The sequence below is a fragment of the Schistocerca serialis genome, chromosome 5, assembly GCF_023864345.2.
Source record: "Schistocerca serialis cubense isolate TAMUIC-IGC-003099 chromosome 5, iqSchSeri2.2, whole genome shotgun sequence".
NCBI classification, from domain to species: domain Eukaryota; kingdom Metazoa; phylum Arthropoda; class Insecta; order Orthoptera; family Acrididae; genus Schistocerca; species Schistocerca serialis.
In genome coordinates, this window is record NC_064642.1 from 808,878,754 (window position 1) to 808,950,842 (window position 72,089).

A 72,089-nucleotide genomic window follows, 5' to 3' on the forward strand; every position below is an offset into this window, starting at 1 on the left:
CTACTCTTTTCCTTACCCCTACTCTTTTCCTTACCCCTACTCTTTTCCTTACCCCTACTCTTTTCCTTACCCCTACTCTTTTCCTTACCCCTACTCTTTTCCTTACCCCTACTCTTTTCCTTACCCCTACTCTTTTCCTTACCCCTACTCTTTTCCTTACCCCTACTCTTTTCCTTACCCCTACTCTTTTCCTTACCCCTACTCTTTTCCTTACCCCTACTCTTTTCCTTACCCCTACTCTTTTCCTTACCCCTACTCTTTTCCTTACCCCTACTCTTTTCCTTACCCCTACTCTTTTCCTTACCCCTACTCTTTTCCTTACCCCTACTCTTTTCCTTACCCCTACTCTTTTCCTTACCCCTACTCTTTTCCTTACCCCTACTCTTTTCCTTACCCCTACTCTTTTCCTTACCCCTACTCTTTTCCTTACCCCTACTCTTTTCCTTACCCCTACTCTTTTCCTTACCCCTACTCTTTTCCTTACCCCTACTCTTTTCCTTACCCCTACTCTTTTCCTTACCCCTACTCTTTTCCTTACCCCTACTCTTTTCCTTACCCCTACTCTTTTCCTTACCCCTACTCTTTTCCTTACCCCTACTCTTTTCCTTACCCCTACTCTTTTCCTTACCCCTACTCTTTTCCTTACCCCTACTCTTTTCCTTACCCCTACTCTTTTCCTTACCCCTACTCTTTTCCTTACCCCTACTCTTTTCCTTACCCCTACTCTTTTCCTTACCCCTACTCTTTTCCTTACCCCTACTCTTTTCCTTACCCCTACTCTTTTCCTTACCCCTACTCTTTTCCTTACCCCTACTCTTTTCCTTACCCCTACTCTTTTCCTTACCCCTACTCTTTTCCTTACCCCTACTCTTTTCCTTACCCCTACTCTTTTCCTTACCCCTACTCTTTTCCTTACCCCTACTCTTTTCCTTACCCCTACTCTTTTCCTTACCCCTACTCTTTTCCTTACCCCTACTCTTTTCCTTACCCCTACTCTTTTCCTTACCCCTACTCTTTTCCTTACCCCTACTCTTTTCCTTACCCCTACTCTTTTCCTTACCCCTACTCTTTTCCTTACCCCTACTCTTTTCCTTACCCCTACTCTTTTCCTTACCCCTACTCTTTTCCTTACCCCTACTCTTTTCCTTACCCCTACTCTTTTCCTTACCCCTACTCTTTTCCTTACCCCTACTCTTTTCCTTACCCCTACTCTTTTCCTTACCCCTACTCTTTTCCTTACCCCTACTCTTTTCCTTACCCCTACTCTTTTCCTTACCCCTACTCTTTTCCTTACCCCTACTCTTTTCCTTACCCCTACTCTTTTCCTTACCCCTACTCTTTTCCTTACCCCTACTCTTTTCCTTACCCCTACTCTTTTCCTTACCCCTACTCTTTTCCTTACCCCTACTCTTTTCCTTACCCCTACTCTTTTCCTTACCCCTACTCTTTTCCTTACCCCTACTCTTTTCCTTACCCCTACTCTTTTCCTTACCCCTACTCTTTACCCTTGTCTCCGCTGCGGCATTTTAGACCTCTCTTCTTTTCTTTCCTTTTCTTTGTTTTTCGCTTTCTCTTTTTTCCTCCACGTGTGTGTCTGAAGGTCGACCCACGAATTTCCATGCATAGCTGGTGAATGGGTAAAGCGTAATTCCCCACCCCGGGTAGACAGGTAGGACACGTACGTACCCCCTGGTAATGGCCAGGCGCAGGGAGGGGTGATTACCCGAGCTGATACCTTCCGAAAGTGCCGATTGGTCTCTGTCAGTTTCTCGGGAGGTGTGACCTGAGGTGTGAACAATCACCTAAGGTGGGAGTGCCCTCAGAGAGGGACCCCCACAAGGGAGGAGCGCGCCATCTGAAACGCCAGTAATCATGGGGGGTACTTCCGCAATGGTTTCTTCATCTACTACTATGTCTGCTGACAAGCGTAAGTTCACTGAGTCTCAGCCACAAACAGTTCTTCCATCTTTGCCATAGTTCCTTGTTGTTTCTCGGTCTGACGAAGGTCACGACTTCTCCATAGTCAACCCTTTCATTATTCAGAAAGGTGTCGACGCAATTGCAGGTCCTGTGAAGTCTTGTTCCAGATTACGAAATGGCACCTTGTTGTTAGAAACAGTCGGTGCCCCCCAGGCACAAAAATTGCTGTGTACTTCACTGCTATACACCTCCCCTGTCCAGGTGGCAGTGCACCGCACTTTAAATTCATCACATGGGGTCATTTATACATGCTCCCTCGACGGACTGTGCGACGAGGAAATTCAAAACTACCTGTCTGACCAGGGTGACACAGCTGTTCAGAGTCGTGAAAAGGGTTGACACGAACATCATTCCAACCTGTACTGTCTTCTTGACATTTGACAGAGTTCAACTCCCATCGAACATAAAAGCGGGCAATGAGATAATTTCCGTTCACCCTTGCATCCCAAACCCTACGCGTTGCTATTGGTGTCAGTGGTTCAATCATACCAGCCAGTCCTGTTCCAATCCGGCCAAATGTGTTATGTGTGGTAAGGATGCCCATGAGGGTGGTTGTCCACCTCCATCCCCTCGTTGCATCCACTGTATGGGTGACCACACTGCTTCCTCTAGAGATTGCCCCATTTTTAAAGACGAAAAGCTCATTCAGGAAATAAGAGTGAAGGAATAGGTGTCGACCTTTGCTGCTCGAAAATTGTTCGCCAGTCGAAAGCCCACTGTGCCTCAGACAGGTAAATACAGCACTGTCCTTGCCTCTCCTCGGCCAACAAATGAGGCGGCCACGCAGACTTGCGACCTCACCTTTAATGCCACAGTCGTCAGATCGGCCAGCGCAAAGATCGCCCTTTCAACCTCCCCACTTTCGCCTGCCCACTCTCTGGCTCACGCTTCATCGGGTTCTGCTAAATCTCGAGCCCTCAAGTCAGACACCCGGACTTCCAGAAAAGAGCCAACTCGTGAAGATTTTTTACGTACCCCAACTTCAAAACCATCGATTCCTCCTTCATCTAGCCATCCTGTTTCCTAGAAGGCTAATAAGAAAGAGTTCCTCTCCTTCTCCGCCACGGCGTGTCTCATCTACAGCACCACCTGGCGGTAGCCGCCCTCGGCCGTCCTCTGTGTCGCCGAGGCGCACTGCTGGCGGCCGATCAACCGGCCGATCGCTGGTGGCAGGAGCTGCTCCTGAACAACCTATGGATCAGGATCTTCTGCCTTCGGCTGAATGCCGTTCCACGCTGTCGGTCGCAAGCTCCGAGCAGTCGTTGAGTTGAGGGCAACCTTGGTCATAATCTTCCGTTTTCTGTTTACTCTATGTCCATTATCCATTGGAATATCTGCGGCATTCGAGCCAATCGGGATGAATTGTTGATCCTCTTGTGATCCTGCTCGTCGGTCATCTTCTGTCTTCAGGAAACAAAGCTGGCAATCCAGCACATGGAGGACTCGTGTTTCTTCTCCATGATAGTCTCCATCATCAACCAATCCCATTAAACACTTCCTTCCAAGCTGTCGCCGTCTTTCCCTTTCTGGAACACCTTCTCTCTTTGTACTGTATACATTCCATCGTCCACACCAATGGCACGAGCTGATCTCCTTCATCTTCTTGGTCAGCTTGGGGCCTTCAATGCCCACCACCCGCTTTGGGGGATCTCCACATCCTTGTCCGCGTGGCTCACTATTGATAGACGTCATCCACCAAGTGGATCTTGTCTGCCCAACACTGGGGACCATACTTTTTCGTCTGCCTCCACGACAAATTTCTCTCATTTGGACCTTTCGGTCGGTACTGTTCCGCTAGCTCGGCGCTTTGAACGGTTCGCCCTTGCTGATACACACTCCAGTGACCACTTTCCATGTGTCCCTCGATTGCAGCCACAACTGCCATACATGCGCCCGCGACACTGAAAGTTTGCCCAAGCCGATTGGACACTTTTTTCGTCTCTAGCGACATTCGATGACCGTCACTTTCCTAGCGTAGACGATGAGGTCACTCATCTTACAGACGTTATTCTTACAGCTGCGGAAAATTCAATACCACGCACCTCCGAATTGCCCCGGCGCCCCCCAGTTCCTTGGTGGAACGAGGCATGCCGTGACGCAATACGTGAGCGGCGACGTGCTCTTCACGTTTTCAGACACCATCCTACTTTGGCCAACTGTATCCGCTATAAGCAGTTCCGTGTGCGATGCTGTCGCGTCATCCGCGACAGCAAAACGGCAAACTGGGACTTCTTTACTAGCTCATTTAACACCTTCAATCCCTCGTCGGAAGTTTGGAGTCGGATTCGACGGGTTATCTGGCCTCACTGTCGCGCATGACACATTAGTGGACCCCGTCACAATTTCTAACTCATTGGGTCAGCACTTTGCTGAGATTTCGAGCTCTTCAAATTACCCGCCAGCGTTTCTCCCGAAGAAACGTGCAGCGGAACTGAAACGTCTTGCATTCTCCTCTCAAAATAGCGAAAGCTGCAATACCGTTTTCTCCATGCGGGAACTCCAACATGCACTCTCTTCTTCTCGTTCCTCCGCCCCAGGACCGGATGGTATCCACGTCCAAATGTTGCTGCATTTATCATACCATAGTCTGCGTTACCTCCTTCGCCTTTATAATCGAATTTGGACCGACAGTACTTTTCCCAGACGATGGCGGGAAGCTATCGTCGTTCCTGTTCCGAAACCTGGAGAGGACATACATCTCCCCTTTAGCTATCGCCCCATTTCCCTCACGAGTAGCGTCTGTAAGGTTTTGGAGCGTATGGTGAATTACCATCTAGCGTGGTGGCTGGAATCCCACAGTCTCTTAACACCTGCCCAATGCGGATTCCGAAAGCATCGTTCTGCAGTTGACCATCTTGTTGCTCTCTCCACTTATATCATGAACAATTTTCTCCGGAAGCGCCATACAGTAGCAATATTTTTTGATCTGGAGAGAGCATACGATACCTGCTGGAGGACAAGCATCCTCCGCACACTGTTCTCTTGGGGCTTTCGAGGTCGGCTACCCCTTTTTCTTTGCGAATTTATGGCAGAGCGCACATTTAGGGTGCGGGTGAACACTACTCTCTCCCGTACTTTCTCCCAATAAAACAGGGTACCCCAGGGCTCCGTGCTGAGTGTTGTACTGTTTGCCATCGCCACAAATCCAATTATGGATTGTCTCCTTCCTGATGTCTCGGGCTCCCTCTTTGTGGACGATTTTGCGATATACTACAGCTCTCAACGGACCAGCCTTCTTGAACGACGTCTTCAATGATGTCTCGATCGCCTCCACTCTTGGAGCATCGAAACCGGCTTCCGTTTTACTCCCAGTAAGACCGTTTGTGTTAATTTTTGGCGACGTAAGGAGTTTCTTCCGCCCTCCTTACATCTAGGTCCTGTCAACCTTCCGTTTTCAAACGTCGCTAAATTCTTGGGTCTTATGTTTGACAGAAAACTGTGCTGGTCCTCCCACGTTTCCTATCTTTCGGCTCGCTGTCTGCGATCCCTCAACACCCTCCGTGTCCTGAATGGTACCTCCTGGGGAGCGGACCGAGTGGTCCTTCTCCGCCTCTATCGCGCCTTAGTGCGCTCGAAATTGGATTATGGAAGCATAGTCTACTCCTCTGCTCGGCCGTCTATTCTTCGGCGTCTCGACTCTATCCACCACCGTGGATTACTTTTAGTGTCTGGAGCTTTTTACACCAGCCCTGTGGAAAGCCTTTATGCTGAGACTGCTGATCCTCTGCTGTCCAATCGGCGAGCAGTCCTTCTGAGTCCATATGCTAGCCATCTGTCTTCCATGCCTGCTAATCCAGCCCATGACATTTTTTTCGAAGCCTCCTTTGATGTAGGGTATGCAGGCCACCCTTCCTCCCTACTACCACCGGGAGTCCGCTTCCGTCAACTGCTCCATTCTCTTTCCTTCTGCTTGCCTAAAACCTTCTTGACAACTTGGGGTACAGCACCGCCTTGGCTCCGTCCCCGGATTTGCCTGCTCCATGACCTTTGTCGATTTCCCAAGGATGGTACCCCTTCACTTGTTTATCATCGGGCATTTGCTGCTCTATGTGCACAAATGACGGACGCCACATTTATTTACACCGACGGCTCGAAAACATCGTTAGGTGTAGGGAGTGCCTATATTGTTGGCGACACTCCAAATCACTTTCGGCTTCCCGACCAGTGTTCGGTGTATACTGCGGAGGTTTAGCTGTTCTCCAGGCTGTCCATTACATCCGCCGCCATCAGCGGATACAGTACGTTATCTGCTCAGATTCTCTCAGCTCTCTCCTCAGTCTCCAAGCTCTTTACCCTGTGCACCCTCTGGTCCACCGGATTCAGGACTGTCTGCGCTTGCTCCACCTGGGGGGCGTCTCGGTGGCGTTCCTCTGGCTCCCGGGACACATTGGTATCTGTGGAAATGAGGCGGTCGATATTACAGCCAAGGCTGCAGTCTCTCTTCTTCGGCCAGCTATTCAATAGATTCCCTACGCCGATCTACGGAGCGTTTTATGTCGTCGTGTTGTCCATTTATGGCACGTGCATTGGTCGACACTTCCCCATAATAAATTGCGGGACGTGAAAGCTCTTCCTTGTGCTTGGGCCTCTTCCTCCTGAACGCGTCGTCGGGAGGAGGTAATTTTAACTAGACTCTGGATAGGGCACTGTCTTTTTAGCCATCAACATCTTTTAAGTGGGGATCCTCCCCCACTCTGTCCCCACTGCTCTCAGCTGTGGACGGTAAGACACCTTTTAATTGAGTGCCCCTGTTTTAATCCGTTACGCTCCCGTCTACAGCTATCGCCTGATATATCATTGATTTTAGCAGATGACACGTGCTCAGCCGACCGCGTTCTCAAGTTTATTAGTGCCAGTGAAATGACGTCAGTCATTTGATGCTTTTTTTGGGGACAACCAACCGCTTTCTGTAGTGGATTTTTAGCCTTCCTTCTGCTTTTAGTTTCTCAAATTTTATGACTCGTTCCCATTGCTGCTGGTTTTCAATTTCGGTTTTTTACTGTTTCCTAAGTCACAGACCGGGCGCAAATGACCATAGCAGTTTTGCGCCCTAAAACCAAAACAAAACAAACAAAACAAAAAAACGTGTACAGTAAATAGTCTAATTTTGTTTTCGGAGTTCCTAAGGCAGATAAAAGGATGAGGCTGAAGAATATTTCTAGGTTATTCACTAATACTGGTTCTTGTACTTTCAGAAGTTGACTTTTGTGGAATAATTTGTATCAATCTTTTGAAGAGTATGGCTCTCATCAGTCAAGGAAATCTGTGACCATATGTGCCATCCTTCGTTGTATACATTGAGAATCAGCTGAACAAATGGCCTGGTCCCTCATACTTCAACAGTTACTTAAGATTGGCCATACACACGAATTGGAGTCATCCACCTGTGATGGAGCTAATACAATTTATATCCCTACAAATTATTGCCTCAGTTTATTGGTTATAATATTGAATCATTGATAATGTAGTAATAGGGTAGGATACTTTCTTATTTTTTGAGATGCTTAGTTTTACATTTCTGTACATCAAATATTGGTACCAGTCTGCTACACTTGGATTTTTTTCCACATCCGGTTGCTTATTTCTGCAACTTCTTTCCTGACAATAATCAATCACTAATAAGTGTCGTCTGTGAAAAGTCTGAGGTTGCTATGTGTACTGTTGGTCAGCTTGCTAACATAAAACAAGGATGATGAGTGTTCCAACACTCTCCTTTTGTGCAAGCCAGGGGCTACTTTTACTTGGTTTGATGAGTCTCCTTCCAAAATTTCATAGTTCATTTACCTAGTGCATCAATTTATCATATGATTGAATGCTCATACAGATTTTTCATTAAAGTCACCTTCTTAAGCTCTGCAACAATTATCACAAAAGTGCCTACTATCCAATGGGCAAGTAATAAATTTGTCTTTTAGTACTACACTCGGATTTGCTTGAACCAAGTGTGCTAACCTATGGAATGTGGAGACAGATAGTTCCTTTTTACACTCATGTCAAAGGGCCTCTTCCAGCTAGTGTCAGTGGTGTTGGGGAATGGAAATGAAGTGGGAAGGTAGAGGCAGATGAAAGAACACACTGCCTATACTGTCCAAATGCTGTCTTGGCTTGCTGTCTATTGTTTGACACCACATCTGTATGGTAACAGTTAATTTTCTTTCATAACCCTAATAAATAGTATGATATGTAACCTCTTCTGTTAAAATCAAGTGGTTTCCAGAGTATAAATGTAGATGTATTGCAGTATTTCTGATAGTGATTTGCACTCAAATTTTGTTCATTTACGTTTATTAAAGTCCCGAACTTTTGTTCTTTCAGGAAAGGCGGTCTTCTGATTCATCAGATTTTCGAAGAAAGAGGAGGAGATCTGATGATGCAGGTAAGCTGTTTACATCCCACTGCAATCTGTTTGTTGTGAGAATTGTGTAAAATTTGGTCTTCCAGATTGTGATTCTCCATTACATACATGCCTCCTACCACCCACTTGATAATTCAACTACTGTCTCAGAAAGAAACAAGCATAAACGTTGTAAAAAGTCCATATTTGGCATTTCATTTAGTGACTGTCTGCCTTCAAGGAATCAGAGGTCACTATAAGTGGAAAAAAAAATAGCAGAATTTTCTAGAGCACAAGAATTCACTTTTATGTTTGGCATTTAATACTTTGTTCATCTAAAGTCACCCTTGGTAGTCTATATATTTGCTGGTGGTTACTTGACACCATTCCTTGTTGATTTGCCCATCCAATAACACTATCTACACACTACATCTGAATCTATACTCTGCGAGCAACTGTGAAGTTCATGGCAGATGGTGCATCCCATTGTACCAGTTATTAGGGTTTTTACTTGTTCCATTCACATACAGAGTGCAAGAAGAATAATTGTTTGCATGTCTCCATGCATGCTTTAATCAATTTAACCTTCTCCTTGCAATCCCTGTGGGAGAAATACATAAAGGGGTTGTAGTACATTCTGAGTGTCATCATTTGAATCCAGTTCCTTATACTTCACAAGTAAGCTTTCTTAGGATAATTTGTCCATCTTCAAGAGTCTGCTACTTCAGTTTTGTCAGCATCTCTGTGACACTCCCACAGATTAAACAAACCGGTGACTATTTGTGCCACTAGTCTCTGTACACATTGAGTATCACCTGTTGGCCCTAATTGATGTGGGTCCCATACACATCAGTAATATTCTTGCATGGGTTAGGAGAGTGATTTGCCAGCAATCTCCTTTGTAGACTGATTGCATTTCCCTAGTATACTACCAATAAACTGAAATCTGCTAGCAGCATTACTCACAACAGAAATTCTGACTATTGATGTGATAGTCATAGGACGTTAAGTTTTTCATTTTGTGAAGTGCTCAGTATTTCATTTCTCAACATTTAAAACAAGATGCCATTTTCTTGCACCAGCTCTAAATCTTGACATGATGAAACTGAAGATTGTCACTTATGCCACACTGTACTTCATTACAATGAGGTGACATTTCATGGGATAGTGATATGCATGTATATAGATGGCGGTAGTACTGCTTATGCATGGTATAAAAGGCCAGTGCATTGGCTGAGCTGAGCTGAGCTGAGCTGTCGTTTTTGCTCAAGTGGTTCATGTGAAATGGTATAAGGCATGATTGTGAGCATGACAGTAAGAGACTTCAAACACTGATTGCAGTTGGAGCTAGACATGCTAGTCATTCCATTTTGGAAATCATTTAGGGATTCAATAGTAAAAGATTAATGAGAGAGCAGCACAGAGTTGTCATTGCTGACACAGGCAACACTGTGTGAAATAACTGCAGAAATCAATGTGGGATGTGTGACAAATGCATCCATTAGGACATTAATTAGCTATGCCAGCAGATTACTGATTAGGACATGTTTGCTAACAGCATGGTGTGGCCTGCAGCACCCCTCCTGGGCTAGTGACCATATAAGTTGCACACTAGATAATTGGAAAACTGTGGTCTGGTCAGATGAGTCCAGAATTCAGTTGGTAATAGCATGTGGTAGGATTATTATGTGATGCAGACTCCACAAATCCATGGATCCAAGTTGTCAACTAGGAACTGTGAAAGCTCATGGTGGCTCCATGATAGTAGAATGGGTTCTCTGGTCTAACTGAACCGATTATTGATTGGAGATGGTTTTGTTTGGCTACTTGGAGACCATCTGCAGTCATTTATGGACTTCATATTCCAATACAATAAAAGAATTTTTATGGATGACAGTGTGCCATGTTAAACATTTTGGTCAATTTTAATGAAGGATTTTTCCACCCATATTGTCAGACATGAACCCCATTGAACATTTATGGGGCATAGAGAGGTCATTTCATGCCTAAAATCTTGCACTGGCAACCCTTAGATTTATGGATGGCTGTAGAAGAAACATGGCTCAATATTTCTGCAGGGGTTTCTAATGACTTGTTGAATGATGCTATGTTGAGTTGCTGCACTATACCAGACAAAGTAAGTCTGACGCAACAGTAGGAGTAATCCCACGACATTTGTCATGTTCCAGCTAAATGCATCACCTGCAAAAATGAGAGATCACTGCTAGTAACGTCTACAAGGTCATTAATATAAAAACATAGAGCCCCAACTAACTTCCCTGTGCCACACCCAAAGTTACCTCAACATCTGTTCATGACACAAGCCATGTCCTCCCTCCAAAAGAAGTTAATCCAGTCAAATCTTTTGCATGATATCCCCTAATGATTGTACTTTGGTAACAATCAGATGCAAGTTAAGGTTCAGGTGAGTGTTATCAGAATGTGTGTGATTGACATGGAGATCATTCTGCTAGGGGTACCTCATTATATTTGAGCTGAGAATATGTTTTAACATTCAACAACAAATCAATGTCATGAATATTGGACATAAGTTTTGTGGACCAATTCTACTACCCTTCTTCTAGACAGGTGTGACATAGACTTCTGGGCACTGTTTTTTCTTCCTGGAGTCTAAGATTGATGATAGTAAAGAGGGGCTAATTCGGCTCCAAATTCAGTATAGTATCATCAATGGATTCCACTGGGCCTGGAGCTTCATTCAGTTTTAATAATGTAAGCTCTTACTCAACACCACTGACACCAGTACTTATTTCCCTCATCTTTTTATTGGTAAGTGGACAATGATTCTTTCCAGATCAAATTTTCCTTTTTGTTGTATTATTGACACTCGAATTAAATTTAACTTTTCCAAAAGTAGCTCACTGCACCAGTGACCCAAATCACTGCCTTGAGTTACATATAACCCAGAGGCTCAGTTCAGAAGAAAAAGCTTTGATTCATGTGGAAGACATCAGAGGACTCAATTATTTGTCAAAGAAAATTTTTTGAAATGGGAATTTTGCAGCCAAGTGTGATATATCCTGGAAGAAGATCCATCATATCTACTGTCATCTCAACACACAGCTTTTCATCGCCAACTTTTGCAGTTCAGTGGGCAGTCGTTTTGCTGGTTTGTGTCCTCAGAATGGGACTGGCTGTTCATGTCACACACCAACTTACCTAATAACCAGTGTTCAGCTTCCTGTGTCAGAATGAAAACTGTAAACTTTCATGAAGGATGAATGCCTGTGAGTTCCTGGTGATCAGAGTGGGCTGTTTGAATGTGTGTCAAAATTACAGTTGCGAAAACACTCTGTACTGCATGAGCTGAGGTGCCCTGACCACCCAAATCTCCCTGTTGTGCACTAGGCCCTCCTCTCTGTATTGTAATTATTGCCTCTGCTTTTCTGTGATAACTGGCAGTTCTTTCCTCTATAATCATATAATGCTCTTCTGTGCTGAATTCTTACAGAGCATGTTTTGCAAGTTCATACCACCAAAAGTTTGTACACCATTAAGATTTGTAGTGTGGCATATTAGACTGGTCAAGGGTAATTTTTAATTCCAGAATGGTGTTGCGTGTTGCTGAACTACAGATTACTTGTACTGACAGTATGTTCAGTTAGATAGCTGCCATCCCCTCTTACTCATCTTGGTCACACTGACATTGTACATGAAGTGACTCACAATTCCTCTTTATATCCTGAAGACCTTGGTAAGGACATGATAGATGAGCACTCTACTCCCAAACATATCTCGTGTACCACTCGTGACTCTAATCCTTCAGTCACTTGTTAAGGAATGTTCCCAGTATTACCACAGACAGGACAACTTAACTGCATTCCTAGTCTTGGCTCTGGCATCTTCTCTCTTTCCCAAAGTGGAAATTTGCCACCTGACATATTAAGTAACCTGGTCCATTGTTATGCCATACTTCCTCCCAGCCCCTTTCCACATCAATCATCTGCCTGTGGAAGAACCAAATGCAAGGCTAGCCATATGCAGCAATACAACTGATAATATTACAGCTCATTTAGAGGAATTTACCATGCTTTAGAGTCATATCTCACCCTATCAGAGGCAGGGCCATCCATAAAATCAAAATGTATTCCAGCTCTACTGTAACTTCTGTATGATATTTTACCGGAACTGGCACATGATGACCATCTCAAATCGCAGTGAAGAGCACAATTGACTACCCATGGGCAGAATGTGCTGCCAAGAAAGAGATGCTCAGCTACTACCTGGCTTCATGACCCACAGCATATGGGTTCCCAGAATTCCGACTTCACCACTGCCATTGTCTCCAATATCAGATTATCTGATTGAAGTTCATGGGAGTTGCCTTATATCATACCTTTGTCCCACAAGCCTCAATCATCACTTGCTCCTGTCCCATGCACACAGACATATCCACCCCTGCCCTGTTTCTTGTATTTCATTCTCTTCACTTAAACTTTCTCTCCAACTTCGTCCTTCCATTTTCTGCCCCCCCACCACACTTTGTCCCATCACACTCATCCACACTAAGCTGTGTACCACATGCGACTTCCCCACTCTGCCAATGGCTGGAGCACATATGGGCTGTTCCATTTCGATTTGGAAAACAGAAAACATTATTTTTTGTGTGAGTTCATTTTAGTGTAACCTAACATGAACATTGAGTTAATCTTCTACAAACTCACAGCTGTCATAAGTAGCCACTTTGTTTCTTTGAATCACAGTTACTATAATAAAATAAAAACACATTATTCTAAGACTTCTCTGAACCTGTTTCAAGTGAAATTCTCAAACACAATTCAAAATGAAAGTAATATTGTATAGTTTTGGTATTTTTGTGCTAGTTAAAGAACTTACACAAATTTAATTTTCAATACAGTTAATCTTTTTCTGAAAACGAGATTTAACTTGGAATAAAAAGTACTTTGTGCCATTCAGCATTGATATAAAAAAAGTATTACTGAACATTTTGTGGTACCTTCAATGGAGAGTTACAGGAAACATAAAAAAAAAAAAATTTGAAATAGATGCAAAACCTTATGGTTGCGCTATGCCATATTACAAAACACCCATGAATCATGATGCCATTGTTGATAGACTGCTAATCGTTTCACAGTGTGAAGATGCTGACAACTGGGATGCTATGACCAAGAATAAAAGACTGTTTTTGTTCCCATGAACCAAGGCTGGGCAGGATGAGCAGGAAAGAAAGGAAAGTCAGGGAGTACAAGACCATGGACAAACTGACCTACACTGAGGCTAAGAGAAAATTTGAACACCTGCTTCCTGTCTTAAGCCACCAGTACAACAGTTCTGGCATGATCAGCTCCGACAACCCAGGTCACCTCTCAGAGCCGGAAGACTACACCTGCTCCTGCGATGGTGGGAGAATTTTCTTCCCTGTTGATCCTGCACCACCTACTTTAGGAGCAACACCCCCCCCCCCAACCATTGGGGACATCTGTCCCCAATTCTAAGCCAGAGAAGTGTAAGTCTTCTTCAGTTCCTTTCGCTAGGATGGGGTCCTGTGGGTCACTCCCTTCCCAGCTTTCTTCTAGTGGGAAAGATGACACCCACCAGTGGCTGAAAAGCCCAAAAGCAGCAGGTCATATGGCTTCAGTCCCAGAGACTGAGCCAGTGAAGTCCTCCCGACCAGAGGAACCCAAGGAGCTGTGAGAGAATTCCAACAAGAAGCCTCCTAATGCCAAGGAAATTGCAGTGTCACCCACACCATCGCTACCTACAAGCTGTGTGACTGAGGATGGGATGGAAAATTTCGGCGTCTGCTGAGGACCTAGATCTCGCCATACCCTCACACTACAGATATAGACTGTGCAGGCCATAAATCGGTGGCAGCAGGTGACTATGAGGCGTAAACTGCCTCATTAAATGTTGCTTCCCAGTCTCATGTCATCCTCCAGTGAAATTGCGGCAGTTTTTTCAACCGGATGGCTGAGCTATGGTGACTGTTAAGCTTTACACCTGCTATCTGCATTGCCCTCCAGGAAAACCTAGTTCCCAGCAATGTGGACGCCTGTACTAAGTGGCTATAAGGGATATTAAAAGAACTGTAGCAACTGTAATACTGTCTGGTGGAGTTTGCGTCTGTCCTAAACTCATTCTGTAGTGACACTGTGCCCCATTACACCCCTCTTGAAGCTACGGCTGTCAGAATGATGACACAGGAAATAACTATCTGTAATATATATCTTCCTCCAGAGGGTGCAGTACCCTTGAATGCATTAGCTGCACTGATTGAACAACTCCCTAAACCTGTCCTACTTTTGGGAGATTTTAATGCCAATAACCACTTGTCAGGTGATACCAAGATTACTGGCCGAGGCAGAGATGTCGAAACTTTACTGTCGCAATTCGACCTCTGCCTCTTAAATACTGTGACCACCACACATTTCAGTGTGCCTCATGTTAGTTACTCAGCCATTGACTTATCAATTTGGAGCCCAGGACTTCCCCCATCTATCCACTGGAGAGCGTATGACGACCTATGTGGTAGTGACCACTTCCCCATCTTCCTGTCACTGCCCCAGTGTCAGGCACATGGACGCCTGCCCGAATTGGCTTTGATCAAGTGGGGAGCTATCGCCTCTACTGTCACTGCTGAATCTCCCCCACATGGTAACATTGATGTGATGGTTGAGCAGATGACTAGCACAATTGTTTCTGCGGCAGAAAACGCAATCACTCGCTCTTTAGGGTGCCCAAAGTGTAAGGAAGTCCATTGGTGGTCGCTGGAAATCGCTGAAGCAATGAAAGAGAGTTGGCGAGCTCTACAGCGGCATAAGCGGCACCCTTCCCTGGAGCACCACACAGCCTTTAAACGTCTCACTATGCCGGGCACTATGCCGGGCACTATGCCGGGCACTATGCCGGGCACTGTGCCGGGCACTATGCCGGGCACTGTGCCGGGCACTGTGCCGGGCACTGTGCCGGGCACTGTGCCGGGCACTGTGCCGGGCACTGTGCCGGGCACTGTGCCGGGCACTGTGCCGGGCACTGTGCCGGGCACTGTGCCGGGCACTGTGCCGGGCACTGTGCCGGGCACTGTGCCGGGCACTGTGCCGGGCACTGTGCCGGGCACTGTGCCGGGCACTGTGCCGGGCACTGTGCCGGGCACTGTGCCGGGCACTGTGCCGGGCACTGTGCCGGGCACTGTGCCGGGCACTGTGCCGGGCACTGTGCCGGGCACTGTGCCGGGCACTGTGCCGGGCACTGTGCCGGGCACTGTGCCGGGCACTGTGCCGGGCACTGTGCCGGGCACTGTGCCGGGCACTGTGCCGGGCACTGTGCCGGGCACTGTGCCGGGCACTGTGCCGGGCACTGTGCCGGGCACTGTGCCGGGCACTGTGCCGGGCACTGTGCCGGGCACTGTGCCGGGCACTGTGCCGGGCACTGTGCCGGGCACTGTGCCGGGCACTGTGCCGGGCACTGTGCCGGGCACTGTGCCGGGCACTGTGCCGGGCACTGTGCCGGGCACTGTGCCGGGCACTGTCTCAGAGAATTACCCCCCAGCCTTTTGCACACTCAAACGGCTGCTGGAAGGGAACGCCCCCTTTCACTACACGCAGCAGTGTATCCTATAACACCCAATTTACGGAGTGGGAGTTGCTCGGTGCCCTTGCACATTGCCCCGACACAGCTCCTGGGTCTAGTCGGATCCACAGCCAGATGATAAAACCTCTCATCTGACTACAAGCGACATCTTCCAGTCATCTTCAACCAGATTTTGTGCGATGGTGTCTTTCTGTCGCAATGGCGGGACAACACTACCATTCTGGTGCTCAAACCCGGTAAAAACCTGCTTGATGTGGATAGCTATTGCTCCATCAGCCTCACCAACGTTCTTTGTAAGCTGCTGGAACATATGGTATGTCGGCAGTTGGGTTGGGTTCTGGAGTCACGTGGCCATTAACGGCCTAGCAGCAGCTGTCTGGCCCTCAGACTCACCTTCTCTATATGCAGACGACTTTTGCATTTCGTACTGCTGCTCCAGTACTATTGCTGCTGAGCAGCGCCTCCAGGGGACCATCCATAAGGCGCAGTCACAGGCTCCAGCCCACAGCTTCCAGTTTTCACCCGCAAAGTCGTGCGTCATGCACTTCTGTCGGAGTTGTATCATTGACCTGGAACCCGCACTTTACCTTATTGACGATCCAATCACTGTAGTGGTGACATATCAGTTTCTAGGATTGGTTTTCAATGCTCGATTGACTTGGCTCCTTCATCTTTGTCAGCTTAAGCAGAAGTGCTGGCAGCACCTCAATTCCCTCTGTTGCCTGAGCAACACTATTTGGGATGCAGATCGCTGTACACTGCTGCAGCTCTACTGAGCCCTTGCCCAATCCCGAATTGACTATTGGCGTGTGGTTCATGGTTCTGAAACGACTTCAGCATTGCAATTACTCGACCCTGTGCGCCACTGTGGGGTTTGATTAGAGGCAGCTTTTAGAATGAGTCCGGTGACCACCATACTGGTGGAGGCTGGTGTCCCTCCACTGCAGATCAGACGTGCGCAACTGCTCACCAGTTACACAGCACACATTCATAGTTGCCCTGACCATCGGAATTACCATCTCCTTTTCCCATCCGTGGCGGTGCATCTCCCACATCAGTGGCCCAGATCGAGTCCAACGTTCGTGGTTTGCGTGCGGTCCCTTCTCTCTGAACTGGAGTCCTTCCCTTTACCACCTCTACTTGCGGTCCATTCACGTATACTTCCCCCCCCCCTCCCCCCCCCCCCCCGCAGGGGTCCACAACTCTTTTGTGGATACGTGCGTGGCGAGCACGGGGCCCCAAGCCATTGCAGCCTTCTTTCTCTCCCGGGCTGCATTTCCTTTCCCTTCCCCTCCTTTCCCCTCCATGCTCCTTTCCCCTCGCCCTCTCCTCTCCCTCTATTGGTGTCCTTGCTTATGTTGGCCCCCGCTATCCTCCTGGTTCTGTTGGTTTTACACTCCGGCTTTGTTGCGTAATCATCTCCTCCTTTTGGCATTCCTTGGTCCCCCTCTGGGGTTTGACCTCCATTACAAAATTTCTCCTCCGTAGTGTTAGCCATTTGGGGAAGAGCACCTTACCTAGTGTCTCCGACGTGCGCCCTCCTAGTACATTCCACCTTTTCTTTCACATCGTTGTGTGATGCTAGGGTGCATAGCCAGCACGGTAGCCAGCCCGTGTGGTGGGGTCGCTATGTACCCTTTTGGTTGAGCCCCCTGAACACAAAGGGATCACACTTCTGATACCTGAGCTGTGACCTCCTCATGCATGCCTTGGAGTGGTTGCTCGTCATTCTGGAGCATCGGAACTCCCGGCAATGGCCGCCGTGCCAGACGGCCCTTGCTGTGGCTGGGTGGCGCCCGTGAGGAGAGCCCCTGATCGGAGTGTGTGGTATCAGGGCAGACGCTATGCAGATGAAACGCATACGGGTCCAAAACTCTGGCCATTCTTCTGCGGCCGTCTCTCTGCGTGGTACTGATTCCTCAAGTGCTGCTTCTCTTGCCCCTTCGGCCTTCCCTTACATGGCTACCCCCTGGGAAGAGGGTCAGGCCCGTCGTCTAGGGGCAAAACCTTTCCCCTGTTATCTAGTTTGCACCAGGACTGATGGAGATACTTTCACCAGTGTCAAACCTTTATTCTTTGTGGAACACATTGAAGACAAGTTTGGCGAAGTGGACTCCCTGAGCAAGATGTGGTCGGGTTCGTTGCTGATAAAAACTGCTTCAGCTGCCCAATCTGCGGCCCTTCGTGCCTGTACCCATCTTGGCACAATTTCTGTGCCCATTATCCCTCACCAGTCTCTAAATATGGTACAAGGTGTGATTTTTCACAGGGACCTCATCCTTCAAACTGATGAGGAACTTCGGGACAATCTCGGACGGCGGGGTGTTCACTTTGTTCAGCGTGTTCAGAAGGGTCCTAAAGATAATCATATTGATACTGGTGCCTTTATCCTGGCCTTTGAAGGGGATACCCTTCCTGAGAAAGTTAAGATTATGGTCTATCGCTGTGATGTGAAGCCGTACATCCCCCCTCCTATCAGGTGTTTTAAGTGCTTGCGTTTTGGCCACATGTCGTCTTGCTGTTCCCAGGACCCTCTCTGTGGTGACTGTGGACGTCCACTCCATGAGGGGAGTCTTTGTGTTCCCCCTCCTGTATGTGTAAATTGTCATGGTAGTCATTCTCCACGTTCACCAGATTGCCCAGTATATAAGAAAGAAAAAAAGATACAGGAGTATAAGTCCCTCGATCGTTTAAGCTACACAGAGGCCCGTAAGAAATATGCACGACTGCACCCTGTGTCCATGACATCTAGTTACGCCTTGGTTACATCTTCACCCCTTCCTCCCCCTTCCTTACCCCCATCCCGGACCCCTCTCCTCCCCCCCTCCCCTGCGGCTCCCATACCTTCTCCTATGGGCACTGCTCCCCCTACCCAGCCGGAGAAGTGTTCCACTCCTTCGGCGTCTGCCGGTCAAGGGCGCCTCTCCCGGGATGCCCCTTCCCGGCACCTTCCAGGTCAAAGGTCTGCTGCCGCATGGCGACCGCAAGAGCCGCGGTCTGTCGGCCCCCAGGTCGCCCGGTCTCTTTCTGTTCCTGATCTTGCTGCAGCTGGCTCCTTTATGCCACACAGCCCTCCTCGATTTCAGCCTGAAAAGAAGAAGAAACATAAGTCCCGGGACAAAGAGCCTCTGGTGTCACCGGAGGTCCCTTCCCCGACTTCACAACCGGATTCTGACCTGTCGTTCATGGATGTCGCCCCCTCCTTGTCGGTGAAGGGTGGGGACCCGGCGGTATGACTGGATTTAGCGTGTTCAGCCCTCATTTAAACCATCGTTCTGTGGTTCTCCAATGGAATTGTAATGGATACTATCGTCACCTTCCGGAATTGCAATCCCTTCTTTCGTCCTACTCTGCAGCTTGCGTTGTTCTCCAGGAATCTCATTTTACTGATGCTCACTCACCGACCCTCCGTGGGTTCCGTGTTTTCTGTCGAAATCGGGTCGGACCCTTGCGGGCTTCTGGTGGCGTTTGTACGTTGGTCCGTACAGACATTGGTAGCACGTGGATTCCTCTCCAAACTGCATTGGAAGCGGTTGCTGTTAGGGTCCACTTAGACTCTGCAGTCACAGTTTGCAATCTTTATCTCCCTTCTGACAGGACTCTTACACCTGCTGCCTTAACCACCCTTCTTCAGCAACTTCCTCCTCCCTTCCTCCACCTTGGGGATTTTAATGCTCATCATCCTTTGTGGGGCAGTGCCTTTCCATCTAGACGAGGTCTTCTTATAGACCAATTTATTGCAGACCACGACCTGTGCCTTCTTAATGATGGCTCCCCTACTCATTTCAGTGCCGGTCATGGTACCTTTTCTGCCATTGATCTTTCTCTTTCTCCTCCCTTCATTACACTGGTCGCCACACGACGACCTTTGTGATAGTGACCATTTCCCGTTGATTATCACGCTCCCTTCCCGCTCCCCGATGGACAGGATACCTCGTTGGTCTTTCCACCGCGCCGATTGGCCTCTATACACTGCACAGGTCGAGTTTTCTCCCTCTTTGTCGGGTTGTATTGATGACGTCCTACGTGACGTGTCTGACGCGATTGTTCGCGCTGCTAACCTTGCTGTCCCGCGCTCATCTGGACCATTTCATCGCCGGCAAGTCCCGTGGTGGAGTACAGCCATTGCCATTGCCATCCGTGATCGCCGTCGAGCTATGCAACACTTTAAGAGGCACCCATCCATCGCCAGCCTTACCACCTTTAAACGCCTCCGTGCTAAAGCCCGTTATTTAATCAAACAGGGTAAGCGGATATGTTGGGAACGATTCGTTTCTTCCCTTGGTTCTACTGTCCCTATGTCACGGGTATGGGCTACACTTCGTTCTCTCCAAGGTTGCCATCGGCAGTCCACCCTCCCAGGCCTTCACCTCCCAGATGGCATTTGTACGGACCCATTAGTTCTTGCAGAACATCTTGCGACCCATTTTGCAGTGGCATCAGCGTCGGCCTCCTATCCAGCTGCTTTCCTTCATCAAAAACAGCGAGCTGAAGCTTCCACATTATGTTTCACCCCTTGTGAGTCAGAAACTTACAACGAACCTTTTACTGAATGGGAATTTCTTTCTGCTCTATCTTCTTCTCATGATACGGCCCCTGGCCTGGATTCCATTCATAACCAACTGCTTCAACATCTCAGTGTTCCACAACGGCAACATCATCTTCGGGTGTTTAACCGTATCTGGCTCCAGGGTGACTTCCCTTCTCAGTGGAGGGATAGCATTGTGGTTCCTGTCCTTAAGCCTGGTAAGAACCCCCTATCTGTTGACAGCTATCGGCCAATTAGCTTGACCAATGTTGTTTGTAAGTTACTTGAACGGATGGTAGCCCATCGGCTCAATTGGGATCTCGAATCTCGGGATCTATTGTCGCCTTACCAGTGTGGCTTTCGAGAGGGATGGTCTTCAATCGATCATTTACTTAGCTTGGAATCAGTTCGGCAGGCTTTTTCCCAGCGCCGCCATTTGGTTGCAGTGTTTTTTGACCTTCGCAAGGCCTATGACACGGCCTGGCGCCATCACATCTTACTTACCCTTCATCAGTGGGGTCTTTGGGGCCCACTCCCGATTTTTATCCGCCAGTTCCTGATCCATCGGTCATTTAGAGTTCGAGTTGGTACTGCTTTTAGTTCTCCACGGACCCAGGAGACGGGCATCCCACAGGGTTCTGTCTTGAGTGTCCTTCTTTTCCTCATTGCTATCGATGGACTTGTGGCCTCTGTCGGTCCCTTTGTCGCCCCTGCCCTGTATGTGGATGATTTCTGCGTTTGGGTTAGTTCCTCCTCGATGGCATCTGCAGAGCGGCAGCTCCAGGTAGCTATATGGCGTGCCTCTGCATGGACCCTCTCACACGGGTTTCAATTCTCTCCTATAAAATCGCGAGTGGTCCAATTCTGTCGCCGTACTACGATCCACCCTGATCTAGAGCTCTATCTCGCTGCCCAACGATTGCCTGTGGTCCCACAGTTTCGTTTCCTGGGTCGTCTTTTCGACAACAAGCTCACTTGGCTGCCCCATATCAGACTCCTGAAGGTAGGATGTTTCCGTAAACTCAATGTCCTTCGCTTCCTTGCCCACTCGTTTTCGGGTGCGTACCGTTCCCTCCTCCTCCGTCTTTATCGTGCTCTAGTTCTGTCTCGCTTGGACTATGGTTGTCAAGTTTATGGTTCAGCTGCTCCTTCCACACTGCACGTGCTGGATCCAGTCCACCATCGTGGTATCCGTTTAGCCACCGGTGCCTTCCCTACTAGCCCTGTTGATAGTCTCCTGGTTGAAGCTGGGATCCCCCCCTTTCTGTTCGGCGGTCACAGCTTCTGGTGTCTTATGCACTCACTATCCGTTCCTCTCCCACTCATCCTTCCTATTCTATCCTCTTCCCAGACCATGGACGTCACTCACCCGACTCCCGCCCTCGGGTGGGTTTACCGGTTGGGCTGCGCCTTACGTCTCTTTGCCATGATTTTCAGCTTCCTTCTTTGTCCTGTCTTCCTCGCTCCCTCCCCTCCACCCCTCCTTGATTAGTTCCTCGGCCTCGACTTCGGATGGATCTCCGCTGCGGTCCGAATGATTCCATCCCCCCCGGTGGTGTTCCGTTCCTTTATCCGCCAAATTTTGTGGGAGTTTCGGGATGCTGTTGTTTTTTACGCTGATGGCTCTAAATCTGCTGATCGTGTTGGGTATGCCTTCACGTCCTCTGTTGGAACGGAAAGTCATCTGCTGCCACCTACATGTGGGGTGTTTACTGCGGAATTGATGGCAATTTCACAGGCCCTTACCTTTATTAAACAGTCCCAACACAACCGCGTTTTGTTATGCACGGACTCGATGAGTGGCCTTCTTGCTATTGACTGGTGTTTTTCGCGCCATCCCTTGGTCTCTGCCATCCATGACCATCTCGCTGATATTCACCGTGCTGCTTGTTCCATTGACTTCCTTTGGGTCCCTGGACATGTGGGTATACTGGGAAATGAGCTCGCTGATCGTTTGGCTGGGGAAGCAGTTACTTACCCTCCGTTTTCTGTAACACCACCTGCAGCGGATTTACGGCTTCACATCAAATCCCACTTCGCACAGTCATGGGCCAATTCTTGGGAGGCTACTCCCCTGTCTAATAAACTTCGTGCAATTAAGGTGGCACCAGGGCCGTGGCGTTCTGCCTTTCGCCTATCCCGAAAGGACTCGACCACACTGTGTCTTCTCCGCATTGGCCATACCAGGCTTACCCATGGTTTTCTTTTGCGTGATGAGCCACCCCCACTATGTGGTTGTGGAGCCTTCCAGTCAGTAGCCCACATTTTGGTTGAATGCCCCCTTCTTTTGGCTCTGCGTGCTAAGTACAGACTCCCCCGCACTTTACCTTTAATGTTGGCTGACGATTCCTGGATGGTCTCTCTGGTTCTCGGTTTCCTCCGGGAGAGTGGTTTTTATTCTCAGTTTTAAGGTTTTTAATCTCTCTCTGGTGTTGGGGCAGGGCGGTGACTGTTTGGGTGCCTCCCACTGTAAGCAGTGTTTGGAGATTCCCGATTCCCCTCCCCTCCCTGACCGACATCCTCTTTTCTTCCCCTTTTACTCTATTTTTACCCTTTTTTTCCGGCTTGGTTAGTCTTTTTATTCCCATACGTACTTTCTACATTCTAGCAGCTGTACCTTTTCGTCACAGTTGGTCTTTCCTATGCTGCTTCAGCATAGTGTTCGTTCTCTTGCTGACTTCCCTCTTTTTGTTTTTTACCAATGACAACATGACTGCCCTTTTACGTTTTACCTTTTTCCGTTTTATTTTTCTGACTATACTGAGATGTCCCATTAGCGGAATGGAGCCTATCTGAAACAAGGGACTGATGGCCTTGCTGTTTGGTCCCTTAAACCCCAACCAACCAACCAACCAACCAACCAACCAACGTATACCTCCATGGTATATGCCTTGACCACAGCTTCATCTGGACATTTTTCATGGCCCTAAGGACTCCATTAACCCTGCCGCTCTCCGCGGCCACTTCCTCTCGATTCTTGACGAGTTAGGGGGCTCTGAAGTGGTTTACACCAACAGCTCAATGGCTGATGGTCACGTACGCTTCACATATGTTCATGGAGGACATGTTGAGCAGCACACCTTGCCAGTTGGCTGCAGTGTTTTCACTGCAGTGCTGGCGACCATATATCGTGCTCTTGAGTACATCCACTCGTGCCCTGGAGAGTAATTTCTCCTGTGTACTGACTCACTGAGCAGCCAGCAAGCTATCGACCAGTGCTACCCTCTCCATTCTCTGGTAGTGTCCATTCAGGAGTCCATCTATTCCCTGGAACAGTCCCACCATCCCGTGGTGTTTGTGTGGACCCCAGGACACGTCGGAATCCCTGGCAACGAAATTGCCGACAAGCTGGCCAAACAGGTGACGCAGAAATCACTTCTGGAGATCAGTATCTCTGAAGCTGACCTGCATTCTGTCTTACACTGCATGGGTTTTCCGGCTTTGTGTGATGGAATAGCATAACAGCACACACAACAAAACTGTGTGTCATTAAGGAGACAATGAATGTGTGGAAGTTATCCATGCAGGCCTCTCACAGGGAGGCAGTTGTCCTCTGCTGGCTCCTCATTGGCCAAATGTGGCTAACGCATGGTTACCTACTCTGTTGTGAGGACCCACCTCAGTGTCACTGTGGCTCCCAAATGACAGTCGTCCCTCTTGCTGGACTGCCCACTTTTAGCCGCTCTGCGGTAGACTTCTAACTTTCCCAGCACGCTGTCTTCAGTGTTGGGTGACAATGCCTCCACATCAGCTTTAGTTTTAAGTTTTGTCCATGAGAGTGGGTTTTATACTTCTATGTAGGTTTTAGCACATGCCCTTCATCCCTCAGTGTCCTCCAACCTAATGGTTTTAGGGTGGAGGTTTCAATGTATTGTGGTGTGTCTGACTTTCCCTTTTTATTCTCGTGGTTGGCAAGCCACTGTAATTTGCTTTCATGTTTTACTCCCTTCTGTTTCTAGCTTCTCTCTCTTTTCTTGTTCTCTTTTGTTCTTTTTAGTATTCGTTGCCTTCCCTTTGTTCTTGTGGCTTTTCTTTTCTTTCCATTTTGTGTTATATGTTTCGTCCATTTTATTCTCACCCTTGTGGCATTGTTTTATTAGGAACAAATAAGTGACCTTGTAGTTTGGTCCCTTATCCCACCTGTAAATCAACTATCATCTGTCTCATACGTATTCACACCATATGGAATAGTTCTGTTTCATTACGGCTGCTCTCCCAAGGCTGTTAGTAGTTATGACAAGATGTTGTCCATTCCATGAACCTTGTTTTGACTCAGATCCTTCAGGTCCTTGATGTATCATATCTCCCATCTCATTTTTGTCCACATCCTCTTCCATTTCTATAACATTGCCCTCAGGTTGACGTCCTATGTACAGATCGTCTATATACTCTCAGCTTTTTCTTTATTATTTAAAAATTTCTGTCTATCTCGGTTCTTGATATTCATACTTCTGCTTCTGTTACCTCCAAAGGCCTCTTCAGTTTCCCCTAGTGACATCTCCTTCTGGATCCTTAAATTTGGACTGTAGCCTTTCTTGCTTAGCAATTTGTTACTGCCTGTCACTCATTGACTTTTATTCACTTTTGCATGCTTCATTTGCTGCATTTTTATATTTTTTCAACAACTGAATTCTGATCTCCTGTGTTGTCAAATGATTTATACTGAGCCTTTTCTTTTCACATAATTGGTCCTCTTCTGCCTTCATAATTCCAGCTCTCAAAGCTACCCATTGCTCTGCTACTGCGGTAATGGGCAATATCATTGGCTTTGGGGCCATTCTTGTGTAGGCAGAGGTTAGCAGAGGGTCACAGTTCTTAAATGATAGCATGCAATAGTTTAATTTGCATTTCAAGAAAGTTATAAATTGTTACAAAAAATTCTGACTGTATTGGCAGGCCTCACAAAAACCACTGGTGGGCTGCTAGCCCACATTTGTCTTATTGTGTTCCTGTTCTCCTGGTATTGTCAGTCATTGCATAATGCTCCCTCCATTACTTGCAGCAACCTTTGGCTCTTTCAGCTTATTCAGGTAATATGTCCTCCTACCTTTTTGACATTGCTTAAATTTTAATCTACAATATATAACCAGTACATCATGATCATTCTGCATTGCACCTTGATATATCTTTGAATTTGGACACAGATTTCTAATTCTCTTCTCCCAAAATCGTATAATCAATCTGAAACCTTGTGGTGGCTGCAGATCTTCTATGTATGTAACCTTCTTTCATGATTCTTAAACCAAGCGTTACTGATGATTAAATTGTTCTGTGCAAAATTGTACCAGGCAGCTTCCTCTTTCATTACTTTTCCCAGTCCACATTCCTCTTCTATATGTCCTCTTTCTTTTCCTACTATTGAATTTCCAACCGCTGTCACAATTAAATTTCTGTGTTCCTTAACTATCCAAATATTGTATTTTGTCTCACCACATTCAATTTCTCGATATGCAGAGCCAGCTGTATTGTAAACTTGTACCACAGCTGTGGGATTTGGCTTCACATATCTTGGCTGCAATAATGTTACAGTGTTGTTCTTAGTAGCTTACTTGCATTGTTATTTTCTTGTTCATTATTACACCTATTCCTGCATTACTACTATTTAGTTCCTTTCCACAGCCCTATATTCACTTAACCAGAAATTTTGTTCCTCCTACCATCAAACTACTCTAATTCCCATGACATCTAACTTCAACCTGTACATTTCCCTTTATACATTTTCTAGGGTCCCTGAAAGATTAAATGATACAATTTACCAGCTCAGACTTGTATGATTCCAGTTTTGTTTCTCCTGATATGGCAACAAACTCCTGAGTGGTCCTTACCTGGAAATCCAAATGGGGGATCATTTTTAGCTCTGGAGTCTCTTCCTAAAGAGGATACCATCATTTAACCAAACAGTAGAGCTGCATGTCCTTGATAGATAATGGCTGTAGTTTCCTCTTGCTTTGAGATGTTTGCTGTATCAGCACAGAAAGACCATTTAAGTTGTCACAAGGCCACATCAGTTACTTATAGTGGCTTATTTACGTGCTACTGAAAAGGATGCTGTGCCCTTTTAAGGAACTACACTTTTGACTAGTCCCACAAGAAATACTCCTTCTTTATGGTGGCATCTATGGCTCAGTATCACTAATGCATGGAAAATCCCAAAGAAAATGCACCTGGTGACTCTTGAAATGGATGTAAGTCCCCCCACATGCACACGCATACATGTTCGTAAGTTCATGCAACCTGACACAATAGTCTTTTGCTCATGCCTGTCTGCAGCTCAACATGTCATCTTTATGGTGAGTATAAATCTATTATTTTCATAATATTGTTAATATTCCAACCTGGGTTTTCTATTGTTTAATTTGCGCCATTTTCATTCCATAATTAAAAACCCTTTGTCCCTCTTTCACGTGTATTATAGTTGTCTTACATTTGTGCCTAAATTTTGACAGTAACTTTAAATTGATCTTTCTTCCTGACAACCAGGACCCACAATACCAGTTATGGAGGAGACTGGTGTTCACAGGGGACGACAAGAAGAAACAGAAGCACTAATGGTGAGTTTCATTAGCAGCATACGAGTACCCCCTCCCCCCTGCGGGTCCGGGGTAAGAATAGGCCCGAGGTATTCCTGCCTGTTGTAAGAGGCGACTAAAAGGAGTTTCAACCATTTTGGCCTTCCATGTGATGGTCCCCCATGGGGTTTGACTTCCATTTTTCAAAATTCTACAGAAGTACGAGCCTTTTGGGGAAGGACGCCTTACGTGGTGTACCCTGGTCCTCTGTGCACTAAGACCTTGGCACTCAGCATTGTAACAGTGTTGTAACCATACCCACTATTCCTCAAATTGGGCCTAAATGCCTGATGGGTTATACAAGTTACGCCCATAGTGCATCCCCATCTGCACCTACGATCATGATGGACTTTCCATGGCACCCAAAATCCAGCACAGTAGCCAGCCCGTTGTGGTGGGGTCATCATGTACCCTCTAGGTTGTAGCCCCCTGACAACACAGGGATCGTACTGCTGATAACTGAGCTGCACCCTCCCCACGTCGGCCAAGGAGTAGATGCCCGTCTCCTTGGGGCATCAGGACATCCGGCAACGGTCATCCTGCCAGGTGGCCCTTGCTGAGGCTGGGTGGCACCCGTGGGGAGAGCCCCTGGTCGGAGTGGGTGGTATCGGGGTGGACGTTTCACAGATGAAACGTCAACATGTATCAGGTCGCTCTGCGGCTGAGTCTTTTAAAAAGAAAGGTACTCTCTCCGGTTCTGGTTCTCCTGCCCTTTCCCCCTTGGCCACTCCCTGGGATGAAGGACAGGCACTATGGCTTGGGGCAAAGTACTTCCCCCGCTATTTGGTCTGTTCTCGGACCGATGGGGGGGGGGGGGGGGGGGACGTTCACCACCTCCAAGCCCATGTTCTTTGTTCAGCACATCGAGGACATCTTTAGGGAAATCGAGGCTCTCAGCAAAATGCGTTCGGGGTCCGTTCTTATAAAGACCACCTCCGCCACACATTCGGCGGCGCTCCAGGCGTGCAACTGACTAGGGGACATCCCAGTGTCTATTGTCCCGCATCTGGCACTGAATAGGACGCAGGGGTTATTTTTCATCGGGACCTCCTGCTGCAATCTGATGAGGAGCTCAGGGCCAACCTGGAGTGCCGAGGCGTGCATTTCGTACGGCGGGTCCACTGCGGCCCCAAAGACCGTCACATCGACACCGGGGCCTTTATCCTCACCTTCGAGGGGGACGTTATCCTGGAGAAGGTAAAGGTGATGTGCTACCGGTGCGATGTGCGACCTTACGTCCCGCCTCCTATGCGCTGCTTTCGGTGTTTGCGCTTTGGGCACATGTCGTCACGGTGTGAGGCTGAGCCCCTTTGTGGCGATTGTGGACGTCCTCTTTGTGAGGAACATACATGCACCCCACCTCGGTGCCTTAATTGTCCTGGCATCCACTCGCCTAGATCTTTAGACTGCCCCGCGTATCAGAAGGAGAAGAAGATTCAAGAACTCAAAACTTTGGATCGTCTCTCTTATTCTGAGGCCGGGAAGAAATATGACCGCCTCCATCCCGTGACGTTGACAACTTCGTTTGCCTCAGTCGTGTCCACTCCTTCCACAGTATCCTCACCCCTATCCTGTCCCCCCTCCACCTCCACCCCCCATCCGGGGTCTATGCCTCCGCCTCCCAAATCCCTCCCTTCTAAATCCTCCTCCCCTGTGGCCACCGCCCCCTCTGCCCCAGGGGCCACCCTTCCTCCTCCTCCTCCTCCTCCTCCCCCCCCCCCACCCCCGCCGCCAGAGAAGCGATCCTCTTCTCAGGCGTCTATTGGGGAAACGTTCCGGACCCCAGCTTCAGAGGTCCGGCGTTCCAAAACGGAACCCGCACGTGAGGACCTTCTTCGGGTCCAGCCCACCATCCCTGTGCCTCCTCGGACTTCCAAGAAGGCCTCCAAGAAGTCTCTATCCCCCTCTCCACCCCAGCGCGTTTCGTCTGACGCTCCATCCGTGAGTTGCCGCTCCCAGCCGTCCTCAGTTTCGCCGGGACGCTCTGCTGCCAGGCGCTCAGCTAGCCTCTTGTCGGCAAATGATGCTGCCCCTCCTACACAACCAGGGACAGCGGCCGCAGCTGGCAATGACTCGATGGAACAGGATCCGCCTCCCGCCGGTTGTAGCGTTGTTCCCTCGAAACCTGGCCCTCCGCGGCCGTCGAGGTGACCAGCTCTTCCGTCGTCTCGTTCCCCCCTTTTTTCTGACTAGCGATGGCCTTGTTACATGGGAACATAAGAGGTATTCAATCTAATTGGGAGGAATTACAACTGCTCCTCCGCCTGCACTGTCCGCTCGTCCTTGGTCTCCAGGAAACCAAGTTGCGCCCGACTGACCGTATTGCCTTTACCCACTATACCTCGGAGTGGTATGACCTCACCCCTGTGGACGGTATCCCAGCTCATGGTGGGATGATGTTGCTCGTTCAGGACGATGTCTATTACCATCCCATCCCATTGACCACCCCACTCCAAGCAATAGCTGTCCATATTACTCTTTCTGCCTTTACTTTTTCTGTTTGCACAGTCTACACTCCATCGTCATCCGCAGTTAGTCGGGCTGACATGATGCACCTGATTGTTCAGCTTCCACCGCCGTTTTTATTGTTTGGCGACTTCAAGGCCCATCATTCCCTTTGGGGCTCTCCTGCATCCTGTCAAAGAGGCTCCCTCTTGGAGGATGTCTTCAACCATCTCAATGTTGTCTGCCTCAATACTGGCGCCCCAACTTTCCTCTCGGACTCTACTCATACCTACTCCCACTTGGACCTTTCGATCTGTTCTACCACTCTTGCCCATCAGTTCGAGTGGTATGTCCTTTCTGACACCTATTCGAGTGACCACTTCCCCTGTGTCGTTCGTCTCCTGCACCACACCCCATGCCCACGTCCTTCGAGCTGGAACATACCGAAAGCTGACAGGGGACTTTACTCCTCCCTGGCGACCTTTCCGGACCACGATTTTCTCAGTTGTGACAGTCAGGTCGAACACCTCACGGCTGTTATCATCAATGCTGCCGAACGTTCCATTCCTCATACTACCTCTTCTTCACGTCGCGTTTCCGTCCCCTTGGCGGAATGAGGCTTGTAGAGACGCTATCTGTGCTCGACGAAGTGCTTTACGCACCTTTCGCCGTCATCCTACGTTGGCGAATTGTATTGGATACAAACGACTCTGAGCGCAATGCCGTAGAGTCATCAAAGACAGGAAAAAAGCTTGTTGGGCCTCTTTCACCAGCTCCTTTAACAGTTTTACTCCCTCTTCTGTCGTATGGGGTGGCCTGCGCCGGCTGTCGGGCATTAAGGCCCACTCCTCGGTACCTGGCCTGACCTCAGGTAATGAGGTCCTCGTTGATCCTGTGGCTGTCTCCAACGCCTTCGTACGGTTTTTCGCGGAGGTGTCAAGCTCCGCCCATTACCACCCTGCCTTCCTTCCCAGGAAAGAGGCAGAAGAGGCTCGGCAACCTTCCTCCCACTCGCTGAATCTGGAAACTTATAATGCCCTCTTTACTATGCGGGAACTCGAACGTGCGCTTGCACTGTCCCTGTCCTCTGCTCCGGGGCCAGATGTCATTCACGTTCAGATGCTGGCACAACTTTCTCCGGTGGGCAAAACCTCCCTTTTTCGTACCTACAATCGCGTCTGGACCGAAGGTCAGGTCCCCATGTGTTGGCGTGACAATGTCGTTGTTCCTATACCCAAACCCGGGAAGGATAGGCACCTTCCTTCTAGTTACCGCCCCATTTCTCTTACAAGCTGTGTCTGTAAGGTGATGGAGCGCGTGGTTAATGCTCAGTTAGTCTGGATTCTTGAATCTCGACGGCTACTTACCAATGTTCAATGCGGCTTTCATCACCGCCGCTCCACAGTTGACCACGTTGTGACCTTGCCGACATTCATCATGAACAACTTTTTGCGAAAGCGCCAAGCGGTAGCTGTGTTCTTCGATTTGGAGAAGGCTTATGATACCTGTTGGAGAAGAGATATCCTCCGCACTATGCACAGGTGGGGTCTACGCGGTCGCCTGCCCCTTTTTATTGATTCCTTTTTAACAGATCGAAAGTTTAGGGTATGTGTGGGTTCCGTATTGTCAGACGTCTTCCTCCAGGGAAACGGAGTGCCTCAGGGCTCCATCTTGAGCGTAGCCCTTTTTGCCATAGCGATCAATCCAATTATGGATTGCATTCCACCTAATGTCTGAGGCTCTCTCTTTGTCAATGACTTCATGATCTACTGCAGTGCCCAGAGAACATGCCTCCTGGAGCGCTGCCTTCAGCGTTGTCTAGACAGCCTATACTCATGGAGCGTGGCAAATGGCTTCCAGTTCTCTGAAGAGAAGACAGTTTGTATCAACTTTTGGCGATATAAAGCATTCCTTCTGCCATCCTTACATCTCGGTCCCGTTGTTCTCCCATTTGTGGAAACAACTAAGTTTCTAGGGCTCACATTGGACAGGAAACTTTGTTGGTCTCCGCACGTCTCTTATTTGGCTGCCTGTTGTACACGTTCCCTTAATGTCCTCAGAGTTCTTAGTGGTTCATCTTGGGGAGGGGATCGCACTGTCCTGCTTTGCTTGTATTGGTCCATAGTCCGATCAAAGCTGGATTATGGGAGCTTCGTCTACCCGTCTGCTCGGCCATCCCTCTTACGCCGTCTCAACTCCATCCACCATCGGGGGTTACGTCTTGCGACCAGAGCCTTCTACACTAGTCCCATCGAGAGTCTTTATGCTGAAGCTGCCGAATTACCATTGATCTACCAGCGCGATGTACTGCTGTGCGGGATGCCTGCCGGCTGTTGTCAACGCCCGACCACCCCTCTTATCAGTCCTCCTTCGCCGATTCTCTCGACCGTCAGTACGGGTTGTATGTGTCTGCCCTGCTGCCCCCTGGAGTCTGCTTCCGTTGCCTGCTTCGACAATTGGATTTTGCCCTCTTTACCACCTTCATAGAGGGTGAGAGCCCGAGACCACCTTGGCTCCAGGCTCCGGTTCATATTTATCTCGACCTCAGCTCGCTCCCGAAGGAGGGTACTCCGGCTGCAGTGTATTGCTCACGGTTTGTCGAACTTCGTGCGCGACTTGCCAGTCACACCTTCATTTACACCGATGGCTCCAAAACTGACGATGGTGTCGGCTGTGCCTTTGTCGTCGGGGCCGTCACCTTTAAATACCGGCTCCTCGACCAATGTTCCAGCTTTACGGCCGAGCTTCTTGCTCTCCATCAGGCCGTTCAGTATGCCCGCTGCCACCACCATTCATGGTATATACTCTGCTCTGATTCACTCAGTGCTCTTCAGAGCCTTGGAGCTCCCTATCCGGTCCATCCCTTGGTGCAACGGATCCAGAAGTCCCTCCATTCTTTCGCTGATGATGGCTCTCCTGTCAGCTTTCTGTGGGTTCCCAGACATGTAGGAGTGCCTGGGAATGAGGCTGCTGATGCTGCAGCCAAGGCTGCAGTCCTCCTGCCTCGGCCAGCCTCCGATTGTGTCCCGTCATCTGACATTAGTGGGGTTGTTTGTAAGAGGCTTGTGTCGTTGTGGTGGGATACGTGGTCATCCCTTCAAGGAAACAAGCTCCGGGCAGTAAAACCATTCCCAACTGCTTGGACAACCTCCTCCCGACCATCTCGTCGAGAAGAGGTCCTTCTGACCAGGTTGCAGATTGGGCATTGTCGGTTTAGCCACCGCTACCTGCTTTCCGGTGACCCAGCCCCGCAGTGCCCTTGTGGTCAAGCATCAACAGTGTGCCATATTTTATTGTCATGTCCCCGCTTCAGTCAATCTCGTGTTGTCCTGTATATTCCATCTACTTTACAGGTTATTTTAGCTGATGACCCTCGAGCAGCTGCTCGTGTTCTTCGTTTTATAACTTTGACTGGCTTGTCCAAAGACATCTAACTCTTTTACTTACTTTATCTGCATCTTTGTAAGGACTTTCTGGTGCCCCCCCCCCCCCCTCCCCTTGAGTTTTACTAGATTCTATGTGCTCTAACAATTGTGACTGGGCGCTAATGACCTCAGTAGTTGAGCGCCCTTAAACCCCAACATAAAAAAAAGAAAAAAAAGAGTACCCCCACACTCGTTCCCATTTTCGTTCCAGGGCACCCACTCTTTTCGTGTGCATGGAGCTCCAAGCAATGAAAATACACCATACTTTTGTGTGCTGCTTTCCCTTTCCGTAACTATTTTTTCATTTGAGACAAAATGTCCCCCAGTGCTTTATTTCTGATAATATTCACAATTTATTTCATCAAATAATCTCCTTTCTACATAACCCACCCACCTACAAGACAAATAATAGAGTTCAGTATGTGCTTTTGTGCACTGGTATCTACAAACTGCAGTCCCTTCCAAATGGATGCACAAAGTAGACTGTGAAGCCAACAGTTACACTTTGGAACAAATGACAATGACAATGAGAAGCTCCTGTCCTGGTGTGACTCATTATGCTACTTTCAGGCTATTAGCCATCACTAACATGTGGAAAAAATTTTTTGAACTTTGCCAGTTTAGTGCTACCATGATGTTTGTATGATGACTGATGCACATCAGTATATCAGGAATGAGTTAACTTACTGAGGAAGCATGCAAGAGGGAATTACTAGATGTAAGAATACTTGGTACTGACTTACAAAGCAAGGAGAGCTTCTAATTCTGAAGGCTTAGGATAGGAATTGCTAAACTTCTACTACCCTTAATAACTTGTAAATGGACACAGAAACCACTGCCAAACTTTGTGGAAAGAGTCTTCTCTCTTTACGCAGACTGGTCTTTCCACACCAAGTTCACTCATGATTTTCTTTATCAGAGAACACACCCAAGTTCAGTGTATTCCTCTCCTCACATTGGCTCATATACTGACAAATTATTCTACCCTAGCTGGCGTGAGGAGAGATGGATGCATACTGATGTACAATGAAACAGCTGTTGGGCAGGTCCTGAGATTCATAGTGGATTTCTCCATGAAATTTGATGATCCTCTCAGCTTCATGACAGAGTTTGTCAAGAATCTGAAGGCAGAGGATATTACCACAATAACAGCCCTAGATGCTTCCAGCTGCATCACAACCTCATGCTGATCTACGATGCAGTTACTTATAGCCTACTAAGAATGCAGCCCCTTTAGCTGTGACAGGTCTTGTCTGTCTTCTTCTCCCACTGCAGATCTAAATGATGATACTATTTTCCCTGCATTCCTCTAACTTCATAGTTGTGGTGCAGTTGGTATTGTGGGGTGGGACACACCTACCATAATAAGTGGACATGGGTTTGCTGGCTGGGTCTTCCCCTGCACAGCAAATACCAATCAACAGTACTCCAATTTAAAAAAAAAAATTCACTTTTGTTTAAGTAAACTTTAATAAAGACAGCAGTTTAAATATCAGGATGTTCACACCTACTTGTTATTGGTTAATTAATGAATTATAGTCATTTTATGATGAATGTACTCCCTGCAACTTGTCTGAACATGTCCCATGTAGGGAGTTTCGTGCTGCTTGATGTTTACTGGTTGATTTGACCACTGTTTTCTTCTATGGTTTCCATTCTAGCTGTCCTCTGGAAGTCAGTCAACCTGTTGCCCATTCTCTATGGGCAATGATTTCTCAGATGGTGTGTCAGGCCTATAGCCTTTGGTTTGGGCACCACTTGAAACAGAGTCCTCAACAATAGAGTACTTGAAACGCTCATTCCCTTCTGTTGTAAGAAAAAAATTAACCTAGCAAAATTTTCCAGTGTTGTAGTAATTCTTCCTCTCTAGGCTTCATTGTTACAGAATTCCAAAGGAAAATGATGTACCACAGAAGATACTAAATCCAGCAGTGGAATACAATAAAAATGTTTTTAGTGCCAAGTTACTACTGTTTGTAATATTCCGCAGATGCTGCCAATGTTAAGTTGTTTTGAATTGCTTTTTCAGTGTATTTACTTTTACTTCCAACAGTGGAATCTATACACACATGCTCAGCAGTACCTCCATGAATGGCATTAACTGCTAAAAGAAGTAATTTTTTCAACATTTGTCACATTAGAAAATTTTATTTCAGGTGGAAATTATCTTTACACTTGAAAATACTGGAAATCACTGTTAACAAATGAACCATATGATACCCCATATTATTATTATTATTATTATTATTATTATGGAATGTGCCCTGCTGATTGAAGTGAGTTAAGCCATCATCCCATCTACCGCTCTACTCCAGATATTTGTATAGATTTCTTTGCTGCTCTCTCATCATCCAAATTTCCCGAGAGAAAGTATATTTTACAATATGTTTTCTTTCCTAGACATGTGTTGTATTTTCTATTTCTCCACTTTTGCTTCCATTTCAACTTTACATTATTTTCCTTGTTGTGGGTGCCAGTGCACTGCTAGTCCTCTGGCTGCCCCATTCCAGTCACGCCCCTGCTCACGATAGTGATTTGCCTGGATGAAATGCAAAGAAGCCTTAAAAAATGTCCAGAGCAGCTGCTCTAGCAGCTTCCATAGCACATGCTTGAGTGTGCCAACAATAGAGCATCCATCCATTATCGTAACTCCGCCTAGCTGTAATGTTACATTTTAACTTTAAGCCTTCAGTTTTGATGTTTAGTTTCCCTTGAAGTGATGTAGTACCTGAATTTCGCATATCACAAAATATAAAATTACATTGCAGTTTGATTTTGAGAAAATTGTTGATTGGTTTCTTACAAGAGTTTTGACTTCAGTCACAGTATTCACTATAACTATTGTCCATTGTTCAGTCTTAAGCACCACTTTCATTTGTGATGTCTTTGGGGGTTCAGTTGCCTATTCACTTCAACACAGTTTCTTTAGTTACTGGATATGGCATTTTGGAACTGTTGGAACTGTTGGAACTGTCATAGCCATGTGCTATTCCTTCATGCTCACTCAAAATTCCTCCCCTTTGTATTAGTATAAATACCTTTTAAGCTGTCATAGTGCTTTTTCCATTATGATACCATACACTGCCTCATCCTCCATTTTACTTACATCTCCACTATTGAATGTGTAAATTTGACTTGGGTTATTGTGCAGTAGCTTAAAAACATTAGCAGGATTAACTGGCTTTCATCTACCCATTCACTACCAAATACAACAGCAGCCTCACTTATACTGTGTTCAGTTGCATGCAGTGAGGGCGAACACTGATGCTAGGCACCACCTGCATGTTTTTAAGAGTGGATACCATCGATACTAAATTTTAAGTATGTTTACCATCAGTTGTAGCTGTTTGAACTTGGAGTAGTCTCCTTATCAGTAGTGAGCTGTCAGCTGTCATCACAATGCTCTGTTGACTGTTTGCGCCCCATTCATGCTCATATTACGCTGTAAAAGGTCATGACATGTATCTTAGGTAAACTGCTCTGAGCAACTTACTTCTCTAGTGTTATTACACTACCATAAAACTTGGCATTCTAGTTGATTTGGAAAGGATGCTGAATAGTTAATTGTCTGTGCAGCAGAATGTAATGTAATGCTGATGGCGAGCATTGTTTGATCACAGACAGACAAAAATGATTGGGAGTTCAGTATACTCACCAGAATTTGCTTCATGTGATATAGGACAGAGATGAGAGAACAGTCAGAGAATGGAAAAAATTTCAATTTGTTTTCATGACAGTAATCCCTCATATTTTTCTTGGTCTGTAGTGTGGAATATAGGGTAAGGATGACCTGGAAACATCAAAAACCACCAATGAATGCACAGTCAACAAGAGACAGTTGATTGCGATCCACACTTGGTAGTCACTGGGGTTATACAATTTGATGTCTTGTCAGCTGTGTGCCCCCCCCCCCTCTTCCACTCCTCCCTCTCCCTCTCCCCCTCCCTCCCCATCCCTCCCCATCCCCCTGAGCTCAGTTAGTGAGGAGCACTGGGGAAACATTACTGCCATGATCTGATGGTGATGTGGCTAGAGGACACCCGAGGTACTTCACAGTGGAGGCAGAGGTGTTGTAAGTGTTGGTTGAAACAGTGTCAGTGATAGGGGGGATCAGCTGTATATAGGGTTGACTCCCTCGGCACTACAGAGGTAATGATCTTGAATGTGTCGTGAGGGGCCTATTGGAGGTGTCAGTCATCAGTGTGTAAACTCCCCCATGAGGCTGACCACTCTTTTGAGCATTCATGCTTGGCTAACACAGTGCACCATCCTTTGGACACCTTTTCCTTATGTGCTACCTCTCTCCCCTCCTGCTATTCTTTCTTCCCCTCCCTTGCGGACCACAAATGTGATATTTTTGGGATTATGTTCTGAATTTTTAAGTAGCATGACTTAAGAGCATGCCCTCAGCTGTTCTTTCCTTTCCTGTTTCCTGTAATTCCTTGCTCGCTTACTTGCGCCCCCCCCCCCCCTCTCTCTCTCTCTCCCCCCCCTCTCTCCCCCCCCCCTCTCTCTCTCCCCCCCTCTCTCTCTCCCCCCCTCTCTCTCTCCCCCCTCTCTCTCTCCCCCCCTCTCTCTCTCCCCCCCTCTCTCTCTCCCCCCCTCTCTCTCTCCCCCCCTCTCTCTCTCCCCCCCTCTCTCTCTCCCCCCCTCTCTCTCTCCCCCCCTCTCTCTCTCCCCCCCTCTCTCTCTCCCCCCCTCTCTCTCTCCCCCCCTCTCTCTCTCCCCCCCCTCCCCCCCCCCTCTCTCTCTCTCTCTCTCTCTCTCTCTCTCTCTCTCTCTCTCTCTCTCTCTCTCTCTCTCTCTCGTCCTCCTCCCAACAGGCCATAAAGGACATAAGGAATACTTCCACAGAAACTCAAAGGCAAATATTCTTCCCCATTGCCGACTCGAAGATCCCCTTTGGTGGTGTCATGACGTGATAGCCTTATCCTGCCAACCTCCATTTCTGCCGGTGTGTGCGACCAACCATTTTCATGCCCTGGAGTCTGCAGGCTGACTGAGGGAGAATGCTGACACCTCTGTAGGTCTAATGGAGCAGCATCCTCCAACCTTTGCACCTTGTAGAAATGGGTCTTCAAAGGCTGGCTCTTGGGAGCTTCTGAGGTGACACACCTTCATTTTCTACCTTCTTTTTTTCCCCATCATGACTATCCTCCAATGGAATGCTCATAATGTTGGATCCAAAAAGGAGGAATTCAGACTGCTCTCAGAATCACTGTGTTCACTTGTTCTCTGCCTCCAGAAAACAAATTGTGTCCTTATGGCTTCTTTGACCTCTTGCAATTCTGTTTGGCATATTTTGACCTTCCCCAAGGATGGAACTTAATCTGATGGAGGAGTCACACTGCTCATCCAGGATGATCATTTTCAAACCATCTCACTGAACATGTGGCTGCAAACTGTTCTGGTCAGCATTTTCCTTCCTCATTTCACCTTTTTTCTTTGTACCACCTAAATCACACCAGGGCAGACTTCCCTCACATTATTGGGCAGCTACCTCACCCATTTCTGCTACTCTGACTTTAATGCTTTAATGCTTATGCACTCTTGGCCGATCATCTTAATCAACTCAACCTCTTCTGCCTTAGAACTGGAGCATCCACATTCCTTTCAGACTCCTTGCACACCAAGTCCCATTTGGACCGAACCTTCCGCACTGCCAAACTTGCCCATTATCTTGAGTAACCTATTCTCTCTGACACTCGAGCAACCATTTCCCGTGTGCTATCCATTTGCTGACTCCTACCCCACCCATGTGTAAAGCCAATTTGCAGCTTTCTGAGGCTCACTGGATGCTTTAATCCTCCTTGGTGACCTCTGATGAACATCATCTGCCCAGTTGTGCTGACCAGGTAGAATACCTTACAAACTTTATCCTTACACCACAGAACACTAAATTCCTTGTGCTTCACCTTTGCCATGCCATGTCCCAATCCCTTGGTGGACTGAGGCATACTACAATGCAATTTGTGTGTGGAAATGTGCTCTCTCATTCTTTGAGATAGCAAAGCGGCTAGCTGCCTTTCAATTATTATATATTTTAACACTTGCACTCCCTCTTCAGTCATGTGGGCCATCCTCAGATCGCTCTCTTGGAACAACGTCTTTTCCACTATTTCCAGGGTGACCGTAGCATATGATATCATCGTGGACCCTTTTACTATCGTCTGTACCTTGAGCTGCTATTTTGTAGAGCAGCGCCTTCCTCCATCAGAAACAAGTGGAGGAGCCTCAGGTGATAACCTTCTCCTATAAGAATCATTAATACTACAATACTGCTGTTAATTTGCAGGAGCTAGATCATTCTTTCACTTCATCCTGACCTTTCATGCCAGGGCCAGATCAAGTTAACATTCAGATGTTGCAGAACCTATCTCTTGCGGACAAGCACTTTCTCATTCATACGAACAATCCCATCTGGCAGATGGCATGTTTCCCAGTTGCTGGCGTGAAGCCACTGTCGCACTCATACGTAAGCCCAATAAGGACAAACACCTTCCTTCAAGCTACCTCCACCTCTCTCCCACTAGCTGTGTTTGCAAGATGTTGGGAAGTTTGATTCCTGCCCAGCTGGTGTGGTGGCTAGTTTCACAATTTACTAACCACTGCACAAAGTGGATTTAGAGTGCACTGTTCTGCATTTCATCATCTCGTGACTTCAACCCATGTTGTAGACAATTTTTGTGGAAATGCAAGACTGTGGTAGTGGGTTTTGATTTGGAGAAAGCCTACAACACATGCTGGGTACTGGTATCATGTATACACTCTATACGTGGAGCTTAGAGGGCGACCTACCCCAATTCCTTCAGGAATTTCTTATATACAGATTTTTAGAGTATGTGTGGGTTCTTCCTTGTCAGACAGCTTAATTCAGGAAAGCAGTGTGCCTAAGAGTTCAGTCTTGAGTGTTGTCGTCCTTGCTATCGCCATGAACCCTACTATGGCTTGTCTCCTGCTTTGCATCTCCGGCACCACTTTTCATGATTTTTGCGACCTATTGCAGTTCTCTGTCATCTTGTCTCCTTGGTTGGCATTTTCAGCATTATCTCAATTCTTTTTACTTGTGGAGCATTGACAATGGCTTTTGCTTTTCCACTGATAAAACCATTCGTATCAATTTTTGGCAGTTCATTGGGTTTCTTCCAGTTTTCACATCTTTGACCTGCTGCTCTTCTGTTTGCTGAAAATGCAAAATTTTTGGGGCTCATGCTTGAGAGAAAACTTTCTTAGTACTCTAAAGTGTCTTACCTGGCTGCCTTCTATACCCAGTCACTTAATGTCATATTTGTGATCAGTGATATACTTTATGGGGAGTGGCTCAGACCACCCTCATCTGTTATTACCAATCCCTTGTCTGTCTGAAACTAGAATGTGGGTGTTCCATTTATTCCTCAGCATGTCTTTCAATTTTATGCCATCTAAATACACTCCACCATTGCAACATCCATTTGAACACTGGTGCATTATACACTAGCCTGTTTGGGAGTCTTTATACAGAAGTAGCCTAACTAATGCTGTCATACACTCCTGTTCCTCACTCTTGATTGAGCCACCGTGACACTGTGATGTTTGTCAATCCCTGGTTACATGGGTCTGGTCTGAAACAATGTTGCTGACACTACTGCCAAGGCTGCAATCCAAACCCCCCCCCCCCCAGTTCTTTCATTGTTTCCAATGATCTCTGTGTTGCCATCGGTCAGCAGGTAGCGTCCCTTTGGCATTACCACTGTTCTTCCTTTAATGGGAACAAGCTCCAGGGAATAAAAACCTCTCTCAACTGCTTGGCCAACCTCCTCCTCGACCCTCTCACAGTGAAGGGATCATTTTAGGTAGGTTGTATATTAGCCACTGTCATTTTAACCGTATCATTTGTTAAGTGGTGATCCCTTACCATTTTGTGTTAATTGTCATCAACCTTTGATGGTTCACCATTTTCTGACAAAATGGCTATTTTTTAACCACTTACAGTCCAATTTTTTTCCATGTGAGTTACTGGCCATTTTAGCAAATGATGTGCAGGTCATCAACTGTGTTTTACTTCTCATCCATCGTAGAAATATGGACATTTCATCTTCAGTTCAGGACATGCCTCCTATCTACAGTTTATTTTATGGATCTTTTTCCAGGAGGAAGTTATTTTTAGCTGTTTTTGCATCTGTCAGTTGGGATTAGTGTGTACCCATTTTTAACACCTCCTTTGTCTTTGTTCTAAGGTCCTGGCATGGGTGCATTTGACCTTAGTAGATTTTGTGCCACAGAACAAAACAATTAGTATTAAGAACATCCTTGATGGATCAGCTAAAAACAAATCCAATTTAAATCTGAAGAACCTTACAGATGTGCAACTCTTCACAACTTTGACTGGGCTGCCTTTATGGATGCTGACAAGAAATCTACTATTGGGTTCTGTAGAAGTCAAGTAGGGTTTTTCCATGTATAAGGAACTATTGAGCTCAAAATGTCTGTGACTTGGCGTGTAAAAACATTGAAATGACAGAAGCCTTTAAATGGGGCAAACAAATTTAATGTAGCTGATAAAAATCAAATGAAAGTGATTTCATCAGCAGCTTTTGGTATGTATGTTTAGAAACTTCTTGTCCCTTTGTGGCCATAATTTGTCACTAAAAATACTGTATTTATTATAAAATTTTGTAGGAAAGAATAAAGAGAAGATACATGTAAGACACAATTTGCTGTATGACATACTTGATTATTTTAAAAAACAGTTGATCAATTCCTATAAAATACTTGATGTATTCCATCATAGAGTTAAAATTCGGTAAATTGGAATACATTTTGCAATAAACATTTATCATTCTTTCACCTTTTAACAACAGACAGTATTGCTGAACTGTGAAGAATTCTGTTCATAGCAGTTCCTCTTGACCCATGCACTGATGAAAAGTCTGTTGTTACATCAACATAGTACTGTAAGTGAATGTTGAATGGCATTAGATTATTAGCGGTCTGCCTCCTACCCACACCACTACTAATTCACAGCAAAACCATGCAAATTGATGCTTATCAATCCTATTCCCTCATCACTTGTACTTGCACCAATACAATTCATTTTAATGCGGAATATTGTGTTTATAATGAATCATTTAAGATTGATTTACTGCCACAAATCATTAATAATTACTGCACAAGTACTTTTGGTGTGTGTAGTTACTTAAGCTTGCTATACATGCATTTAATGGTGTCATTTTTTGTCAACTGGGGCTCAAAATTTCAAATTATAATTCAAAAAATATTGACGAGTGGGAGCCTGCTGTGACATGCGGAGATTTGGATGGGAGAGCTGGTCTGGAGAGCTGCATCAATCCAATGTTCTGACTGAAGACAACAAGAACATTATTTTTGTTTTGAGTTGCTGTGCACTGAAAGGCAGGAAGTGCTATCATATGAAATCAGTGTCATTGACAGGGTCTAGGTCTTGTTTTCCTGTCAGATCACACATTGTCAGTTTCTTCCTTTACTCCTCCATTTGGTCTCCTATCTATTTTCTGGGGTTTGGTTCTGCTCAGAAATCATGACAACTTTGTAGTGCGTTTCAGAATTCATCACTGGCATTGAGTGCATTTTTAATGATGATGCTAGTATTTTATTTTTATAAAGTGATTCAACCTAGCTGAAGAGTACAGTGTTGTGCTGTCACCTCCCTAACTGCCAAAGTGGGAGGGAGGACTATTTTTTTAAAGGCTGTTGTCAGTGTGGCTAGTGTGTTATGATGAACACAATGAACTGCAACACACCTTCCAACAACAGGTAAAACTTGATCTTTTATACAAGTCATTGGTGCTTAAGCTAAAAGAAAGTGTGCTAAATTGCCATGTGAAATACATACCTAAATGCCAAGCCTCATACAGATGAATTTTGTTGCACCAAAGGATGAAATCACCACCTGCTGCTCCAGTGTAAGGTTTGAGGATGACACCATTGTGCTTTCTTAACTGTGGAGTTTCAATGGAGTGATTAAAACACAATAGGTTAGAAGAGGTCATATCAAGGAACTGGATAAGGAGTTCATTGTGGCTTTCGATATTGGAATACAGTGTTGCAGATGCACCTAAAATTATGTAGCATGTCCACAAGTTGTACTAACCAAGTGAGAATAGTGTTATGTTCTACTGTGCTTTAATTACTTCACTGAAATGACACACTTACATTTTATTGCTGAATAGTGGAATAACATAGGTGAAGAGAAACGTCTGTTTTGGGAAAAACCACGACACACACATTGGATGTGTGAGCATATATTAATCATACAGATGTTTTAGTTTCTTGCCAAATAGTACCACATCTATGATTTTGGAATCTTGTGGTAGTAATGATTTGCTGCATACTATCGTTTCTTCAGTGGCTTATTTCTGTAGTCCCTGTCATGTCTTTCAAACAAAAATTATACACAAATTTTGAGCTTTACAACTAAATGATTTTGAAAGGTGGTAGCACAGAAGCAGACTAGTACTTAAAATCATGTTTATTCAGGTTTAGACTATTGAGTGGAGGTATTTTCCATGGTAATATACTTTAACTGATAACGTTCCAGCTGCCAATTAACTTTCATTGTAGTCCATTTGGTAAAAGACATACTGATGCCACTTGACAGAGTTGCTATTTGTTCCATGTGTGTGTCCTCTCACAGCACCAAACAGAATCCTCCTCTCAAACACAGTTACCTGCTGTAGCTGTGTATTGTAAGCAGATGGCATTGACTGGATTCCTCTGCTCTAGTAGCAATATAAGCATTTGTGACTGTTGCTTCCTGTTTTCCTGAGTTATTTCTGTTTGTGATCCCCTATAATTTCTGAGAGACTGTCCAGTTCTGCATGGTCCAATTGAATGATACTCAAAGATGAAATATTTGTTTTATAGCTTGATGCAATAGAAACTGAATAAAATCAATGCTTGGTCCAGCCTACTAAAGTGTGTGTTAAAATAAAGATTGAGGAGCTAGAGTGAGTGTTGAAAGTAATGGTTGTCAGCCACAAATAGTGTGGGAGAGGTCATTGTATCACATTTTGTACTGCTTCTAACTGGGGGTAATAGTAGTTGCTCCTTCTAGAATATACAGTATCGTAACCCAGTCTAACATAAGTGGAATATTAATGAGCACTTACTACAGTTATTTATTTGCTCGTATTTGCAGTTACATCAGTCATCACCCTTGGTTGCATTGTGCTTCGTGTGTGGGAAAGCTGCTGTATCTAATGCATCACCACTGTCATCGCGGACAGAGACACGAAAAATAAAACTGTATAAGTGTCTCCAGCTTCTTGCAGAAGATATATTAGACATAGAGATAAATCACGATGGAGTAGTCTGCAATGACTGCTGCTGCATAATTAACATAATTGATGAGTACGAAAGCAAAATAAAGAAGTTCAGGAAAAAAATTCTGCAGCAACTGCTCCATCGTGATGAAGTCTTTCGTCACCATGTGGATGATGCCACACACTCCGCAGGTGAGTAACATTATCTGATTTTAAGTGTATATGATCATTTTGTTTGATGTTACTTGCTAACATGAAGTCTTGAAACAAATTTTCTGAGAGCTCAGGGCAACACGGGGAATGTGGGGAGGATATGGTGTGATCATTCTAGTGGAGAGCTGTTTATGGTTATTGTAATGAACTTTCCATGTTCTAGTTTGAGAGGGAAACTTCTAATGCTCTCTTTCCTGTTTCATATTTTATTTTGCTATGGCAGGGGTTCCAAAACTACCACTCTGATAAAGCACTCTGAGAATTCCACTACATTGACGGAGCACCTAGCTTATTTTGAAAGCTAATAAATGTAAAAGAGTCAGAACCTTATTTTATTCAGTGATTTCTTTCGTTTTAAATTAGAGCTTGTAACCCTCTCACAATTTTCCGGGAAGCCACTTGTAACACTCAAGTGTCATACGCAATATGTCATTAAAACTTATACTATGGTAAGTTGACGGGCTTCACCTTATAAGGAAGGATTTTGGTATATATGTTGACTGCGTGTACCTGAATGGAGGCAAAATCAGACTTTCACCCACACAGTAACAACCATGATACGCCAAGCAAGTCTGAAGTGTAACTACTCGTTAGGACGGACAAGAAACGACACCGCAGATGCTACCAAATTATTAATAATATGGTCGCCAGCCTAATTAGGCATTAACTGAGTTTCATCCCACTACAGGTTGAAGTACGTTCATACCAAACAACACGTAACAACACTGCATAATATGGTAAATTTTAGAACCAGAAAATCTACTGAACAAATAATTCCACTTTCTGTACTAATATGAACAAGCCATAAATACACAACAATACACTATAATGTTTACTACAAACTTTGTACTGTCTACTGATCTGATTAAAATCAGGCATAGGTTACCCTAGAATTAGCACTTTCAAAACACACATACAATGTCAATTTTGAAAAAGGTAAAACACTAATAAATTTTGGTTTTATATTGACTTTAACTTTGCTGGTCAAATCAGTTCAGTACACTTCATAATTCAAATGAATAGAAAAGAAAAAAGGGGGGGGGGACCCTGAAACTGTTATGATCGCTGTATTGAAACTATTAACTATTGAAAGCATTAAGCACTCAAGATTTCCAATATATGAGTTACTACTCTTTTTGTCTTATTACCTGCTCATTTAACTACCATTATTTTTGTCTCAAATTAATTAAACTTGATTACTAAACCAATTTCAACATTATCTTCCAACTTTGTCATACCTATTTTATTTGCTTATATATTCTTTAACAACAAAGTTCTTTAAACATCGTTCTAACATAGATAGGTCTGCTGGTAATTATTATTAACATAAACTTTAAATCTTCATCTCGGGACACTCGGATTGCACAACATGTGGAAAGGACCCTGTCTAGGTTAGTGATGAGAATAATTAAATGATAGGACAGTTCTGGTAAAAGTTAAGTTGTTATTGAACAGTCAGGAACAAAAGTAACACTGGTCCACACGAATACAGTACTAAAAGATTCAACCTGTTCATATCGATGTGGCGGTTGGCGGACGGCGAGATGGCGAGGCGCAGAGCACACATACAATCACAGCTATGGCTCTTGATGTATCGGCACTTTACTTCTTCATAGCGTCGCAATGCTTTCCCTTTAGTGCCTATGGAATATTGCCATGCTGTATAGGCGTCTGAAACGGCACATCCGAGGCTCAATGAAATCACGTTTTCCAGGAGAGCCTCCTCGATCCAGAACGTGTTGCTCAGATCAAAGCCCAACTCCAACTACTACTGCTGAGCCTGTTATGCCGTGCCGCGCCCGTGTGCATTTTTCCCATGCTTGCCTGCCATCCACCTTTTACCGCTCCCCTACAGACAGGGTATTCACCAAAGGTTTTGCATTCTACATATCCTAATACATTGCCTACGTATGGACCAGGCGCACAATTACAACTTTAACATCTTCCAACAGTTTCAACATTTCTTACATTTAAATTTTGTTATAATATTGCTTGCAATTTGACATAAACACTAATATTTACACTGAAAATTGTTTACAGTTTCTTTAACATAATGACATGACAAGAAAAGAAATGAATTCAGAACATCGATTACACTAATTTATCGAAAATCGGAAGAAAAAATTATTATATGTACAGTTGTTGTTGTTACAAGCTAACAACACAGAAATCAGAACAAGGCAAAAAAACCTTTCGTGATGATCCAAAGGTTTTATTATTTAGGGATGTGTGTGGAGACTGTGAGAAAATTATGAAATATGTCCAGTGAATCAGTGTGCCTTACCTCTGATATTCACAATATTTATTGCCATCTTCCTAACATCCAGAAATTTAGTTCTAAAGAAAACCCTATTCATGAGAGATGACATGCAGCATGACATCCAAAATACTGATTTCTCTATCATGTGCAACTACATCTATTAATCATTGGTGTAATTCTTTGAAATCTTCACCAGAAATGACTTTACAACACATGGTAACACATTTCCCTGTTACACTATTGTTTATTACTGCTGGTATCACTGAAAGAGCTGTGTCAGTGTCAGTTTTACAGCAAATGTGTCAGTTTAAATCAGTTGTTCCTGTCTGGAAACACAATATTGGAAAGCAGCATGTGTACTTAGTAAACTTCATGTTCTCATACACAACCTATCGAAATTTATTCCATACTTCATTGTTTGGATCCACCATATTTACTTCTTCAATGTGTATGCATTGGTTTCAGTCTTACTTCTCACTGCATTGGCTTTCTCATGCTACAGGATCATTCATGCACAAAGAAGAAGACAGTACTGGAGATAATCAGGGACTGTAGACACATTTAACACGTTTGGAGTGAAAACTAGTTAGGGCTGACAAAAGAAATTTGACTTTTACTGGAATAATGGATAGAAACAACACAATCATGACACATGAACATTTGTGCCACACCAGGATGCAAACAAAAATTTTTCGTTTTATGCCATTTGTTGCCTTGACTGCTTGGGTTATCAGTGTGTGTTCCCTATTAATTTCCATATTCTGGAAACTGCAGACTAGTGTATCCAGTATGTTACTCTTCCTTGCTTCTAGATCTACTGTATTTGTGAGGGACACAAGACATTACAGTCCATCTGCATGAGAGGCTGGTATGCTGTCAGGCACATATATTTATATAGGTGTGGCACCCATTCCTTCAGAATTGATAGGCTGAAACTATCAAATCTCACATTTTGTACTCGCTTGCTCAGTTGGGCAGGACTCCAACCCCTGTGTGATTCATCTGTGAACTGCAGTTTCCTTCTCATGTTGTACTTTCCTATGGCTGCAGTCAGGTGTCTTGTGGTGAAACTATTTAGTACAATGTGGTATTATCTTCCACGTCTTATCTTCCGTACATCTTCCCAAAATGTATTGAAAGTACTTTAAAATTTGGATTGTGTGTCATTGCTACACCACATTTTTAATAACTTTCCATATTACTTTTGACTTAACAAATAATTTAATTCTTTCATCTTTACATTTATGAACTACACTAAAACACCACCTTCATTCATTCAGTATGAAAGAGACAATGATTTCCAATTTTCCCCTTCCGTATCTCACAATAACTGTCCTTTGGAAGCCCATGCATCTGCAGCACAGTGTGGTGACCCACAGAATACCTATTTCTACAGCTGGGCAGGTACTTTCTCATGAAAGCTGCTGCAATAGCTATCCTGTGCTGAAGGTTAATATTGGCCCCTGACATAAATCACCACACATAAAGTAGAAATAAAACTAATGAACAACATCTGCACATTTATGTTCAGCATGTTCTATTAGGTTGCTATTTACATGATGATGTCTAAGTAATTCCATTTTTGAAAATGTCATTCATTGTTAACAATGCATAGGTATGTGCATCACTCCTGGAGTGATATGTATATGCACAGTCCAGAAAAGTTGTATCCCAATGGACTCATTTTATTTGTCTTTTTTCTTTTTTTGTTACACAAATGGCATGATACTGATTACTGTTTCTTACTAATGGGATCTGACATTAGTTACAGGGCCAGTATACCATTGTGTGTTTTAAAATATGTGTATACCTGTCATTGCAACCATTTAGGAATAGTAGGAGCAGCATGTCAGTAAAGCAATACATAAAGTTCTTAAAAGATGTTTCCCTTTGTACAACCGTAGGCACAGCTGAACCACAGCAGCTTCCCACACAAGAGGCTGGAAGCGATACTGAGGCTGGGGCCAGGACAGCTACAGATGTGCTCAGTGAGTAACAGAAATAGCCCACAGTGGGAGGCTTGTGTTCCTACTCTATACACCAGTGAATGAAATGTATCTGGACACTTATTAGCGGACATTAAGACTGTGTGTGTCCACCCTTCCCCTTTATGATGGCTTGAACTCCTCTGGGGGCACTTTCAGTGAGATGTCTTAATCTGTTAGAAGGAATGGCAGCTCATTCTTCCTCTAGGGCTGAAACCAGAGAAAGTACAGATGTTGGGTGCTGGATTTAGAGTGAAGTCACCTTTCTAACTTATCCCAGAGATGTTCCATTCGATTCAGGGTGGCACATGGGTCAGGAAAGGTCACTTTAGGAGTGCCACATCCACAAACCATTGCGTCACAATGCTGCTACATGACAAGTGGCATTTTTGAAACAATTCAAGCAATCATTGCCTCTGAATTGTTCCTCTGCTGCATATAGTACACAATACTGCCAAATATGTACTTGTTCTTCTACATTTGACATTTCCTAAAGTGCGATAAGGAGAGAACAAATTAATAAGGAGAAATTGCATGCTGTAATACTGCCTTCCTGCACTTCATTGTTGGCATGAAAGATGACACGTAATGTTCACATTGGATTCAACAAACCCAAATTCATCCATTGGATTACTGTAGGGTATTGTCTCCAAAAGTCCACTGTCCTGTGGTCATTGCTCTTTACACTACCTGGAGAATGGCTTAATGTTGAGAACAGAAATGTGTGATTTTCAGAAGCTGCTCAGCCATTGTGACTAGTTTCTTGTAACTCCCTGTGCACAGACCATTTCTTATGGGGCTGCTAGTAGCATATCAAAACTAAGTGACCACAGCAGCTATATTTTACCACCACCCACCACAATGTTAGATACCCCCTGTCCAGCAGTACATTAGGTCTGCCCAGACTTCATTTAGCTTTTAATAATTTTTTTCATAATGTGGGGCCACACTCATAATATATTTCCTTATATTGCCATTAGACTGTTGTTTATTTGCAGTGTTACATTTACACTTACACGAACATGATTTTGTCTTCAAAGTGACATTATCAAGTGTTTTAAGTGTTATACAGTGCCTAAGGTGGCATACTCTCATACTTCAAATACACTATTAGATACATTGTCTAAGGGTCGATATTTCTGGTAAAACCTTCTGCTTTGTTTCATCTGTGACTATACCATCTTGACTGAATGACAGTTGGCCAACGGTATGTAGTATGGCCAAGAGTATGCCATATTGGTCACTGTATAAAACTTAACACTTGATAATGGCAGTTTGATGCCGAAATAATGATCATGTAAGTGTAAGTGTAAATGTAACACTGCAAGTAAACAACAGTCTAATGGCAGTACTGGCTTTAAAGTCATTTAGCTTTGTTTTTTACTTAATATTCCCTCTTCACTGTCACATCCATGACTGTTGACTTGGGCAAATTCAGGAGGGTTGAAATACCTCCCTGTTTTAATTATTCAGGTGACATCCAAAGACAAATCCATGTTAAATGTGCTGAGCTCTCCTGACTGACCAAGTCTGCCATTACTGCTCCTTAACTGATAAAGCAGTACCACCTGGCACCTTCTGTAATGGTAGGTCCACCTCTTCAGAAATATAGTGGTCAATTCTGCCCTAAATAAGTGTCCAGGTACTTTGATCAGATAGTGTTTGGTAATTCTTATTTGTGATATCTGTAACCCCTTAGTCATCTGGCCACACTAAAATGAATTAGAATTGACAAATTACAATATGTTTTATTGCAGTAATGTTCATTAATATTGAGAAGTTCAATCTGGAGCAAGTAGATACTGACTTACAAAATTGAAAGTTTGTGTGGATAGCAGTGGAGAAATGAAAGCAGAGAATTACCTAGAGAGACAGGGAAACAAAATGATCAGGGAACAGACTGGAGTAGGAGACTTCGTGGGAAGGAAGTGGTGTGGCATGCATTTGCGGAATGGGCTGCAGATGGGGTGAGAGAATTACATCCTATAATAGTGAAGAGGAGAAAAACTGTGGTGATAATCTGACTAAATGGGAAGTGGACATGCGTATAGCTTGTGACTGGAATACCAGGAGAAGTCTGGAGGGAGGCTTTGTCCAACAGTGGGGCTCCAGTGATGATGCTAGTAGAAAAAATTAGGAAGATTTGAATTTCAAAATTGAACATCTATGTGCAACCCAGTAAGGTAGTAACTGTAATGAAATATTGGGGTGTGAATCTGGTTTATAACTGGCCGTAGCTGTTAAGTGAAATACTACCATATGAAGTGCTTGGTACTAACATTTTTCAGAGGCTCCCTGAACCATATTGTGATCAGTCAGATGTAAGCATCCCATCAACACATTTGTTTCAGTGTCCTTAGGACTATAGGAATGTCCCATTTCTGTGGGGAAATGTTTTTGCTTTGTTGGTACAGTAGTGTGTACAGTATGTTTCATAGAAAGAGCTTCCAATCTATCGCTTTGGTTTCTGTAAGTGACAGTCTGTGAAGATACACATTATCTGTTACATTATTTGCTATCTATATAGTGTTAAACATATATATATATATATATATATATATATATATATATATATATATATATATATATATATATATTCATTGATAACATTTTCTTGAATAGAACAGGTGTCCATCTCTCTTAATCAGAAGGTTAAGAGAAATAAAAATTTTCATCATTTCTTCACATTCAAAACTACATTCCTATACTTACAATAGCGACCACAGCTAATTCTGATCATCATTCATTGGACAACATGTCTGGTATTGCAGTAATAGGCTATACAAACCAACGTTGCTAATTAATCCATGTATCTGCTTATGAGAACCATATAAAAATCCCAACTGTAGATGGGGTTAGCACTCAAAAACGTAGATATATGGTTTCCCATGTACTATTTTTCTTACCTACTGTGAGATGGGGCACTGGAGACAGTTGTATTATCTTTATTTTGTCTTGGGTGTCCTGATAGCTTTTTGGAGTCTTCAGTTGGTACAGTCCTTCTTGGAGGTATCTGTTGTCATTCTTCGTTGGAGGGGGGGGGGGGGGGGGGAGGGGGAGTGTTATAAAGAAGCCTCTCAGCAGAAAATAAGGTTTCTGTGATCTATGTTAAGATAAGAGAGCTAATCATCTCTGAAATGAAGGTGCTGGGAGTAAATAGTGTAATGTGAACAGCTGTAGCATAGCACACAGGAGAAATGGGTTGACATTGAAAAGAATGGCTGATAAGTAACCAGAGGTTATGTACATACTGTATCAGTTCTTGTTCCCTTCTTCTATTTCAGGTGACACTCCATCTGAACATAAATGTTTCAGAATATGACTTCCACTACAGTTTGTTTCTAGACCAATCTGTTTATCATTGTGCCTCACATCTCTACAGGGAGACCAGCAGAAAACTTGCTTATGCCATCTGCAACCAATTCTCCTGGCCACATGTCCCAAGTATTGTGGGTGATGAATGCACAAAAGAAATGTGCTCAAGGAGCAATGAGTGGCAGCCCTTCATTGCAACATGGAAGGTTCATAATGTTGAGCAAGTGAAACAGTTTCCTAGTGAAGGCAACATAAAATTTGTCCTGATGTGCTTTGAGTGTCACCAACACAGTGAACCTGCTTGAAGGTACAAATTGAGCACTGGCAGCTGCGCTTGGGGTGACCTAGATTCCAATGATATGTGCTGCACTCAGAGGAATAGTTGTGACTGGACCAACAGCAAAATATAGGGAACTGTCACCTCAATGAATTAGATGGCAGTGCCATCCAGGAGGCACAGACCTTAAAGAAAACTACAGGAATCAGGCAAGGACATGATTAAGGAAAACTGTTGCGTGGCTCAAGGCAGCTTGATCTGGTGAGGCTATGCTTGTGGCAAAATTTCCAGTATCAGGGAAGAGGAGTGACAGTGAAAGACAACTGAGGATGCAGAATCGGTGCCCTGGAGAAGAGGCTGGCACTCAGGAGATGACAAAGATTGGAGATGACCAGGGTCAAATGGCAATGACCTGAGGCTGGGTGATGGCATGCTGTGAAGGTGCCTGTTGGAGAAGAAACCCATTGTGTTACAGATGCTACAGTGAAACTCAGAATATTTGGGTGGGGAAGGAAGTAGTGACCCCAAGAATGGGTGCAGAGCAGCAGCAATGGGTGGGAAGCTTGAGGGAATGAAGGGCCACTTGTTTGGAGGAGACAAGAAGTGGACAGTATTGATAGATGTGGATGGATGTTTGCCACCATTGTACTGACCCCTGCAGGTCTGGGGGTTAGAATAGCCCCAATGTATTCTTGCCCGTCATAAGAGGCAACTAAAAGGAGTCCCACATGTTTTGGCCTCATGTGGTGGTCCCTTTTAGGGTTTGAACATTTTTCAAAATTTTCCCAAAGAGTGAGCCAATTGGGGAAGGGCGCCTTAAAAAATGCATAGTGTCCATCGTGCACTGAGACATTTAGCCCACTTCGTCGTGGCATTGCAGTCCCACTCATTCTCCATCTCTTGGGCAAGGGCACCTTTCTGGGTGTGTTTCCCTCCATCCACTATGCAGTGTCCTTTTCAGCACTGATGACGACCAGAGACTCACTTGCACCTCATATCCAGCATGGTAGCCAGCCTGTTGTTGTGGGCCACCATGTAGCCTGTTGGTTGTAGCCCCCTGACCCCACAGAGTTCACTCTGCTCATGCCTTTGCCATTAACGCCCCACGTTTGCCAAGGAATAGTTCCCCGTCACCTTCGGCCATCGGGACTCACGGCAGTGGCATCGTGACAGGTGGCCCTTGCTGCGGCTAGGTGGCACACAAGGGGATGGGCATTGGAGTGGGTGGCATCAGGGCTGATGACGTGCCATGAAGCGTAGTAAGTCTTTAAGCAGTCGAGGTCTAATTTCAATGTGTAGAAGTATGACCCCAAATCGTTCCCCTCCCTGGACACACCATGGGAGGAATGCCAGGCTAAGGATGGCTGCAAAGCTTATTCACCCCAGTAACTTGTATGTACAATACTTTATGGGGAATTTTCCATGTCAATGAAGCCTCAGTTTTCTGTGGAGAGTTAGACAAGTTTGGGGAGGTGGAGGGTTTGTCCAAAATGTGCTCTGGGTCAGTCTTGAGAAAAACAGCATCCTCCGTCAAGTCATGGGCATTACTTACTTGCAACACCATTGGGGGATATTTGTTACCATCACGCCACATAACAGCTTAAATATGGTCAAGGGTATTATACTCCATAGGGACCTTCATTTGCAGTCTGACGATGAGATGCACGCCAATTTAGAGCAACAAGGTGCTCATTTCACCTGGCGCATTCACCGGTGTCAAAGGGATAATCAGGTTGCCACCGGTGGCTTCATCTTGGCCTTCGTGGGTCAAGGTGATGGTCTACCACTGTGATGTCAAGCCATATATCCCTCCCCCGATGTGGTGCTTTAAGTGCTGGAAGCTTGGCCATATGTCTTCCTGCTGTACTTCCAGCATCACATGTTGAGATTGTGGATGTGCATCACATCCCAGTACACCTTGTGTCCAGCCTCCCATCTGCATCAACTGTGGAGAGCAGCATTCACCTTGCTCCCCAGCTTGCAGGATTTTGCAGAAAGAGAGGAAAATAATGGAATGCAAGACCCTTAACTGACCAACCTATACTGAGGCTGCGCATATGACATTGACTTAAGCTGCTGCTATGACAACAGTTTTAGCACCTTCTGTTCTGCTGTGTACAGTTACCTCTGAGCCGTCAGACTTCACCTGCCTCCTTGATGGTGGTGGGCACTTCCCTCCCTGTTGCTCCTGCACCACCTACTTTGGGAGCAACACCACCACTGCCCCAACCTCCCCCCCCCCCTCCCTCCCCAACCATTAAAGACAAGAGTCCCCCACTTCTCAGCTCGAGAAGCAAAGTCTTCTTTGGTTCCTCTTGCTAGTAAGGGGTCACTTGGGTCACTCTCTTCCCAGGTTCCTACCAGTGGCAAAGCAGACACCCGCCAGTGGATGAAGCAATGACAGGTAGCTGGTTGTAGGGCATCACGGTCCTCTGTCCATGAGATTGACTCAGTGAAGCCCTCAGAGCTAGAGAAACCAAAGGAGCAGTGAGAGAGCCAAAAAGTGGTAGTCCCCCAAGAACTCGAACCTTGCGGTGGCACCCATACCTCTACTCCATAAAAGCTCTGTGTCTGAGGATGGTTGAGAATCTGGTGTCCCCTGAGAACCTAGATCTCTCTAGGTCCTCAGACACAATGCATATTGATTGCACAGGTACTTGGTGGCAGCCAGTGACGCCGTGGTGTAGCCTGCCTCACTGAGTGTTTCATTCCTTCCCTGCCTCATACATCGTCATATTCCAGTGGAATTGTGGTGCTTATTTCCACCACCTGGCTTAGCTGTGGCAATTGTTAAGCTTCACACCTGCTTTCAGCATTGCCCTCCAGGAAACCTGGTTCCCAGCAATGTGGAACCCTGCCTCTGTGGCAATAGGGGATATTACAAGCACTGTAACAAATATACTATCTGGAGTTTGTCTATGTCCTGGATTCGGTATGTAGTGAACCTGTGCCCCTTCACACTCATAAAGCTGTTGCTGTTAGGATAAGGACACTGCAGGAAATAACTGTCTGCAACGTATATCTCCTTCCACATGGTGCAGTAGCCCTAAACATTTTAGTTGCACTCATTGATAAACTCTGTAAACTTTTCCTACTTTTGGAGATGTTAATGCCTATAACCCATTTTGGGATGCCACTATGCCTACTGGCAGAAACAGAGAGGTCGAAAATTTACTGTCCAAGCTCGACCACTGCCTCCTAAATATTGGGGCCCCCACACATTTCAGCGTGGCTCATGGTACTTACTTGGCCCTTGATTTATCAATTTTGCAGCCCATGACTTCTTCCATGTGTCCACTGGAGAGCCGATGGTGACTTGGGGTTGTAGTGACCACCCTCCCATCTTCCTTTCACTACCCCAGCACCCTGACAACAGATGACTACCCAGATGGGTTTTAAACAAGGCATCCTCGAAACTTTGACTTCTGCTGTCACCACTGAATCTCCCCCACATGGTAACATCGATTTGGTAGTTGAGCTGGTTACCAGAACAATCGTTTCTGTGGCAAAAAACGCGATTCCTTGTTCCTTAGGGTGCCCCGGCGGAAGGCTGTACCTTGGTGCACGTTGAAAGTAGCTGAGGGCATTCAATAGTGCAGGTGGGCTCTACAGCGACATAAACAGCACCCTTCTCTGGAGCACCAAACCGCATTTAATTGGCTCCATGCCAGCATTCATCAGCTTATAAAAAGACGAAAACAGGAGCATTGGGAGAGGTATGTCTTGACCATTGTGCGCCATATGTCACCTTCCCGAGTGTAGACCAAGATCAGATCTGTTTTTTGGTACAGACCTCAACAGGTGCCCCTGTCGTTCACACCGATGCCGTATTACCTATGACGCAAATGTGAATGCCGAGCACTTCGCTCAGCACTATGCTCAAGTCTCTGTGTTGGAGAATTACTCCCCATCCTTTCGTGCCCTCAAATGGTTGATGGAAGGGAAAGTACTCTTGTTTACTACATGCCACAGTGAACCCTTTAACACACCTCTGAGTGCGAGCTCCTCAGTGCCCTTGCACATTGCCCCAACACAGCTCCTGGGCCAGATCGGATCTACAGTCAGATAATTAAACATCTCTCATCCAATTACACGTGACATCTCACCATCTTCAGCTGGGTCTGGTGCAATGGCATCTTTCCATAGCAATGGCAGGAGAGCATCATCATTCCCTTGCTCCAACCCAGTAAAAACCCACTTTATGTGGATAGCTATCAGCCCACCAATATTCTTCGTAAGCTGCTAGAATGTATGGTGTGTCAGCCGTTGCGATGGGTCCTGGAGTCACGTGGCGTTCTGGCTCCATGACAGGGCAGTTTCCACCAGGGTCGCCGTACCACTGATAATCCTGTGTCCCTCATATTCTTGCCACATTACATGAGTGGGGTCTTCAGGGCCCGCTCTCGATTTTTATCCAAAATTTCCTGTCGCTCCATATGTTCAAAGTTGGTGCCTCCCATAGTAACCCCCCATATCCAGAAGAATGGGGTCACCACAAAGCTCTGTCCCCCCTGCGGGTCCGGGGGTTAGAATAGGTCCCACGTATTCCTGCCTGTCGTAAGAGGCAACTAAAAGGAGTCCCTCCCCCTCAAGGGGGTAGTTAGCACCTGCGTCCGGAGACGGACGGTTCCACGACCTATATTTGCGGTCATTTTGGTTTTTCACTTCTTCTGGTCTCTTCCTTCCTTTGGTTGGTTCCTTTCTTTGTTCTTCTCCATCTCACTGTCTTTCTTACTCTTTCCCTTGCCTTCTTCTTCTTGCCTCCTTCTCCTTACCTTCTTCTCCTTGCCTTCTTCTCCTTGCATTCTTCTCCTTGCCTTCTCTGGTCTCCGCCTCTGCGTTTGAGACAGTCTCTCTCCCTCTCTCCCTTCTTTTTCCTCGTCTTCCTTCCTCCCTGTGCGTGCCTGAAGGCCGACCCACATGTTAGCATGCGTAGCCAGTGACGGGGTAACGTGTAATTCCCCACCCTGGGTAGACAAGTAAGGCACGCTCGTACCCCCTGGTAAAGGCCAGGCCCAGGGAGGGGTGATTGCCTGAGCTGACCCCTTCCGACCATTCCGATTGGTCCCTCCCTCCGTCCGTTTCTCGGGAGGCGTGACCTGAGGTGTAAACATTCACCTAAGGTGGGAGTGCCCTCTGAGAGGGTCCCCACAAGGAAGGAGCACGCCATCGGAGACATTGGCCATCATGGGGGATTCCTCTGCAATGGATTTCTCTTCTTCTCTCTCGACTTCTGCCCACAAACGGAAACTTGACCAGCCACCAGTGACAAAAGTAATACCGCCTGCCCCACAGTTCCTCATAGTTTCTCGATCTGAGGACGGAAAGGATTTTTCTTCTGTCAACCCTTTCGTTATCCAGAAGGGCGTAGATGCCATAGCTGGATCTGTCAAGTCCTGTACCAGGTTGCGTAACGGTACCTTGTTACTTGAAACTGAGAGTGCCTTTCAGGCACAAAAACTGCTTCGTGCCACACCCCTGTACATGTTCCCAGTGCGGGTGGAGGCTCACCGCACTTTGAATTCGTCTCGTGGTGTGGTATATACTAGCTCCCTCGACGGATTGACTGACGAGGAAATTGTCTTTCCTCGCTGTGCAGGGCGTGACAGCTGTCCATAGGGTCATGAAAAAGGTCAACAATGACCTTCTACCGACCCGGACACTTTTCTTGACCTTTGATAGTGTTCAGCTGCCGTCACGCATCAAAGCGGGCTACGAGGCTATTTCTGTTCGCCCCTATGTCCCGACCCCTACGCGCTGCTACCAGTGTCAGCGTTTTAATCACACTCGCCAGTCTTGTTACAATGCGGCTAAATGTGTCACTTGTGGCAGGGATGCCCATGAGGGTGACTGTCCACCTCCGTCTCCTTATTGTGTGAACTGTCAGGGTGACCATGCAGCATCCTCCCACGACTGTCCCATCTACAAGGAAGAACACTGTATACAGGAAATTCGGGTCAAAGAGAAAGTGTGCACCTCGGCTGCTCGCAAGCTATTTGCTAGTAGGAAGCCCACGCTGCTCCCAGCGGGGAAATACAGTACTGTCCTCGCCTCTCCTCGGATTACCAGGGAGGTGGCGACGCAGACATGCGATCTGACTTTCAGCACTACAGTCGTCCATTCGGCCAGTGCTAAGATCGCCCGGTCGATATCTCCTCTTACTCCAGTCACCCCTCAGACACAACCACCTTTATCAGCTTCTGCCAAAACGAAGACCCAGAAGTCAGATGGACGGGCCTTCAGGAAGGAACCGTCCCGTGCAGACTTCCTACGTACCTTGAACTCCCAGCCATCGACCAGTACTTCCACTAAACGACCTTCCAAGAAGGCTCATAGGAAGTACAGTTCTCCTTCTCCGCCACGGCGCATTTCTTCTCCTGTGCCACCCAGCGGTTGCCGCACCAGGCCATCATCCGTTTCGCCTGGCTGCACCGCTGGTAGCCGAACATCTGGCCGTTCACCAGCGGAGGAAGCTCCCCCTCTCGTCCATCTTAACAAGATGGTCGATGACCCTATAGAACCAATGGACGATGACTGTCTGCCTATTGACAGTGGCGGCAGTGCTCGCTCGAAGCCAGACCCTCAGCAGCCTTCGAGGTGACCCCTTCTTGCTTTTTCTTCTCATGATGGCACTTCTTCACTGGAATATTCGTAGCATTCACTCCAACCAAAAGGACTTGAAGTTGCTGCTCCGCTTGCACCGTCCGCTCGTCGTAGCCCTCCAGGAAACGAAGCTACACCCATGCAATCAAATTGCCTTGGCACACTACACCTCTGTGCGTTTTGACCTAACCCTGTGGCAGGTGTTCTGGCTCATGGCGGGGTTATGTTGCTGGTCTGGGATGATGTTTACTACGATCCCATCACATTGTATACCGGCCTGCAGGCAGTTGCCGTTCGAATTACTCTCCCCACTTTTACATTTTACATTTGTACCGTTTACACTCCATCGTCGTCTGTGTTACTAGGGCAGACATGATGCAAATTATTGCTCAGCTCACTGCACCATTTTTGTTAACTGGAGACTTCAATGCCCACCATCCCCTTTGGGGCTCTCCAGCATCCTGTCCGAGGGGCTCCCTGTTAGCAGACCTTTTCAACCAGCTCAATCTTGTCTGCCTCAATACTGGCGCCCCTACTTTTCTTTCGGACACATCTAACACCTATTCCCATTTAGACCTCTCTATATGTACTAGCCAACTTCCACGCTGGTTTGAGTGGTATGCACTTCCTGATACATATTCAAGCGACCACTTCCCGTGTGTTATCCATCTCCTGCATCATACCCCCTCTCCATGCTCAACTAGTTGTAACATCTCCAAAGCAGACTGGGGGCTCTTCTCTTCCAGGGCGACTTTTCAGGTTCAAACCTTCGCAAGCTGCAATAGTCAGGTCGCGCATCTCAGGGAAGTCATTCTCACTGCTGCTGAATATTCCATCCCTCACACTACTTCTTCTCCACGTCGCGTACCGGTCCCCTGGTGGACCGCAGCATGTAGAGACGCTTTACATGCTCATCGACGTGCTTTACGCACCTTTAAACGCCACCCTACAGTGGCAAATTGTATCAATTATAAACGATTACATGCGCAGTGTCATCGTATTATTAAAGAAAGCAAGGAAGCCAGCTGGGCTGCTTTCACAAGCACCTTCAACAGTTTTACTCCTTCTTCTGTTGTCTGGGGTAGCCTGCGCCGGCTGTCTGGCACTAAGGTCCACTCACCAGTTTCTGGCTTGATGGTCGCGAATGACATCCTTGAGGCCCCTGAGGATGTCGCCAATGCCTTTGGCCACTTTTTTGCATAGGTTTCGAGCTCCGCTCATTACCACCCTGCCTTCCTCCCCCGAAAACAGGCCGAGGAGGCTAGGCCACCTAACTTCCGCTCTTCAAACAGTGAAAGTTGTAATGCCCCATTCACCATGCGGGAACTCGAAAATGCACTTGCCCGGTCACAGTCCTCCACTCCAGGGCCTGATTCTATTCATATTCAGATGCTGAAGAACCTTTCTCCTGGGGGGTAAAGGTTTCCTTCTTCGTACTTACAATCGCATCGGGATTGAGGGGCATGATCCCGCATGCTGGCACGAGTCTATTGTTGTCCCGATTCCTAAGCCGGGGAAGGACAAGCACTTGCCTTCCAGTTATCGACCCATCTCGCTTACCAGCTGTGTCTGTAAGGTGCTGGAACGAATGGTTAACTCTCGTTTGGTTTGGTTGCTAGACTCTAGACGCCTACTTACCAATGTACAATGTGGATTTCATAGGCGCCGCTCTGCTGTTGACCATCTGGTTACCTTGTCGACCTTCATTATGAATAACTTGTTGCGGAAGTGCACGACTGCGGCTGTGTTCTTTGATTTGGAGAAGGCTTACGACACCTGTTGGAGGGCGGGCATTCTCCGCACCATGCATACATGGGCCCTTCGTGGTCGCCGCCCTCTTTTTATTCGTTCCTTTTTAATGGGTCGACAGTTCAGGGTACGTGTGGGTTCTGTCCTGTCGGACACCTTTCGCTAGGAGAATGGGGTGCCACAGGGCTCAGTTTTGAGCGTCGCTCTCTTCGCCATAGTGATCAATCCAATAATGGATTGCCTCCCAGCTGATGTATCAGGCTCCCTTTTTGTGGACGACTTTGCCGTCTACTGCAGCGCGCAGCACACATATTTCCTGGAGCGCTGTCTTCAGCTTTGTCTTGACCTTCTTTACTCCTGGAGTTTCGCCAATGGCTTCCGTTTTTCTGCCGAGAAGACGGTCTGTATTAACTTCTGGCGCTACAAAGAGTTTCTCCCACCGTCCTTACGACTTGGTCCTGTTGCTCTCCCATTCGTGGAGACAACAAAATTTTTAGGTCTTACATTTGACAGGAAACTTAGCTGGTCTCCAGATGTGTCATATTTGGCTGCCCGTTATACCCGTTCCCTAAATGCCCTCCGTGTTCTCAGCAGTACGTCGTGGGCAGCGGATCGAACAGTCCTACTTCGCCTATATCGGTCGATCGTCCGCTCAAAGCTGGATAATGGGAACTCTGTATATTCCTCTGCACGGCCGTCCATCTTACCCCTCCCCAACTCTATACAACATCGGGGGTTACGTCTTGCAGTCGGAGTGATCTATACTAGTCCCATCAAGAGTCTTCATGCTGAAGCTGGTGAATTGTCACTAACCTACCAGCACGATATACCGCTTTGTCGGTGTTCCTGTCGGCTACTGTCAATGCTCGACCACCCGTCTTATCGTTCCTTTTTTGACGATTCTCTCGACCGTCAATACAGGTTGTATGTCTCTGCCCTGCTACCCCCTAGAGTTCGCTTTCGTATCTCCTTCAACACCTTGATTTTTCACTCCCTGCAACCTTTAGAGTGGGCGAGAGCTACACGCCACCTTTGCTCCAGGCTCAGGTTCGTGTTCACCTTGACCTCAGCTCGCTCTCAAAGGAGGTTACCCCTGGTTCGGTATACCACTCCCGTTTTGTCGAACTTCATTCGAAGTTCATTAATATGACCTTCATTTATACAGATGGCTCTAAGACCAATGATGGGGTCAGGTGTTCTTTTATTGTCGGGGCACAAAGTTTCAGATACCGGCTCCATGGCCATTGTTCGGTCTTCACAGCTGAGCTCTTTGCTCGCTACCAGGCTGTTCTTTACATCTCCCGCCACTGTCATTCTGCTTATGTCATCTGCTCCGATTCCCTGAGCGCCATCCAGAGCCTCAGCAATCCGTATCCGGTTCATCATTTCGTGCACCGGATCCAACACTCTCTTCAGCAGCTGGTGGACGTCGGTTCTCCGGTTACCTTTATGTGGGTTCCTGGCCATGTCGGTATCCCTGGGAACGAAGCTGCAAATGCCAAGGCGAAGGCTGCAGTTCTCCAGCCTCGGACGGCTTCTTGTTGTGTCCCTTCGTCAGATTGTAGCAGGGTCATTTGTCGGCTCATTTTGTCGTTGTGGCATGCCGATTGTGCTGCACTTACGAACAACAAGCTTCGGGCCTTGAAACCTCTTCCCACGGCTTGGACGTCCTCCTCACGCCCTTCTCGGTGGGAGGAGATCGTTTTGGCCCTGTTACGAATTGGACACTGCTGGTTCAGCCATCGCCATCTGCTGACGACTGCGCCGGCGCCGTTCAGCCAACGTGGGAAATTGCTAATGGTTAGCCACATTTTAACGTCCTGTCCGGATTTTACTACACTGCGTCTTGATCTTGGCCTGCCATGTACTCTGGATGCCATTTTAGCGGATGACCCAGGAGCAGCTGCTCACGTTCTTCGTTTTATCAACTTCACAAACCTGTCTAAGGACATTTGATTATGCTGTTCTTCTTTAATCCTATGCCTGTTAATACGTCTTTTATAGTGTTGTCCCTTTTAGTTGCTGTTTTAACCTTGTATCTTGCGGTGCATTCCTAACTTAGTGTGGGTGCTAATGACCATTGTAGTTGTGCGCCCCAAAACCACAAAGAAAAGAGCTCTGTATTGTCTGTCTGTATTTTTAGTGGCCATTAACGGTCTAGCAGCAGCTGTTGGGCCCCCTGTCTCACATTCTCTGATGCAGAAGACAACTGCATTTCGTACTGCTGCTCCAGTACTAGTGCTGCTGAGCAGCCCCTACCAGGAGCCATCCACAAGGTGCAGTCATGGGCACTAGCCCACAGCTTCCTATTTCTGGTTGTGAAGTCATGTCATGCATTTCTGTCGACGTCGCACCATTCATCCAGAACCAGAACTTTACTTTCACGATGATCCACTCACTGTAGTGGAGACTTCGATTCTTAGGACTGGTTTTCGAATCCCAGTTGACTTGACTACCTTACCATCATCTTAAGCGGAAGTGCTGGCAGCACCTCCGTGCCCTCCGCTGCCTGAGCAACACAAACTGGGGTGCATATCGCTCTACTCTATTGCAGCTCTACAGAGCCTTTGTTCAATCCCACCTTCCCTATGGGAGTCCGGTTCATGGTTCGTCAGCACCCTAGCATTGTTTGCACTTGATCTAGTGCACCACTGCGGCCTTAAACTAGCGACAGGAGCTTTTAGGAAGAGTCTGGTGACCAGCATACTGGTGGGGACTGGAGACCCTCCATTGAAGGTTAGGCATACACAACTGCTCGACAGTTACGTTGCACACCTTCATAGTTCTCCTGAGTATCCAAATTACTTTCTACTCTTCCAAACCATGGCATTTCATCTTCCACATCTACATCCCAGGTCAGCACTTATGATTGCAGTTTGCATGTGATCACTTCTGTCTGAACTGGAGTCCTTCCCTTTACCACCTCCATTCCAGGTCAACCCACATACTCCTCCGTGGTGTTAACTTTGGCTGCGGCTTTGTCTTGAAACTTTCATATGGCCCTAAGGATTCAGTTACTCTAGCGGCACTCTGCTGTCACTTCCTCTCAATTCTTGACGTTTTCTGGGGCTCTGACATGGTTTACACCGACGGCTCAATGGCAGTCATTGACAGAGGCCCTATTGACCAGAATTCCTTCCCTGATGGCTGCAGTGTTCTCACTGCAGAGCTGGTGACTGTTTTGTAGTTTTGAGCATATCCGTTCTTGCCCTGGGGAGTCGTTTCTTTTGTGTACTGAGTCGTTGAGCAGCCTACAATATATCAACCAGTGCTACCCTTGTCATCCTTTGATTTTGATTGGATTTTGATTGGATTTGATTTTATCACGGAAGCTAAAACAGCTTATGTCTAACCCGCCAATGCCCACACCGAAACTAAGTTTATTGCATGGTATCACTCCCTGTCTACCTAGTAAAGCTAACCAGTGCCCTTAAATATTGCAAGGAGACCAACTACCAGTTTTTTGTTAGACACAATTTCTTCAGGTCTGGATCTTCAGAAGATTCTGTACCTTTTACTCTCCAATGCCATGCATTCAAAGATTAGGTATGATGAAGTTTCTTATCCCTCATCACAGATCCTACATTTAGGGCCCTCTTCCATTTTACCCATTGTGTGTAGGTGTTTTTTGAGATTCCCATGGCTGGTCGTAACTCCATTCATGAGTTTGATCTCTTTCCTGTTCAACCCCAGGATTAAAGAGATTCTTTTAAAACATGGCTTGGGCATTATTACCTTCCCATGTTTTTGTTTATGGACCTTGGTCCAGTGTCCTACTTGCTGTTTCCTAAGCCAGTTCCATAGTTCTAATTTAATCGTAGCCTTGGTGATTGTCAGGACAGGTTCCAATCCAATAAATGGAGTTGTTGTCCACATCCTAGCCAACCTGTCGGCTTGTTCATTGCCACAGATCCCTGAGTGGCCAGGGACCCACAGTAGGTTTACCATATTGCTTCCCCCTAGCTCCACCAGAGCCCTGTGGCATTCTGCAACAATCTTAGATCTCATTGTAGGAGCTGCCAATGGTTTCAGAGCTGCCTGCCTGTCTGAATAGATGCAGATACTAGGCTTCTTGTAGCACCTATGTATATTCTCCTCCACATGTGCCCCGATTGCGGTAATTTCAGCTTGGAATACAGAGGCCAGTTTTCGTTGAGAGGTGATGCCCTCCAGTCTTGGCTGAACCACATACACCCCTGCCCCAATGTCTTGGTCAATGTTTGATCCATCGGTGAACCAAATTATGTCCCCGTACTGTGTCGAACTGTTCCCTCACTTCTCCCTGCTTCCAATTATATTGTAAGGTTTGTCAAAGCAGTTGGGAGTTATTATGTAGTCAGCAGGCATTTCCCTAGCCATTCCTATATTTACCTCACTCACTATGTTAGTGTGTGATTCTCGATATCTGAGTGAGACCCAGTTTTTGCCAGTTTTAGGTCTGTGTGCCCCAGCTGCTGCTTCCATCCTGACCTAAAGGTGTAGTGGAGGCATGTCCAGTATGGCTTCCATTTCAGTGGTTGGTGTGCTGCTAATTTCACTCACTATGGCTAAACAGGCCAATCTCTGCACCTTAGCCAGCTCCTTAGCTGCAACCTGCTGTTCTACCTTCTGCCACCAAACTATGGTCCCGTGGGAAATCGTAGGTCTGACCACTGTGGTGTATATCCAGTGCATACCCCTGGGGCTTAGGCCCCAGTTTTTGCCACAAGCCCTTCTAGTACTCACTAGTGTACTTTTTGCCTTGGAATGGACACTCTTAGTGTTAGGGTTCCATGTTAGCTTCTCATCTAAGGTTACCCCTAAATATTTCACTATCCCCTTCACAGGTCAAGTTTCATCGAAGAGCTTTGTATTCCAACTTGAGTGTCAAATGTGTCTCTTTGTAAATGGCACCACAACAGTCTTCTTAGGATTAACACTGAGATCCTGTTTAATGCACAAATTTTGCCCAATGTTCAAACTTTCTTGTGCCATATTTCTAACTGTATGAGTAAATTTGCCTAGTATTACTAGGACAAGGTCATTTGCATATCCTTGGCAGAAGCATTGTCTGGAAATTAATTCCACAATGATTTCATTCACCACTAGATTCCACAATAGCGGGGACAGAACTACTCCTTATGTGCAGCCTCTAGTGGTGTTAATTACCATCTCTTCATTCATCATGGTAGCCTCCACATTCTGTTCACTAAGCATGGCCCTGGTCCACCTGCATATTGTGGTCCCCAGGTCATGCACCTCTGCTACCCTTACCATGGAATTGAAGGTCATGTTACTGAAGGCCCCCTTGGTATATAGGAAGATACACAGGGCTATTTCTAGGAAGTGATTTCTCCACCTCCCCAACGAGTTGGAGGAGAGCTGACTCGTATGATTTACCTGGTTGATACGCATGCTGGTTTGAATGTAGGGGGGCACTACTTAGCATCCTCTCCTTAATATATACATTAACCAGTTTTTCCAATGTTTTGAGAATGGAGGAGGACAGACTGATTGGTCTCATATCCTTCACCTTCGTATGATAAATTGTCTCTGGCTTTGGAATGAAGACAACCTTCACTGCCCTCAAAGCACTGGGAATGATTCCTACTGATAGGCTAACCCTGAATAGCCTGCATAGAACTCTTATGAGCTTCTCTTCTGCCTGTTGAATGAGAGCTGGAAAAATTCCATCTGGGCCAGGTGACATGAACAGTTAGAATGTTCCCACCCCCCATAGTATTTTATTAAAGTTCACACATTCCTTGGCCGATTCCCAGTCCTCTCTTTGAGTGCCTGAGAACTGTTGTCTCTCAGGGATCATATTTTGGACTGTGTGGTCTGGCAGAGCATACTGAGCAAAGTGAATTTTGAGGAGCAGTTCCAGCATCTCATGTGCTGTTGTGGTATATTCCATATCCTCCTTCCTCAATGTATCTCCTGGATTGGTTGGTACTCTAGTGAAAATCTTGTGCAGCTATGCACTCCACTTCCTCACAGAATGCCTCCCAGGATGCCTCCTTTGCTTGTCTGATTGCAATATTGTAGTTGACAAGGGCCTCAAGATATCTAGCCAATTGTCCTTTACGTCTCCCAATATTAAACAGTCTCCATACCTGTTTCCTTTGCATTTCTAAGTTATTACACCGAGGTACAATCCTATATGTGCACTTCTTAGTGGTTGTGCAGTTGTCCTGATATGAGGTCATTATGGCAGAGGTAACTGCCTCTGCTACTTCTTCCAATTCCACTTCTTCCAATTCTACTTCTTCCAATTCTACTTCTTCCAATTCTACTGGATTCCTTATTGAGGTTTTAACTTCCAATAAGCCTAAATCAAGGTCCCTCGTATATCTCTCCCACTTTGTTTTCCTGGGATTCCTATAGGTCATGGTCTGTCTGATTCCCATTTCAACCTTGAATTTAATAATTTAATATGGATGTGGTCCAATGAGGATGGCTACAGCACCACATGCCATTGTTTGACATAGCTGCCCATCATCATGACACCAAAGGTTAGGTCAATTACTTCATCCCTCCTTCTATTCCTGAATGTAGGTTCATTGCCCTATTCAGGACCTCTAAGTTGATAGCTAAAAGGAATTCAAGGAGGTATTCACCTCTACAGTTGGTCTCCTTGCTGCCCAACAGTAGGTTATGGGCATTGGCATCACATCCCACCAGCAGTTGGTCACTTTGCTGATGGCAAGTCTCTGCCAGTCTCCTAACCTCCAAGGAGGGAGGAGGAGAGCTGTCTTCATAAGGGAGGTATGCTGAGGCCAAAACAATTTACATTGTGGTAACTTCATCAAATTGCTGCAATTTAATGGTCACTAAATCCCTTGAGGAGAAGTCCATCATTGGCATGAAAGAAATTCCATTTCCTACGTAGATGCATGGTCTGGAGATTCTTAGATTTCTAACATGGAATAGCTTACCTCCAGTACCATCGAGACCCAATACACCCCCTTCATATAAATAGATTTCTTGTGTTGTGGCCACGTCCACTTCCTGCCTCCCAAGGCAGTGACTCAGGGCAGCAGAGGCACCCTTTACTGTGCTGCAGATTAATCTGCAACATCTCCTGTCTCCATCTTTGAGGTCTTTGAGAACCCTGACACTGACCTGCAAGAACCCTAAAAGCAATATCAGACAAGCCTTTGATCTTAATCCTATGTGCCATGCATCTGTTGGCGCAGATCCCATCACAACTTGTGTTGGGTCAGGGAGTTGGGTAGGTCTAGGAATGGATAGGGAAGATGGGAAGTTTTGGGACACTCTTAGTCTGATCCATCAGCTGAGGCCTTTCCAGCAGTAGATCCTCTACCTTAGGCATAGCCCTCAGCATCACGTGGATACGCAAGCCTCTCCACCTCCACAGACAGTTCTTTGTCAAAATGGTGTCCCCCAGAGAGGTCGTCATACTTTGGTAGCAACCATCAAGGAGTCCATCTATGCCATGGAATGGTCTAGTCATTCTGTGGTGTTTGTCTGGGCTCCTGGTCACATCAGAATCCATGGAAATGAGCTTGCCGACAGGCTGGCCAAATAGACTACACGGAAACAGTTTCTACAGATAGGCATTCCCGTAAATGACCTGCCTTCATTATATGCTGCAAGGTTTTTTGGCCTTGGGAGACTTAATCACATAAGCTCAGTATGCACACCAAATTGCGAGCTATCTCGTGCACTATGAGGATCCACCTCAGTGTCAATGCAGTACCCAGTTGACAGTGGCCCATTTTCTGGTCAGTGCCCCACTTTGACTGCCCTGTGACGAAATCTTCGGTTACTAGTCTTGTTGCCACTAATTTTATCTGACAATGCCTTATTGTTGTTGTTGTTGTTGTTGTTGTTGTTGTGGTTGTTGTGGTCTTCAGTTCTGAGGCTGGTTTGATGCAGCTCTCCATGCTATTGCATCCTGTGCAAGCTTCTCCATCTCCCAGTACCTACTGCAGCCTACATCCTTCCGAATCTGCTTAGTGTATTCATCTCTTGGTCTCCCTCTACGATTTTTACCCTCCACGCTGCCCTCCAATACTAAATTGGTGATCCCTTGATGTCTCAGAACATGCCGTACCAACTGATCCCTTCTTCTAGTCAAGTTGTGCCACAAGCTCCTCTTCTCTCCAATTCTTTTCAATATCTCCTCATTGGTTATGTGATCTACCCATCGAATCATCAACATTCTTCTGTAGCACCACATATTGAAAGCTTCTATTCTCTTCTTGTCCAAACTATTTATCATCCATGTTTCACTTCCATACATGGCTACACTCCACACACATACTTTCAGAAATGACTTCCTGACATTTAAATCTATACTCGATGTTAACAAATTTTTCTTCTTCAGAAACGCTTTCCTTGTCATTGCCAGTCTACATTTTGTATCCTCTCTACTTCAACCATCGTCAGATATTTTGCTCCCCAAATAGCAAGACTCCTTTACTAATTTAAGTATCTCATTTCCTAATCTAATTCCCTCAGCATCACCCGACTTAATTGGACTACATTTAATTACCCTCGTTTTGCTTTTGTTGATGTTCATCATATATCCTCCTTTCAAGACACTGTCCATTCCGTTCAGCTGCTCTTCAAAGTCCTTTGCTGTCTCTGACAGAATTACAATGTCATCGGCGAACCTCAAAGTTTTTATTTCTTCTCCATGGATTTTAATACCTACTCCGAATATTTCTTTTGTTTCCTTTACTGCTTGCTCAATATACAGATTGAACAACATCGGGGAGATTCTGTACAATCTCTGGTTCTTTCAGTTTATCCAGGTCCCATCTCCTTAAATTCCCACCTTTTTGAAGCTTCTTCAGTTTTAATACACAGTTCATAACCAATAAATTGTGGTCAGAGTCCACATCTGCCCCCTGGATATGTCTTACAATTTAAAACCTGGTTCCTAAATCTCTGTCTTACCATTATATAATCTATCTGATACCTTTTAGTATCTCCAGGGTTCTTCCATGTATACAAACTTCTTTCATGATTCTTGAACCAAGTGTTAGCTATGATTAAGTTATGCTCTGCGCAAAATTCTACCAGACAGCCTACTCTTTCATTTCTTAGCCCCAATCCATATTCACCTACTATGTTTCCTTCTCTCCCTTTTCCTACTACCGAATTCCAGTCAACCATGACTATTAAATTTTCGTCTCCCTTCACTACCTGAATAATTTCTTTTATCTCATCATACATTTCATAAATTTCTTCATCTGCAGAGCTAGTTGGCATATGAAGTTGTACTACTGTAGTAGGCGTGGGCTTTGTGTCTATCTTGGCCAGAATAATGCATTCACTATGCCGTTTGTAGTAGCTTACGCGCACTCCTATTTTTTATTCATTATTAAACCTACGCCTGCATTACCCCTATTTGCTTTTGCATTTATAACCCTGTAGTCACCCGACCAAAAGTCTTGTTCCTCCTGCCACCGAACTTCACTAATTCCCACTATATCTAACTGTAATCTATCCATTTCCCTTTTTAAATTTTCTAACCTACCTGCCTGATTAAGGGATCTGACATTCCACGCTCCGATCCGTAGAACGCCAGTTTGCTTTCTCCCGATAACGATGTCCTCTTGAGTAGTCCCCTTCGGAGATCCAAATGGGGGACTATTTTACCTCCGGAATATTTTACCCAAGAGGAGGCGATCATCATTTAATCATACAGTAAAGCTGCATGCCCTCGGGAAAAATTATGGCTGTAGTTTCCCCTTGCTTTCAGCCGTTTGCAGTACCAGAACAGCAAGGCCATTTTGGTTAGTGTTACAAGGCCAGATCAGTCAATCATCCAGACTGTTGCCCCTGCCACTACTGAAAAGGCTGCTGCCCCTCTTCAGGAACCACACGTTTGTCTAGCCTCTCAACACATACTCCTCCGTTGTGGTTGCACCTACGGTATGGCTATCTGTATCGTTGAGGCACACAAGCCTCGCCACCAACGGCAAGGTCCATGGTTCATGGGGGGGGGGGGGGGGGGGAAGAATGCCTTATCAGCTGATTTATTTTTATATTTTATCCATTAGGGTGGGTTTTATCTTTCGATCTAAGTTTCAGCGCATGTTCTTCATCTGTTTGTTCCCTTCACCCTAGTGCTTTTAGGCTGGAGGTTTTAATGTTTTCACAGTGGCTGGCTGCTTCTTTTTTATTCTTGTGGTCAGCCAATCATGGTCATCTGCTCTCCCTCCAACCTGTTTCTTCTGCCTCTCTGGTTTTCATGTCCTGTTTTGTCCACTGTAGTGTTCGTTGCCCTTCTGTCATTCTTGTGATTTTTCTCCCCCATTTTGTGCTGTGTCGTTTTATTCTTTCTCTTATGGATTTATTTTAATTGGAACAAGGGACCAATGACCTCAGTTTGATCCCTTCCGCCCCTCTTTTGACTAACCAGCCGTTGGACTGGGAAGGTGCTGGCATGCATCATGTAGGGGCTTACAGGGGGACAATGGCTTCTGGTATGCAAGTCAGAAACAAGAGGCATGTGTGCCAGCGATGGTTTTCGAATCCAAAAGGGCACCAGGGTTGGTGGCACTAGCACTAGCAGCACTGGAAAAGGGTGTTGGATGTGCCCATTGCTGCAGCCATGTGTCTTTTTTGTAACACTGATGCAGGCTGGCTGGGAATTGGACAGTGACAGGACACAGGTGGCAAATGGGAGGCACACAGGTGGGACATGAGGGTGCCAATGGGGCCAGACAGGCAGTAACAGCTGGAGATGACATAACAGAAGCTGGGCCAGATGTAACAGCGCAAGCAAAATGCACCAGGAGACCATAGGTTTCTCTTCACAAAGTGCAGCAACTGCAGAGGGAGGAAGGAAAGCTGATCACAGCAATGGACTTTTGGCAGAAAGTATGAGCAGCATTGGACATCACTGGTGGAGTCAAGCTGTTGGGTCAACATAGACAGATGAGTGAAGAGTAAACCTGGAAAAATGAAACATTTGTGGCAGCATTGTTTAGAAAGAGCAACTGGGCCGCCAAAAGTGAGACACTAGTTGAACCTTGGCGTTGAAACAAAAGTTTAGAGACAAAAACTGAGATGAGCAGGGAAGTTAATGAGGCTGTAAGAGATGGCTGTGGTGACCAGACCACAGCACTGCCAGGCAGGGCCTGACCAAAGGCAGGCCATGCATGTGTCAGTCAGAGAACAAAATAGGGCAAGAGCCACATTGACCAAAGAGGAGGACCAGGAGGGGAAGGAAGAGACCTAAGATGGGCTTAAAGCATCAGTGAGAGCAGACTGATGGGAGACATGGCAGGAGGTGAGAGATGAGATCTGACCAGAGGAGACAAACATATAGCAATGGTACCAGGGGAGAGAGAAGGGGGAGCACCCAGAGTGCAGAGGATTCTGGGGGCTGCAGAAGATAAGGTTTGGGCGGGGAAGGAGCCGAGGTAAATGAGCAAGTGAGAGCAATGGCAAAAGCGTGAAAGAGATCCCTAGGTTGACAAGATGGTGGAATGGCACATCAGGACGACACCAGAATAAAGGAATGAAGTGTAACCACCACAAGACAGAAAAAGAGAGAGAAAGTAAGAATAAGGCAAAGACTAACTGAACATGAG

At 46.0% G+C, this 72,089-nt stretch overlaps 1 protein-coding gene across 1 annotated transcript; it reads right to left on the bottom strand.

Moving 5' to 3' along the window:
- Positions 1-10,492: 10,492 nt before the first annotated feature.
- LOC126482238 (tetra-peptide repeat homeobox protein 1-like) lies at positions 10,493-42,796 on the bottom strand. The gene is made up of 3 exons (XM_050106216.1): positions 42,724-42,796; positions 15,162-15,808; positions 10,493-10,516 (listed from the first exon to the last, which is right to left on the bottom strand). Exons 1-3 carry the CDS (start codon positions 42,794-42,796, stop codon positions 10,493-10,495), a joined length of 744 nt encoding a protein of 247 aa, XP_049962173.1.
- Between the last annotated feature and the right edge of the window lie 29,293 nt (positions 42,797-72,089).

Excerpts from the sequence above, each read along its gene's own strand:
- LOC126482238 (XM_050106216.1), bottom strand. The coding sequence starts at position 42,796 with ATGGTGTCATCCTCAAACCTTACACTGGAGCAGCAGGTGGTGATTTCA. Across the intron at positions 15,809-42,723 it reads TGGTGCAACAAAATTCATCT|TGCCCGGCACAGTGCCCGGC; the intron begins GTATGAGGCTTG and ends TGCCCGGCACAG. Across the intron at positions 10,517-15,161 it reads CCGGCATAGTGCCCGGCATA|GTGATGCATTTAGCTGGAAC; the intron begins GTGAGACGTTTA and ends TCATTTTTGCAG.